This window comes from Capricornis sumatraensis, chromosome 5 (genome assembly GCF_032405125.1).
Source record: "Capricornis sumatraensis isolate serow.1 chromosome 5, serow.2, whole genome shotgun sequence".
Lineage (NCBI taxonomy): Eukaryota > Metazoa > Chordata > Mammalia > Artiodactyla > Bovidae > Capricornis > Capricornis sumatraensis.
Window position 1 is genome coordinate 30,925,028 of NC_091073.1, and position 72,089 is coordinate 30,997,116.

A 72,089-nucleotide genomic window follows, 5' to 3' on the forward strand; every position below is an offset into this window, starting at 1 on the left:
GCCCATTGTTAGACCTTTACCAGCACATCACCAGGGGAAGGAGAGGTTGATCTAGATAAACTGTGTAATCTATGTCAACACTCAAAGTCACAAGAGAAGTGACTTCCTAATGCATGAAAATATGCAAAAGGTATGAAGAAAACACACTGATGAAAAAGGCACTCTAGGGAGTTGAGTGTCAAATTCACTTAAGGCAAAAGCATTCCATTTGGGTACAGGAGATTCCAAAACCCTATTAAACCCAGAATTATCTTGACTTGATTAAACAGAGTGCAGAGCAATAGCACCAGCTGATTCATGAAGGATGAGGACTTTTAGACAGTTTTCTTCATCAGCTCTAGAAACCTCCCAAAACAAATGGTTGGCTTACTCCAAGACTTATGTCCTAAAGTCAAGGTCAATTTTCTACTTTCAACTTATTTTCAGAATATTCTTTCCTAAACATAAGAGATGTGAATATATATATATAAATATGAAATATGGTTGATCCCATAGCTTAGCCATAAACATGTCACTGTCTAAATCACCAATAAAAGCCACAAACCTCCCCTAATTATCCTCTCTAATCAGACATCAAAGCTTTCATCAAAACTGAAGGACTTTAACAGAGCGAAGCAACAGTACAAAGAACCACAAGAAAACAAATGCCTGTCATAAAGTCTTTGTGTTCCTAACTTAGCAAAGTGCAAGCTAATAGACCTCATGGAAGTCCTGAGGCTACATTAAACGTGGCATCACTCGCTACTCAACTGGAAATGTTCTAATGAATAACTCAGAGCAGGAGGAGACATTTGGTCTATTTGCCCTCGTTTATACAGAACTCCAAAGTCACTGCCTGTATTTTTCCAGGCTCCTTCAACAAAACTTTTCCTGTGAATCCCTGTAACAGGAGGAACAACAAATGGACATTAAGTAGAGAAAATGATTTCTTTAGTAAAATGGAGCCTTTTTAGTGATATCTGCATTCTCTCTATAATTATAATATTTTTGAGTTGTTAGTCAAAAAGTTACTATGATATAGCAAGATGGTTAAAAATCAGGTCTCTGGAGAGAGCTAGGGGATTTTTTAACTGTTACTTTCCAGCATTTTGATCTTGGACAAGCTACTTAGCAGAAATAGTTTTCCCTTGCATAAATGGGGGGTACTAATGTCTAACTTTCATAGTTACCTTAAAGGTTAGATGAGAGACTATATTCAGTAATTAACACAGGGTGTGGCCCAGAATAAACCTTGCATAAATGTTATTCACAGTTATGACAGCTTTCTTAGCCAATCTTCTCTTAATCAAGCCACGAGATTACCTAATGCCCGCGGACGTCCATGGAATACTGATCACTTACTGCTGTTGCATTGCCCTCTGCTATCCTCGCACACGTTCACGCCTAAGTGCTGTGTTGTCACTTGTTCTTAGTTCTCAAAACTGCAAATTCTGATGCCATTATTTTAACCACGTACAAGCAATGATATTTTATGTAAATCCATGAAATGTGAATTGAAAAAGCAGTATATATCATTTCTCTGAAAACTAAAATGGTAGCTTTAAAAAGATTCATAAACACAGGCCACTGGGAAAAAATACTGTTAATATATGATGCACGGATGTGTTGACTAGGAATACTGAGACATTTTTTTTGACACTTTCAAGATATGTCTAGAAGTTTGCTTGAAAAGTATTAGCAAGTTATCCTACTTAAAAATAATAACTAGCAATGGTAGAGGATGCATCGTGTGTGTGTCTATGTGTGTATGTTGAAGAAATGAATAAAACAGAAGGGGTGTAATCAACGCTTGGGAAGTAGACAATGATAAGCAAAGGGAAGAGACTTGGTGTGACTCTTCCACATTCTAGTTCAAAGTCTTTAGGTAAGGAATAGAGCCTAAGGTGGGGCTATAGAGCCAAATGGAAAGGCATGGATTTGACTGAGAATTTTGAGGCCCTTTTCTAACTGAATGGTTCCTGATATCATAAGTTTTCATATAAAGTGATGATACAAGCAAAATGATGCATAACTGGTGTCCTAGCAGATGAAACACTCCTTAGGGAATGAATATTCACAAGAGACCCCTTGATTTGTTGATGGGAATATGACAAATAGCCAAAGGACAACAGCTCCTCCAGCAAGAATGAACAGGACAAAGACAGAGCTGTGACCTAACCATGCTAGCAGACCGCAGGGTCAGGCCAGCTTCCTAGTCTTGTTTCTTCCATTTCACGATGGTGAACTTAAGCAGTTCATAGAGACTTAGAATTTAAATCTAATCTAATTTACTTAAATGGGTGTAGATAGAGCTGCTGCTGCTACTGCTAAGTCACTTCAGTTGTGTCCAACTCTGTGTGACCCCATAGACGGCAGCCCACCAGGCTCCCCCGTCCCTGGGATTCTCCAGGCAAGAACACTGGAGTGGGTTGCCATTTCCTTCTCCAATGCATGAAAGTGAAAGTGAAAGTGAAGTTGCTTAGTCGTGTCTGACTCCTAGCGACCCCATGGACTGCAGCCTACCAAGCTCCTCCGTCCATGGGATTTTCCAGGCAAGAGTACTGGAGTGGGGTGCCATTGCCTTCTCCAGTAGATAGAGCTGGTGTTCAGCAAAGGCATTTATAATCTCAAGTGAGATAAATCTCAGATGCAGTAGCAACACTTGGGAGATTGCTTCTTTGTGTGGTCAATAAATCAAAATGTAAATTTTGTGAAAATCAGCCTAGAGAAGGGCCCACCTTGCTCTGTCTTTGCTTCACTATAATCAATAGCAAAGAGAGATGGTTTTCCAATGTTAGATGACTGCCATTTGGTAGAGATTCTCATTTGAGCCCACTAACCAGCATCTCAAGGCACTGGGCAACCTTCCAACAAAATGAGACAAGATGCATTAAGACCAATTTGTTAATTTTTACCCAGGCTTCAAAATGCCCTAGTAAGTTACTGAGTGATTTTAAGGATGTGTTGCTGCCTCTTCACTATTCCTCCTTCCCGTATATGAAAAAGCTGACTTATTCTTAATTAGTTCCATTCCTCCTTTCATCCTATTGAAGCCTACATAATTCTCTGGTGTTACCATCACTAACCAAAGCAGCCCATAAAATTGGAGATCAAATATAATGAAAGAGCAGTAAATATTAAGGCAGGATTTCCAAAGCAACCAGATCCTTTAACAACATTTACCCCCAAAAATGGGTTCACAGTTTTAACACTGGAAATTAACCTATTGTGGGTCTTCTCCTTGGAAGGAACACTTTCAGTTATGCAGGCTGTCACACTGCTGCATTTCCAGTGAGATAGATATATATACAAAATTGCACCTTAATTGCTCACTTTCTTAATCAACTAAATTTTAGATCAAATCTTAGCAAAATGGAGAAAGGATTTAAAAGCAGACTATAGGCACCCCTTGAAGACATGACAGGTCTGGTTTCACACCACCATAATAAAGCAAATATCACAATAAACTTAGTTACATGAAGTTTTTGTGCCACCGTTCATGGGGTCTCAAAGAGTCGGACCCGACTCAGTGACTGAACTGCATATAAAAGTTATGTTTACACAATAACATAGTCTGTTAAGTGTGCAAAGCATTCTGTCTGAAAAACTGTACAAACCTTAATTTAAAATATTTTATTACTAAAAAATATTAAACATCATCAGAGCTTTCAGTGAGTTGTAATCTTTTTGCTGGTGGAGGGTCTTGCCTTGATGTTGATGGTAACTGACTGATCAGAGTGGTAGTTGCTGAAAGCTGGGGTGGGTGTGGCAGTTTCTTAAAACAATGAAATTTGCCACATTGATAGACTCACAAACGATTTTTCTGCAACATGCAATGCAGTGCGATCGCACTGTACCCATAGAACTTCTCTAACAACTGGAGTCAATCTTCTCAAAGCCTGCCACTGCTTCATCAACTAAGTTTAGGCAACATTCTAAGTCCCTTGCTGTCATTTCAACACTGTTCATAGCATCTTCACCAGGAGTCGATTTCATCTGAAGAAATACTATTCTTTGCTCATCCATAAGGAAGCAACTCTTCATTCGTGCAAGTTTTATCATGAGATGGCAGCGATTCAGTCACATCTCCAGGCTCCATTTCTGATTCTAGGTCTCTTGCTGTTTCTACTACATCTGCAATTACTTCCTCCACTGAAGTCTCAAAACCCTCAAAGTCATCCATGAGGGCTGAAATCAACTTCTTCCAGACTCTTGTTATTGTTGATATTCTGACCCCTTCCCACGAATCAAGAATGTTCTTAATGGCATCTAGAATGTAAATCCTTTCCAGGAGGTTCTGAATTTACTTCTCCCAGATCCACCAGAAGAATCACTACCTGAGGTACCTATATTCTTACAAAATCTATTTCTTAAAGAATAAGATTTGAAAATTGAAATCACTCCTTGATCTATGGGTGCTATTTCATTAGCAGGCACAACATTAACCATCAGAGCTCTTGGGTGACCAGGTGCACTGTTAATGAGAGTAATATTTTCAAAGGAAACTTTTTCTGAGCAGTAGATCTTAAGAGTGGGCTTAAAATAGTCAGTAAACCGTCTTGTAAACAGATGTGCTGTCATTCTGGCTTTGTTGTTCCATTTATAAAGCACAGACTGAGTAGATTTTAGCACAATTCTTAAGGCCCTTGGGTTTTTCCTAATGGTAAATGAGCATCTGGGCTGCCCGGGTGCTCAGTGGTAAAGAATCCACCTGCAACGCAGAAGATGAGGGTTCGATTCCTGGGTCAGGAAGATTCCCTGGAGAAGGAAATGGCAACCCATTTCAGTATTCTTGCCTAGAGAATCCTAGGGACAGAGGAGCCTGGCAGGCTACAGTCCATGGGGTCGCAAGAGTCAGACACGACCTAGCAACTAAGCTCGCACACAGCACATAGTTTTTGCTCAGTGTAGAGTTACCACAAACCTTCAATTCATTTAAATATATATATATATATTAATGTGAAACACAACAAAATGAGGCATGTCTGTACTGAGACAGTGATCTGAATCCATAAAGTCACTAGTTCTTGGGTGCTTAGCTCACTCGGTAGCCCCACCACTGCTGCCCCCGCTTTGTCCAGTGCTAGGCATATAAGAAGTGCTCAATAGGTGTACTTCTTTAATGCTTTAAATGAGATTTATTTTTTCCTAACAGGAATCAGTTCAAAGAGTTTAAAGGAGATAAAAGCAGCATAGGTTGAAGGCAGTATCAAATCTGCAACTACCAGCCAGGAAACCAGACTTCCCTGGAATAAGAAACAAGGCTCATACATCAGAGCAAACATAACCCACAGAACGGGAGTCAGTCTTGTTCCAGTTCACAGAACAGCACCATCTTTCTAAGCAGAGCAATAGTACTAGAGAGGTCTGTAATTTAAAAGACGTAGCACTTTTCAGTAGCTACTGAATATTAAATATGTGCAGAGCAGTATCTCTCATTCTCTATAACTCAAAAAAAATGACAAGAAAAAGTCAAAACCAGATCTTCCACTATTTTGTAAAGATTCTCAAAATATTTTCACCGAAAAAGCCACTCTAAGGAACCACATGGGGCACATGACAATAGTCTTCACAGTCCCCCCTGCTAGGATGTGACCTCAGAAGGACAGGGGTCTGTCTGTCCAGCACCTAAAGCAAGCACTGGAATTAAGTCCATTGTGTGTATGTGTGTGTGACTCAGTCTTGCAACCCCATGAACTGTAGCCTGCCAGGCTCCTCTGTCCATGGGATTCTCCAGGCAAGAATACTGGAGTGGGTTGCCATGCCCTTCTCCAGGAGATCTTCCCAGCTCAGGGATCAAACCCAGGTCTCCTGCATTACAGGCAGACTGTTTACTGTCTGATCCCTTAAATCCACAGAAGTGGGTTCAAACTGCAGCTCTACCTCTCAACAAGTGTAAAATGAAAGTCTCTCTGAATCTTAGTTTCTTCTGCATAAAAAGAAAATAACTTTTTTATTCACAGGATGCTGCAATAATTCAGGCCCAGAAATCTTTGTTTCATACAAGCAGGCAAAATGATTCTCACTCAGGTCATCTATATAGGTAATATTCTAAGAAACACTGCCTTTATCCTAAACTTTGTGCCCAGTGAGGAAACTGAATCCTAAGTGGTAGCAGATGATTTTCTACAAGAACGTCCATGGTTTTGAGGAAGTCTTGAGGGGCAAGATTGAGGTGGGGTTGGCGGGGGGTGGGGGTGGACGGCATGCTGGGCAGAGAGCAGACAGAGAGAGAGGGCTGCCCGTGATGCAGCAAGCAGAAGCATTCTTTAGTCTGCTATAGATATTCTAGCCATGTTGTTATAGAACTGACATCCCATTTCACTTACAAATCCGTATATATGATTATTTGAAAATACATTTCTAGCAGTGGAATTACTAGATCATAGCATATGCATTTTTGAATGCTTCTGATACATGTTCCCAAAATTGCCTCCTACAAGGCTTATACCATTTTCTCTTCCACCAGGAGAATAAGAGAGAAGAGGGACCCATTTCAACATCCTACCAAACAATGGCTCAGGAGATAGCAGAATGCTAGCAGGAGCTCCAGCTAGATCTACAGAGTTCTGCAGATTGGGAAGTAAATTTCTAGGCTGAATGTTTAGTTTTTGATCCAGACCTGTGGTTGCATATTGTGTTTACAACATGTTTTTGGTCAGTTGGTCGCATCCTTAATCCTTGCTACTAACTTGGGATGAAATTAGATTACTTCACAAGACCTGTGGTTTCATATGAGATGAAACCACAAAATCTTACTCCCAAGAGAAGCAAATTTAAAATGTTGATTTGGATAATGAGCTTTAGTCAGTGAGTCAGAACAGAGCCCAAACTTAACATAAAAGGCAATGGAAATGGAAAAATAACCAATTTCAAAGGATAAAGAGAATAAGCCAAATATCTGGAATTTAACCATTTCACGTATTTATACCCACTGCTTGCTAAATAAAGTTGTGTTTATTCAGTCTGCTTACAGTTTTTTTCTATTATCCATCACGCAAAATACAGCAATTCAACATTTTCTGCAATTTCTTTGTATTTGAGCTTATGTGAAGTGAAGTCGTTCAGTCGTGTCCAACTGTTTGAGCTTATATAGAACTATCTAAATCAGTGCCACTCAAACACTGATGTGCATGCAAGCACAAGTGGGTCTTGTTAAAACAAATACCAATTCAGCAGATCTGGGGTGGGGCCTGGCATTCTGCTTTGCTAACAAACTCCCAGGTCATGCTGATATTGCTGGTTCCTGGATCACGTCTTGAGTAGCAGGAAGCAACGCTACACATCCCGAGGAAATACGAAGGACATCATCTGTCTTAAGCCAATGGTCATCAGCCATAGTACACTGGAATTACTGTCTCTACGAGGAAGAAAGTGATAGCATTAGAACAAGTACCTGAACTTGAAACAGCCATATGCACCAAAGCCAATCTTATCAATGACCCAACAATTAGTTACCAGATGGAGTTGTGTGATGGGATTGTATTGCCCATAAGGACTTGTGAATGGGTGTATCCGTGTGGCAGACAGAATGGAAGGAAGGGAGGGAGGGAGGGAGGAAGAAGTTTTTTGAAAAGGTGAGAATCATGCTTCAAACATTCAAACTGGAATGTGAAAAGTATAACCACTTCTGCAGCCCTAAAGCCCATTCAAAAAGGGGAGCCCATGATGTTGGCACAGACACACATCAGCAACGTCAGTCACCATTTAAGTGAGATGGGGGATAAAATGAGACTGTGGAAATCTTAATCGTACCCTTCTACTAACCGACATCTATGTACAAAATAAACAGTTTCTGGCTTTTAAGCACCATATGGGTATGTGGTCAGAAAGAAGCAATTTTCCAGTCAATACAACTGATAACTTAAACATCCAAAGTGAGTTCAAACAGTTCTAGAACTAGAGCCAGTGATCCAAAGAGTTACATCATATTCCCAAAACAAAAATAATTTTTAGAATGGATAACATTTCAGTCTGGCTTTAGAAGCAAAGACAATACAGTGAAAACTGCCATAAGAAAAAAAATTTAACCATTCATTTAGGTACAATTATTCAGTAACTTCCCAGATCATTGAAAATTAACCAGATTTTAACAGAAAAAAGAAAATTAACCAGATTATAGAAACAAACAAGTCAAGTGACTGAGATATATACTATTTCTACACAGGTTCACTGAAGGATTAGATTTTCAAAGACAGTTTGCATGTACACGCTCAGTCGTGTTAAACTCTTTGTGACCCCACGACTGTAGCCCTCCAGGCTCCTCTGTCCATGGGACTTTCCAGGCAAGAATACTGGAGTGAGCAGCTGTTACCTACTCCAGAGGATCTTCCTGCCACATGGATCGAACCGTGTCTCTAAAGTGACACTAAATTGTACCTACACAAGTGACAAAGATCTAGATATTTCCAATAATCTTGATGCAAGTAACTTTACTAGATAACTTAAAACAATCACATTTAGTATATCTTCAAAGTAATATTTTTAAATGGCATATACACTGAAATATGCATCACTGTCCTTAAAATAATATAAGGTTGGTTACAGTCAGCACATGTAACCAACACATGGTCGTATTTGAGAAGAGTTCCTCATCTCATGGTTTAACCTTGGACAGGATCCCTTCTAAAACCCCCCTTAGGGTTTCTTTCAGAGCCTACTGCACAGTCTCTGGATTTCCTTAATGATGGACTCTTCTGAGAATGGTTTGCAATTTCAAAAATAGCCCAAAGTCATTCAATTAAAGATAATGAACAAAGCACGACAAGAAATACTCTTGGGAGAAAACAAAAGTAAATAACTGGGACTGATTTTGTGTCCAGGAAATAGGTTCTGAGTGTGTTCTCAAGCTGGAGCTACAGACATGTTTGACAAATAGCACCATATTGTGACAACCTGGAAAGCTAACATGTATTTCAAGGTTATTTTGTTGATAATTGGCTCATTGCTCTTAATGTGTCAACACACCCACAGGCGTTCATACATGGATTCTGGAGAGGGTGGTCACAAAATTCCTGCAGTTGTAAAATGTGATGGCTATAAGCCTTTGGGCTGGTTTTGTTTTTTTTTTTTTAATCAGGGGGAAGAAGGTTCTGCTTTCATCAGATTTTCTAAGATTTCAATAACCGGCAGAAAGGCAGGTCAAGAAGTCATACAGATATATGGGCTCAAGATGTCTGCCTACTTGCAGTGTAATCTAGGGTTGTTATACTTTCTAAGTCTCAGCTTCTTCCTCTGTTAAACGGTGATAACACCTACCTTGAGGATTATCATGAGAATTAAAGGAATGTAATGTGTGGCAGATAATCACAGTGGTGTGATCACTCACCTAGAGCCAGATACCCTGGAATGTGAAGTCAAGTGGGCCTTAGGAAGCATCATTATGAACAAAGCTAGTGGAGGTGATGGAATTCCAGTGGAGCTATTTCAAATACTAAAAGATGATGCTGTGAAAGTGCTGTACTCAATATGTCAGCAAATTTGGAAAACTCAGCAGTGGCCACAGGAGTGGAAAAGGTCAGTTTTCATTCCAGTGCCAAAGAATGCTCAAACTACTGCACAATTGCACTCATCTCATGCACTAGTAATGCTCAAAATTCTCCAAGCCAGGCTTCAGCAATATATGAACCATGAACTTCCAGATGTTCAAGCTGGTTTTAGAAAAGGCACAGGAACCAGAGATCAAATTGCCAACATCTGCTGGATCATGGAAAAAGCAAGAGAGTTCCAGAAAAACATCTATTTCTGCTTTATTGACTATGCCAAAGCGTTTGACTATGTGGATCACAATAAACTGTGGAAAATTCTGAAAAGAGATGGGAATACGAGACCACCTGACCTGCCTCTTGAGAAATGTGTATGCAGGTCAGGAAGCAAGAGTTAGAACTGGACATGGAACAACAGACTGGTTCCAAATAGGAAAAGGAGTACATCAAGGCTGTATATTGTCACCCTGCTTATTTAACTTCTATGCAGAGTACATCATGAGAAACGCTGGGCTGGTTGAAGCACAAGCTGGAATCAAGATCGCCAGGAGAAATATCAATAATCTCAGATATACAGATGACACCACCCTTATGGCAGAAGTGAAGAGGAATTAAAAAGCCTCTTGATGAAAGTGAGAGAGGAGAGTGAAAAGTTGGCTTAAAGCTCAACATTCAGAAAACGAAGATCATGGCATCCGGTCCCATCACTTCATGGAAAACAGATGTGGAAACATGGGCAGACTTTATTTTGGGGGACTCCAAAATCACTGCAGATGGTGACTGCAGCCATAAAATTAAAAGATGCTTACTCCTTGGAAGAAAAGTTATGACCAACCTAGACAGCATATTCAAAAGCAGAGACATTACTTTGCCAATAAAGGCTCATCTAGTCAAAGCTTTGGTTTTTCCAGTAGTCATGTATGGTTGTGAGAGTTGGACTATAAAGAAAGCTGAGCGCTGAAGAATTGACAGTTTTGAACTATTGGTGTTGGAGAAGACTCTTGAGAGTCGCTTGGACTGCAAGGAGATCCAACCAATCCATCCTAAAGGAGATCAGTCCTGAGTGTTCATTGGAAGGACTGATGTTGAAGCTGAAACTCCAGTACTTTGGCCACCTGATGTGAAGAACTGACTCATTTGAAAAGACCCTGATGCTGGGAAAGACTGAAGACAGGAGGAGAAGGGGACGACAGAGGATAAGATGGTTTGTTGACATCACCGACTCAACGGACATGAGTTTGGGTAAACTCCAGAAGTTGGTGATGGGAAGGAAGGCCTGGCATGCTGCAGTCCATGGGGTCGCAAAGAATCAGACACGACTGAGCTACTGAACTGTACTGAACTGAACGTGTGGCACAAAGAATAACTCGATAAATGGTAATCTTATTGATACACAATTACAGAACAATAATGTGGCAGTCTTACAAATATCCTGTTCATTGCAAAATGGCCTTGATTCTCACTGTGCCACTGCACCCTGCCCTCAAGCCTCAGAGGAGGTGTTATTTTCCACACTAACCACCCCCCAACCTCTTGTTTCTTGATTTCTCTTCTTGGATTTCCCGAGCATATTCCATCTCTCTCCCTCTCCTGTTTTCTTTTCTCCATACTAGTTTACCGTTTTCATAAGATCTTCTCCTGACCTCCTGTCTAGAATTTTACTCCTCTTTTCCTTTTTCTCTCTCTTCCTGACATCTGGTCTGCTCCAATGCTTCCAGGCCTTAACTTGCAAATAGCTGAATATGTTTTCTGCACATGAATGAAATCAAGTTCACAAAGGTCAGCAGTTCCATTCCCAAGAATTGATTTCTGTTGCAAACCACTAGTTGCAGAAGAAGGGTGGTCAAAGCTGTAATGAGGTTTCAGTGGGCATTGTCCTGTACGTGGAGACAGACATCTACAAGCATACCTTGGAGATACTGTGAGGTATATTCCAGACCACTATAATAAAGCAAATATCACAATAAAGTGAGTTACATGATTATTTTGGTTTCTCAGTGCACACAAAGTTAGGCTGACACTGTACTGTATATAGTCTACCAACTGTGTAAGAGCATGTCTGAAAAAATAAGTACATACCTTAACTTGAAAATATTTTATTGCTAAAAATTGCTAATGATCATCTCAACCTTTGATGAGTCGAAGTCTTTTTGCTGGAAGAGGGTCCTGCCTGATGTTGATGAGTGCTGACTGATCAGGGGGGTGACTGCTGAAGGTTGTTGGGGTGACTCTAGCAATTTCTTAAAATAAGACAACAATAAACTTTGCCCCATCGATGGGGCAAACTTTCATCTATAGCATGAAATGCTCTTTGATAGCATTTCTTTCAAAACTGGAGTCAATCCTCTTAAATCTTGCTGCTGCTTTGTCAGCTAAGTCTATATAATATTCCAAATGCTCTGTTATCATTTCAACCATTGTTTGCATCTTATATGGGCATGGCCTGTGCCACCACAAAACTGTTACAATAGTAGCAAAGATCACTGACTGGATCACCATAACAAAAATAATAACAATGAAAAATTTGAAATATTATGAGAATTACCAAAAGGTGACAGAGATACAAAGTGAGAATACACAGTTGGAAAAATGGCACCAATGAATTTACTCATCATGGGGTTGCCACAAGCGTTCAGTTTGTAAAAAATCAAGTACCTGCAAAGTGCAATAAATTATATCACAATAAAATGAGGCATGCATGTATTGTAGATCTCCTTGAGAATGTACTCTCAGTTCCCCAGTTTATTTGTGGAATCAAAACCAGCTTTATAGTAACTAGACTATGTGATTCTCTTTACCAGCTAAACAGCATGATAAGCACACTTGAGATGAACAGATATCCAAAAAGAAATCACTTAAAACAGCTTAAAATGACTTCAAATAGCTCATCTCAATCCTCAGGCTTTGGGATCTCTCAGAGCATCTGACGTTGTCAACCACACTTACCTCCATAACATTATTATCTCCTATGTCTTCTTGGAACACCCACTTAAATACAAGATCAACGGAAACTCAAAATTTCAGAAGCTAACTTTTCTCCTCCCAAAAGTTGGTTCCTGAGTTTCCATTTGTGTCAGTGTCATCACCCATCAAGTCACATATCATGAAAAATCTGACTCTGGGGAGGAGCTGGGCATCATGGAAGAGATTCCTAAACGGAAAGACCTGCAGCACCTTCCTGGCCCCAAGGGATAAAGCTGTCCCAAAGCCCTCCATCCTCTCTTCAGCTGAGTCCAAAAGTGGCCCAGAGAATGTAGATTTCTCGTGCAAGGAAATACCAACTCCTTTCTTGGCAACTGGGTCCAATTTCTGGAGACCAAGAATAATTAACTTGGAAAAGTTCCAATTATGGTGGGAGAAAATCTCCAATACAAATAAATCAGAATTTCCATAATGCTATGTATAATTATTCTAATAATGCTATCCATAGTATTAAGACTAAGTGTTAGTTGCTCAGCCATATCCAACTCTTTGCAACTCCATGGATTGTAGCCTGCTAGGCTCCTCTGTCTATGGAATTGTCCTGTAAGAATACTGGAGCGGGTTGCCCTTCCCTTCTCCAGGGGATCGTCCCTTAGAGCTTCAAAGGACCATTTCATCTCATTCTCTAGTATAGATATCTATATGTGTGATACATATTACATGTAAAAATACCTATATGCAATTATACATTAGTCAAAGATTTATTGAGCAACTTCTATACTCAAGTTATGTTGCTAGGCAAATGGGATTCCAAAGGAGACTAAGACATGATCTTTGTCCTGGAAAGGGTTCATTACTAGAGGGGACAAATATATGAACAAATACTTGTAACAATAACTGCTGTACTAGCTAACACACTGCTAGCACTGTGCTAAGTGCTTTACCTGAATGTTTTTATTTAGTAGCTCACAATGATACTATACGTAGGTACTATCACAAATTAACAAATAGACACTCTAAAGTTGCTGGGTTCCTTGTCCAAGTCCGTAAGTTGGCAAAGGGTTCAAACCCAAGTCTGTCTAACCTGAAACATTAGCTCTGAATTAGCACATTTTCTTGTATCCAAAATGCTACAGGAGTAAAGAGACAAGAAAAACGTCTTGGGTTGGGGAGGAAGCAGGGTTGTTCTTACTCCACAGCCAGGAATGGGTTTACAGAGAAAAGGAAAGTTGACGGAATCCCCAGGGCCTAAAGGATAAAGGGAAGCGAGGAGCCATGGTGTTGACACAGTCAGAGCCCTGGCTCTGGGAACTGCTGTCATGCAGCCTACCCCACGCAGCCCGGACATGCGCAGTGGGCGTATGAGGACTCCCTGCCCCACGCTCCTCTGCCCTCCACCCTCTGAAGCTCTCAGCTTCACTAAAGTGTAGACATTTTTATGTGAACCGTCATTTCCATTTCTGTCTACAGTATGAGTCACTGTTTCCCCTACTGCTCCTTTGAAGAGGCACTGCACCGTCACACCCATCTTACACTGGTCAGTTCTGGAATTAAGGAACAATCAAGGGCAGTTATGCAACTAAAATCTCCAGTCCCATGGGCCTGATAGCTGCCTTGTAAAGCTGTCATTAGAGGGAATGAAAAGGTGTTTTGAGAACCTTCAAAAGGGTATGAGGAATACCTAGGAACATTTACGCACTTCTTAGAAACACTTTTTGCTAACATGCTATTTATTGTGAAAGGTGTAACAGGTTCTTTATCTATGTAGTCTTTCATAAATTGTTTTCTACCACAGGCTTGGCTCTACTCCAAGCACTAGGGATATGCCTATGAAAACAAAACACACACACACACACACACAATTAAAATATCTGACCTCAGAAAGCTTACATGTTTGCAGATACAGCTGGATAGAAACACAAAAGTTAAGCCTGATAAGGAATTAGTCCTGGCAATTAGTTACACAAAGTAGTAAAGACAAAACTACCATTTCACTTATCAAAAGAGTTTCAAAATGAGTTGGTAAGTAGATGAAACTACTTTTAAGATAGCATGTTATTAATTTTTTTACAGAAATAACTATTTTGTTTAAAAAGTCAAGTGACATAGGAAATCACTGGGAAAGAAAGCAATAAATCAACTATATCCCTCTTCCCATGTTGGCCCATATTATCTTTGTTGACACAATCCCAGACACCTTTGGGCAGCCTTAGAGATAGATAGAAAAAAATGCTACATGATTAGCAACACACTGTATGTATGGTTTTTTAAATATATGCTTTTTAAAAACTAAACATGAAATAAAAGAAACAAATTGGAGTAAAACTGAATAGAATTATTGAACTCCAAATAAATGTTCTTAATACACCATAATACAAAGATTCATCAAAAAAGGAGGCCTGGAAAACACAAAGCATAAGGAGGGACAGGGCTGACTGGGAAAAGAGAGTGAGGACACATGTCCCTTTGCAAGAGGTCAGCGGTTCTCAGGTTCAAGATGGGCTTGAGTTGGACTCCAGTATTCTCAGATTTGGATTTCTGTGTAGCGCTTGACCCAGAAACATGGGGTTTTGTGTAAAACAATTTCTTTTAAAGATCCATTATATAAGTTTTGAAAAGATCTGTTATATGACTTTGAAAAGATCTATTATATGACCTTAAAAAGTAGTATTAAAAAATTGCTGTCTCTTGCCTAACATGAGTCTAAGCTCAGTCTCCCAACTAAGCACTGTTAGTGCCTTTTGTTTTTCAAGTATTTATCTTCCATTTATAAAAATTGTGCTTATGCTGGGATTTCTTGACTTACCCATTTTAAGTATAATCTATTCAGTTCTTAATATGAAAGATGAAAATTGGTACCCTTTCTTGATCCATACTATGTTTAAACTAGTATGGCTACGTTAACTGCCTGCAGCTAAACCAAGTGGTGAGCTATAATTCGTTCATGCACAACTTTTAATTTTCCAGAAAGTACCACTTGCAATTTTTATTATTTATTCAGTTTAGTTCTCTATGTCACTATAGCTAATTCTTCCTTCACTTTCAAACACCCTCTCAAAACAATCCTCCACATGGTCTAATGTATCAGATAGTCTTTTTGTATTTTTTTTAGATGTTTCTAATTTTATTTTTTTTGGCTGTGCCATGTGGCCTGCAGGATCTTAGTTCCCCGGCCAGGATTGAACCCATGCCCCGTGCACTGAAAGCTCAGGGTCCCAACCACAGGACCACCAGAGAACTTCCTTACCAGATAGTCTTTTGATTCCATTTTTCCCATCTGGAGACTTTCTCCCTGAAGCACTCTTTTTGCTACAATGTGTAATTGTTTATTCTGGACATGTTTCTTAAAGCCTAGATAATATGCTTGTGATGTAAGGAAAGGAAGAATATACTTAAGAATTATTATTTAACTAAATACTTTAAATACCGGTTGCCTTTGTTTCATTAGAATTAGGTAGTTTTGTTGTTGATGTTGTTCTGTTTTGTCTGTTGCTGAGATAGTTCTTACTGATCCTTCTTGGCTCTTGACCTCCATATCTATGGGCAGCCCAAACCTCATTTCATTCATTCACAGTAAGAAATAACCTTTTAGGTTCAATATTTTTTTGAAGTTGACTCATTTTAGGGACTCATTTTTTAAAGAGGAAGCAGCAGCATTTTACCTTGTTTCATTTTCCAGTATTTGTTTTCTTTGTGTGTTTCTAATGTCTGAGTTATTTTACAGCAGAGTTTCACTCTCTCAAATTCAATTCAAAACCTCCTGTCAAGGTTGGTGTGTTTTGCTTGTTGAGACAGTTCTTGCTGACCCTTCTTGGCTGTCTTGGTTCTGTAAATGTCGGTGTGTGTGTATCTTCTGAGGAGTGGGTCTATGGTTTGCATCAGCTTCTCAAAGCAGTTCTTGATGCCAAGGTTAAAAACCTCTGCTTTGTAGAATAGGTATTCTTGTAGGAACCATCTGGCAGCTAGGCAATTAAACCATCTAGGAGATAGAGTGAGTTATCCTTTTCTGGGAGTGGCTCATCCGTGCCTAAAGCACACAGCTTTTCACCTATCAGAACCACTAGGCTTCAAGTCTGCCTCTGGACTCGAGCGCAGTTAGGCGTTCTGACGAAGAGGCCTCTATTGTTCCTTATCACACTGCTTCTGCGACCTCCTTACAGCTTTAAGCTGTTGAAAATGATTACAGGGCAACTGAACAGAGCCTGGAAAATATGCCCAGTACAGCTTACCAAGGATGACCTTAACAAATAAAACCCACCAAATAGGTTCTTCTGCCAACCAACTTGGTGAGCATCCTCCATATAGTGGATCACACAAGCTACAACCTGCACAAGCGGGCATCTCTCACTGCATGTCAAGCTGGGTTTCTGGTAAGTGTGTGGGATAGTGACAAAAAGCATCAGAAGACGAGGTAGAATATTTGGATTTAGTCCTATTCTGCCTAAAATTACCATGTCCCTCACATGCAACCTAAGGGAATTGAGGAGGGAAGGAACCAGCATTTCCCTCTCTTTAGTACTCAGAAAGAGCCAATAGATAGAGATAGTAAGTAGTTATGTTCAGCAAAACTTCTCAACATTGGTATGGGGTTTGTTATTATTTTCATTTTATAGACTAAAAACCTAAGATTCAGACGACTTATTCAATATTACACAAATAGTAAGTCACAGAGCTGTAATTCTAACTTATCCCCTTGTTTTTTATTAGTAAACTTTATTTTTTAAGAGTAGTTTTGGTTCACAGCAAAATTGAGTGGAAACAGGAGAGAGTTCCTGTTTATCCCCAGTTCCCACATATACACCCCCCACACCATTAACATCCACCAACCCTTTTTTAAACACACACAAAAAACAATCATCTTTTTCTACCATAACTCGGAGATTCTAAATACATTCATGTAGTACCTAATGTGTTGGAGAAAAATCACATTTAAAAGGCCTTGTTATTAATCTTTGTAAGCAAAAAAAGTTTTTGTAAAGTAAATAATAACCACTTCATCTATTTTCTGAGTAAATACAGAGTTTTGCAATTAAGACTTTCCTTAGAGCAGGGTAAACACTACCAAAATCTAGTCCATATGACAAAATGACTCTCCTGATACTTAAATTCACGCACTGGGTCATAATAAATTATCTGTTTTGAAGAATTATGTGGGATATACTATTTCTAAGCTGTCTTCATCTGCATCAAGTTCCATGAAAACCAGGAAATTAAAGTACCTGGTCTTGCTTCCAAGCTGGAGCCAGTCAATGATGAATACTCAACAACAACAAAAGAGAACAGGGAAGAGTGGGCAAGAGAAATAGGATTTCGAACAGTGGCAAAAGATAGCTGAAAGATTCGTGGTTTTAGAAGATTTTAAGTAAATTAGTTAATGTCTCCAAGCTTCAGTTTCCTCACCTGTAAACTGTGGACAATAATCAGCCCTGCCTCGTGGGATCCTGTGAGAACAAAAGGAAACGTGTAGGGGCTGCATGAGCCAGTACCCGCAAGCGCACGTGTGTGTTGGAGGTTATTGTGGCTACTGTGTGTGCAAATGGAGGAGAACTCTATCTGTTTTAGCTTAATGGAAGACAAGTTGTGTTGGAGGAGATGGTAACTGAGTACCTATAACCAGGAAGGTAAAAAATAAATGTGGATTCATAGACCTTCATTACATTTTACCCTAAGAACCTACTGCTTGTTCTTTTCTTGAAACAATAGTATTTTAAGTTAAATCAAAAAATCTACATAAGGCTTTCTTGGGAGACAGAGCAGCCCGGGCAGCCACACCCTTGTGTCTGGAGCCCCTACTTCTTTATCAGAGGCCTATCTTTTCAACCACATTAAAATCACATGGCAAAAACCATATCCTATCTAAATAGGGAATCTCTTAGGAAGAGATTTAAAAAATAACAGAAACAACTTAAACAACTTAGGTCTCTTATCACCTCATGTGATAAAAATTGTGATCTAGAAATTTAGGCTGTCTTTGCCCCATTTTCTTCATCAACAAAGTGGATTGTGGGTATACGTATTAGAATTAGAGTATCTAAAATATAACGCATAAATTGGATTTCAGATGTCAGTGTGACCTTCCCAAAAAAAACAAGCTGGAAAGAATTCCTGAGAAAGAAAAATGCAATTAAGGTTTAATTTTTCTCTAAGGAATTGTAAAATTCTGACCACATTCTTAAGCCTTGAAGAAAGAAGCCTCATATTGAAATGCTGGAGCCAAAAATCACCCAATCGGAGCAGAACTAGGACAAGAACCAAAACCTCCTAACACCCAGCTCAGCACCCTTTCCAGGACCTCAAGCTGCCTGACTCACAAAATAATGTTGTTAGAAGCTAGCACACTTTTTCCCCACTCCAGGCTGTCTGGGATCATTAGGCTTTGAGGCTGGAATGAAGTCCGGAACACCAACAATTCAGCTTCAGCAATTCACCCAGAAGCAGAAAATGAGGGGCTCTCTGCCAAGGTTATGTAAGATCTTACCCCAAAACAATATCCCACTAACAGAAAAAGGCAGCAGTCAGAATCCTAGCATGAGGCCGTAAAGCTCAAAGATCAATCCCATTTTCAGATGCGCCTAAAGTTGCTCAGGGAATTCTCCCCAGGTGCTTAAACTCAGCAATGGAAAAAGTCTTTAAGTTACATGGGAGTAATTATTCTTATCCTTTCAAAAAATGCTGCCTTCTTTGAAATAGGAATTACATATACCCACTGTAATTAAATTTCTCTGATGGAGAATGAATGGCGACTGGAATTTGGTTTTCCACTTGCTCTGTTTACCACAGGATATGCTCACTCTGATAAATACTTCTTCAAACTATTATTCGCAAGCTGATTATGCCATTTTCCTTTATAAGATCAAATGCTTGAGGGAAAAAAAGTTTTAACTAAAATGCCTAGGAAGGGTTTGTATAGATCTAACTTTAAATAATAAGTATTTATTGTTCTATTTAATTTAACTAGTAGTGCAAGTAAGCAAATGTCTTCCCAGGGGAGATCAAAAGAAACCAAAATACAATAAACTGCATTCCAAGAAGTACTTTTTCACCTTCGAAGTAAGCTGCCTGCTTTCCTCCCCTTCTCTTCCTTTCATCGTTTCTCCAATTCAACTGCCATCTCCACTTTTATCACACCAAAAGGAGTTTATCCGTTTGAAATATAATTTGTTCCCACCCTAGGATTGCTCTGAATGTGAACAGCTCTGGAATTAAATGCAATGGAAGCAAACTAAAATAAAAAGATTCTTTTGTCATCAATGCTATCATCAATGTCATAATTTTGCTAAGATATAGGGTAGAATTAAGCACAGCACGTACCTATTTTTAATACTGGCAATGATTTGAGAAGCCAGATTAAATTAAGTACAATAAGATACAGTCTAAAAAATGGGCCCCTCTGCCCCCATCCAGGAAACTCTCCATCAATCAGTTTGTCAACTTCAAGTCAGAAGACTAGATATATTCTTCTCAAGCATTCATGGAACATTCTCCATGATAGATCATATGTTAGGTCATGAAACAAGTCTTAACAAAGTAAAGACTGAAATCATATCAAGTATCTTCTTTTTACCATACCATAATGGTAGGATACTAGAAATCAATAACAGCAATAAAACTGGAAAATTCAGATATTTGAAACTTAAACACATTTCTAAACAACCAATGAATCAATGAAGAAATCAAAAGACAAATCAAAAATATACTGAAACAATGAAAATGGAAATGCAACATATCAAAGCTTACAGAACACAAAAGCATTTCTAAGAGAGGTTATAGCAAGAAACACTTAAGAAAAACGAAAGATAGTAAATACTCAAATCAACCATCTAACTTTACACCTTAAGGAACTAGAAACAGAACAACCTATGGGTTTCCCTGATAGCTCAATTGGTAAAGAATCCACCTGCAATGCAGGAGACCCTGGTCAAGAAGATCCACTGGAGAAGGGATAGGCTACCCACTCCAGTATTCTTGGGCTACCACTGTGGCTCAGCTGGTAAAGAATCTGCCTGCAATGCAGGAAACCTGGGTTTGATCCCTAGGTTGGGAAGATCCCCTGGAGAAAGGGGACATAGAATCCCCAAGTCAATGAGCCTGCTTCATTTTAAATCCCAGCTCCCTCACTGTCTGTGTCTCCACAACTTTGTCCTCCCTGTTGCCCTGCTGCACCATGAGAGCACAGCAGCACCTTGTGTTAAGCTCGACAGCCCAGGAGACGTTTGAGTGCAAGGCTGCTGTTCTTTCTTCTCTAATTTACACTGAAGGAAAACAATTTTCCCAAATCACATAAAGGCAGCAAGAATCCCAGGAGTCTCTTTACAACTTTATAACAATCCCCACCCTGGTGAGACTACATGAATTAAATCCAGTACCCAGTACACAGAGCCCTACGACAGGTGACAGGCGACAATTCGATTTGCTATTCTAGAAAAGCCTTGCCAAACAAATCTGCCTTACAATGACATCTGCTGGGAGTTTCTGGCACTGAAAGAAAAAAAGGCCAAACATCTGATATTAACAGCACTGCCCTGGGAGAAGAGAACTTAACAGTGTCAAAAGTCAGTGTCTTAAATGATCTTTAAAAATGTGAGCCATAGTGTTAAAAAATAATAAAATGAAATAAACCGCAGGTGAGCCCATAATAAATACCAGATGTTGAGCTATGAAACTGAACCCAAAACATGAATTAACATTCTAACAGTGTTATCCAGCTTCTAAACATCTGCTTTAGAACTGTGGTGTTGGAGAAGACTCTTGAGAGTCCCTTGGACTGCAAGAAGATCCAATGAGTCCTGAACGTTCATTGGAAGGACTGATGTTGAAGCTGAAAGTCCAATCCTTTGGCCACCTGATGCGAATAACTGACTCATTGGAAGAGACCTTGATGCTGGGAAAGATTGAAGGCGGGAGGAGAAGGGAATGACAGAGGATAAGATAGTTAGACGGCATCACTGACTCAATGGACATGAGTTTGAGTAAACTCCGGGAGTTGGTGATGGACAGGGAGGCCTGGAATGCTGTAGTCCATGGGGCCGCAAAGAGTCGGACAAGACTGAGCGACTGAACTGAACTGAAACCTCCATGTAGAAAGCAAAAGAAGACATGAGATTCTTCCTGGAAATGCTGATACTTCAGAATTTCTTGATGCTGAAAAATTATCATTTTCTTTCATAAATATCAAAGTCTTCATATTTAAAGAACAACTATCATAAGTTTAGGTAAGACATCTTCAAGGGTTGCTTTAAGAGCATCCTATTTTTAATCTCAGGCTTGAATTTCAGTTGAGGATGTGACCAAGGCAGAGGGTGGAAAGACCCTGGAAATTAAACTTACAGCAAGCCACTGGCCTGTCCAGCCAGTGATGCTCAGTTAAGATGATGCTTAAACCAAGATGAATACTAATGTTTCCCTGTAGAAGTAACCTAAGCTACAACAGAGGACACTGTTGGGGTGGTGTCCTATCATTTTCTCCCATGGCAGAGCAGACACTGGAATGAAGGAGGAATTGTAGGAGCCCACAGATGAATCAGAAAGTGTACTCTAACATACACAAGGTATAATTTGACTTAATTGTACTCACTAAGGCAGATTAACTGGAGAAGGAAATGGCAACCCACTCCAGTGTTCTTGCCTGGGAAATCCCATGGACAGAGTCTGAGCCTAGTGGGCTACAGTCCATGGGGTCATAAAGAGTCGGACACGACTTTGCAACTGAGCACAAGGCAGATTAACATCAGATGAAATTAATCTAAGCATTAGCTCAAAGTCCAATCTTCAACTCTCAATCAAAAGATTCACATAACTAGATAGGAGTTTTCATCATTAAGAAAAGTTTAAATTGGCATCATGTATTTGAAACTATTAGACAAATTCTCTTTCCTGTTTTGTTCACTGTAATAATTGGGACCATTCTTTAACATGTGACTGGAGATGAATTAAAACTTAGAAATTCCTAAACTTAAAACCATTGCAATCTCGGGATTTCCAAAAAGAAGGGAAAAAAAAGTAAGACAAATTCGACAAGTCTTCTGAGAAAATGTTATAAGAAAACCTCATCCCATAGTTCTTTGTTTCCATTTTAAGAAACTAGCACCCAATATCCATGATGTTCAAATATGTCCATAATTCAGTTTCATTTTCATACTTAATAACATAAAGAAACACTCACTATTGGATCTAATAAAATCTGAAGGCTTTGCTTCTAGCAAGACTCAAGTTATTCACATGTCACTGCCATAGGGTGAAAGAATATAATATATTGGTATACATTCTAAAATCCTTTTTTCCCCCATAAATTGAGCTCATTTTGAGGGAAGGATCTATAAAAGCAAAGGCTATGGCCAGCTTTATTCAATGCTATGACCCCAATGCCCGTGCATGAATGTCTCTGGAACTGAGCTGGAAGCTCGTTCATGTGAAGTAAATACATTCAGACTTTAGTTCAGCAACTTTGTTAACCTGGGTCCTGATATGTTTGCATCTCAAAGCAGATTTTTTTTCCAAGTCCTTTCTGACTCTTATCGCTTCCCTGTCTTGCTCCAAGACCTACAGATTTCAGAGATCACCTCCCCAAACCCCCGATAGTCTGGGACTCTGCCATCTTACATTCCTCTGGTAATAGAAAGAGCCCTCTGATTCTTACATAGGCCATCTGCTGCCCTGAACCAGAGACCTCTGCTGAATAAGTCCTGTGGCATCAGGACTCTGCGAGTGAGAGAAGAGGAATGAAGAGCAACAGCAACCATCAGACTAAAAGTGAGCCATGCAAAGGAGTTCCCAAGGAAAGATCCACCCAAGAGGGAATTTCTGAAGTGGCTCTTCTAAGATACATAGGGGCAGGATGGTAGGAAGCCAGGAAAATTCTAGGATGTCTGTTGAACCCGTGTCAAAGAGTACTATGTGTGTATAAAGCATTGAAAAATTGCAAACATTATGCAAAATAGAAGAAAAAACTATTCAAACAGCTTTACAATTAAGTATACTCATTCTTCTTACCTGCTTATTCACAATACTCAAATATCTGGATGCCTGTCTGCTTGTGACATGAACAAACCACTAGAGTGACTGTAAACTGAGATTAAGTTGAAAAAATGTTGCCTGTGCACACACAAAAAAATTTGTTAATGTTGTCTGAAGGCTTTTGCTGATCATTTTTAAAAGCAGCCAATTTGACAAAAGAAGCTATTTCACAACTGTGGAGATAGCTATTGTTTGCCTTCTGATGAGACGGTCTCTTCTTAAGCAGAAAATTTTGAAATAATCTACAAAGGAAATACTGTTCTTTTAGGCTACTTTTATACAGATTGTGCTCATGCTCAATACACATATCATTTACCAAATCTGCCCTTCTGTTATTCCCTGCTGCTGCTAAGTCACTTCAGTCGTGTCTGACTCTGTGCGACCTCATAGATGGCAGCCTACCCTAGCCACTACTAAATTCTGTCTCCTTATTCTGCATTATTGCTACAGCCTTGCCTCCTGAACTTGTGCACACCATACCAAAATAAAATACTAGCACGTTATTCCTGGGCACGCACAAAAATGTTGTAATGATTCCTATTCTTTTTGCAAGTTCAAGCCACTCCCTAGGCCTCAGTCCACTCTGTGCAATTTTATGTTCCATTATTTCTCACTATAGAGTTTGCACTCTGTTAATACATTGTCCTGCTAGCCTGGCCTTCTAGTTCCCATGGTAATCACTTCACTGGTTCATTTCCCTCACCTAGAATTCCCTGCTCACCACTCCATAACCCATTCAGATACTATCCATACTTCAAGATTCACCTTAAGCTGTATCTGAGAGCTTTAAGTGTTAAAGATCTCTCCTGCTCTTCTCTAGAGGACTTAGGCCCATTATCAAATATCTAATGATCACATAAAGTAATCACAAAATGGTGAAATGAACAGTTTCAATCATCTTAGTCAAACTAATATGAGTTCTATATTGGTAATTCAAACCAGTCAACCCTAAAGTGAATCAACCCTGAATATTTATTGGAAGCCCTGATACTGAAGCTGAAGCTCCAATACCTTGGCCACCTGATAGGAAGAGCTGACTCACTGGGAAAGACCCTGATGCTGGGAAAGATTGAGGGCAGGAGGAGAAGGGGGCAACAGAGGATAAGATGGTTGGATGGCATCACTGACTCAATGGACATGAGTTTAAGCAAACTCCGGGAGACAGTGAAGGACAGGGGAGCCTGGAATGCTGCAGTGCACGGAGACGCAAAGAGTCAGACGCAAATGAGTGACTGAACAACAACAAATAGGCGATTTGGCTTCAGTTAGTACGCAATACCAGTAATCAACACTTTGCCGCATTGGTATAATTCAGATTCTCAAAATAAACTGCTTTTCAAAATGAACTCTAAAGCCTATGTAAGAATAGAGATCTAGACCCCTCCTAAGATTATGATTCAGAAGGTCTGGGCAAAATATATTTTCAAGTAGTTCTACAATGTTTCTGATATCCACCCAAGTCCATCCAGGACACTGGTTTTCTAAGGAACATTCCAGCTGATTGCTTGTCAATTGACACACAAACAACTCCCCTGAGGAGTCAAGAAGCCATACAAAGAACAGGAGGTTGGGACTGATCTATTGATTAAACAAAGAACAAAAAGGTTTACCTTTTCATAACAAATTCAGCGGACCCTACATAGGAGATCAAAAAATTCAGAATAATTACTTTGTTGCCACAGTTACTCAAACTGGCAAAGGTTCCCTATCATAACTGTGCTCTGAATAATCTCAAAACAACTGTATATACACACTGACCCACTGAATCAGAAACTCTGAGAATAGGATCTGGGGATCTATATTTTGATTAATCTCCAGGTGATTCTGTTGAAAAGTAAGATTGGGAAATCTCAGTCCATCAGAAGTTAATATCTATATTCCCTTTAGTCAGATTTTGCCTTAAAAGTGCTGCCTAGTAAGTCTTCAGAGAAGGCAACGGCAACCCACTCCAGTACTCCTGCCTGGAAAATCCCATGGATGGAGGAGCCCGGTGGGCTGCAGTCCATGGAGTCACTCAGTGACTGAGCGACTTCACTTTCACTTTTCACTTTCATGCATTGGAGAAGGAAATGACAACCCACACCAGTGTTCTTGCCTGGAGAATCCCAGGGACGGGGGACTCTGGTGGGCTGCCGTCTATGGGGTTGCACAGAGTCGGACACGACTGAGGTGACTTAGCAGGAGCAGCAGCAGTAAGTCTTGGGCTTCCCAGGTGGCATGAGTGGTAACCAACCTGCCAATACAGGAGACATAAGAGATGCAGGTTTGAACCCTGGGTCAGGAAGATCCCCTGGAGGAGGGCATGGCAACCCACTCCAGTATTCCTGTCTGGAGAATCCCATGGACAGAGGAGCGTGGCAGGCTACAGTCCATTGGGTCTCAAAGAGTTGGACACGACTGAAGTGACTTAGCACACACTAGTAAGTCTCAAGTCAATTCCATTGAACCTTCCTGATAAGAGTTCTTCCCAACAGCATTCTAGACATCCATTTTTGGAGTGCTAAGGACAGAAGGAAGTAATAAACTATTGCTGTGGACAAAGATAAAAATTTGGTTTTGGTTAACTGCTTTCATCTTTCCAATGGCCATCACAATGATTGCTTTACTAAGCCATTTTAATGGCATGAGAATTTGTATGTTCGTCTAAAATCTTTCCATTGGCCATGACTCCAGGGTATATACCATGCTTATTGCCTAGAAGCAACCTAATGTCCTGCTGTACAGAGGATTAAAAAAAAAAAAGCAGCTGCAAGGTTGACTCTAAGTGCTTCAGAGCAAATATCTTAACTGTGTACATAAATCATGAGCCATTCTCTTTAAATACACTTGGATGCAGTTTTCTTTCAATTGCTAAAATCACCATTATGAAACTTCCCTTTTAATTACAATTCAGGAGATATTGTGATGTATCCCCATCAACAAAGAAAAAGACTATGTTTGCCAGTTGGTATTTTGCCCTTATTATATAAAATTGGAAATGGAAACTGCAGCTTTGATGAAAACATTGAAATTCCAGTAAGTAGCATTAGTCATCCTTTCTGTGTACCAGAGTTAGATTTCAAACGGCAAGTAAAAGTTCCCTGAGCTACTAGTAGAAGAAAACATTCTCAAATGAAAAATTGAAAAGAAGGGACTATACACGCTTACAAGAGCCAAAGTGGGGATGAATAACATTTGACATTTGAAAAGCTGGAATCTGAGCAAATGGCTTTCTCCCAGAGGAGAAACATCTCACTAAATAGTTTGGCTCATGGTGGTATCTAGCTTTCTTTGAAACTGCAAGTCTAAAAAATCTTCAGGGAGAAAGCACATTAATGAAAACCTTTTTGGCTTAACTCCTCTCAGCGTAGGAACTGCTGTAATGAAATCAAGAAGGCCCGACCAACTTAGTATTAAATTCGACCCTGGCCAGGCCCGCGTAGTACGTATGACATCCACTGTAACAGATCTCTGACAGGCCTCTCCAGATGCCTCACTCCCCGCTAAAGTAAATGTCTGGGGGCTTTTTACTTCCTCTCTTAATAAAGTCTAACTGTTTGGGAGGTAACATTTGGACCTCCTTCTTTGTTTTGTATATTAAGACAGTTCCCATTTCAACTGCCTAAAAAAATTTTTTTCATTATAAACAAATGAGTAGGTAGGTAAAAGGATGAGTCAGGGATCAAAAAATCTACACTGTCACCCACATAATTCAGAGAGAGACAAGCAGAGAGAGAAACAGAGCAGACCTTTAGAAGTCCTAAGCATTTAATTAAAATAAGATTTATACACGTTCCATACATCTTCTAATCCTTCAGAGCAGTGGAGTAAAAAGTAACCCTGCTGCAGTAAGATATTAAGTTTCTTAAATGCCAATGGCAAAGTTTAGAGTATTTGTGTGTTTTTCTTTCAAACCATCTATGCACTCCAAGTAATCTCTTTTGAAGCCATCAAATCCCCTCACAACTCACACAGAAAATTCAAGTCTTATTCTACTTTCCCTTCTAAATCCTTCTCAACCAGATAAGCAAAAAAGAGTAAGCTCTTGGTAAACCCGAGGCAAGGCCTGCTGCCTTGCCCTGTTCTGCTCAGTCTGGGTGGCGTTTGTTTCCATCCATAAACTGGATAAGAGAGAGCACTGACTGCCCACCTATCTTACAGACAGCGTACACGAGCTTCCGTGGTGGCCCACTGCTCGTTACGTGCCTCTTCCTCTTACCAAGTCAGCCTATAATATGTAGTTCTGCATAAACGCTCGTACTAGTTTCCAAGGGCTGCCATGCCAAAGTACCACAAAATGAGTGGCTTAAAACAGAGATTTATTATCTCCCAGTTTTTGAGGCTAGCAGTCTGAGATCAAGCTGTTGGTAGGGTCAATTCCTTGTGAGGGCTTTGAGAGAAGGCTCTGTTTGAAGCCTCACTCTCTGGCTTAAAATGGACAACTTCTCTTTGTCTCTTCACATCATATTCCCTCTATTATGCATCTCTGTCCAAATTTCTCCATTTTATCAGAACAGCAGTCATACTGGACAATGGCCCATCTCATGACCTCACTTTCACTTGATTATCTCTATAAAGATGCTATCTCCAAATAAAGACACAGGTTGAGGTCCTGGGGGATAAGACTCCAGTATATAAATTTTGGTCAAAATTCAATCCATAATAATCCTCTGTCTGGCCTTATCTAGTAAACACTGATGCTGGGACTTTCCTGGCAGTCCAGTGGTTAAGACTCCACACTTCCCCTGCAGGGGATGCAGGTTCAATCCCTGGTGGGGAAACTCAGATACCATATGCCACACAGCATGGCCAAAAAACAAATTTTTTAAAATAATTATTAAAAGAAAAGACTCAAACAGAAAAACTTGGTCCTCAACCTGATCCCAAAATATTACTAGGCGGAAAAAGAAGCAAGGAAAACAAACTATAACCAAGAAAAAAAGTCAGTAGAAACAAACAAACAAAAAAAGCAAGTGTCAGAAATAAAACTTTTACTGAATGGGATCAACAGCAGATTAGACACTGCAGAAGAAAACATCAGCAAATGTGAAGATAGGAGTAGAAACTACCTATATGAAGCATAAAAAGAAAAACATCACTAAACTAAATAAGTTTTGGTGATCTATGGAACAATATTAACAGCTTTAACATAACTGTAATTGAAGTTCCACAAGGAGAAGGAGGAAAAATGAAAAGAATATTTGAAGAAATAATGTTTGAAAATATTCCAAAATTGATGAAAAGTACAAATTCACAAATTTAAGAGACTCAACAAAATCCAAGAAGGAATAAAACAAAGAAAATCACAATAAAGGAAAACAATCAACTTGCTTAAAACCATTAATAAAGAGGAAATATTTTAAAAGAGCCAGAGGAATAAAAACAAATTAAATTCAGAGAAACAAAGCTAAGAATATCACAGACTTGTCATCAGAAACTATATAAACTAGAATACAATAAAAGAGCACGTTAAAGTGCTGAAAGAATAAATGAATATTCATAGGAAACATAAAGAAAAAGTGGACAAATGGGTCTGCATCAAACTTAAAAACTTTTGTTCATCAAAATACACAGCACACAGAATAAAAAGGCAACCTATGAAATAGGAGAAAATATTTACAAATCATTTATCTGATAAGGGGTATCCAGAGTATATGAAACATTAAAGTTGCTCAGTTGTGTCTGACTCTTTGCGAACCCATGAACTATATAGTCCATGGAATTCTCTAGGCCAGAATACTAGAGTGGGTAGCCTTTCCCTTCTCCAGGGGATCTTCCCAATCCAGGGATTGAACTCAGGACTCCCACATTGCAGGCAGATTCTTTACCAACCGAGCTATAAAAACTACACTTTCAACAACAACTACAAAAAACTCAATTTAAAAATCAGCAAAGGACTTGAAAAGACATTTTTTCCAAATATGATATACAAATGGCAAACAAACGTATGAAAATACTCATAATCACTAACTGCCAGAGAGATACAAACCCAAAGCACAATGAGATATCACCTGAAAGCCATCAAGACAGATGCTATTAAACAAAACAGAAAAGAAACAAATATTGGTGGGTAGGTGGAAAAGCTGGAACCCTTGCTCCAACCCTGATGATGAGATTGTAAAATGGTACAACTGCTACGGAAAACAGTATGAGAGTACCTCAAAAAATAAAAAATAAACCTACCATATGACTCAGCAATCCCACTTTTGAGTAGATATCCAAAAGAATTGAAAGCAGGGCCTCAAAGAGATATTTGCATACCTACACTGAAAATAGTGTTAGTTATAATAGGCAAGAATTGGAATCAACCGAAATGTCCATCAAAAGATAAACGCATAAATAAAGTGTGATATATACATAGAATGGAATACTATGCAGCCTGAAAAAGCAAGGAAATCCTGGCTCACACTGCAGCATGGATAAACTTTGAGGGCACCATGCTAAGTGAAATAATCCAGTTACAAGAGGACAAACACATGTATGGGTGAGACCTCTTTCTGTTCACCTCAACCACAGCATTGTTAACTGGCTATATACCCCAATACAAAATAAAAAGTTTAAACTTTTGGGGGGGGGTGAAAAAGAGGACAAATACGATACGGTTCTACTTAGATGAGATATCTCAAGAAGTCAAAATCATAGAAATGCAAAGTAGAAGGGGTTTAGGCTCAGAGGAAGGGGAAAGGAAGAACTGTTTTTAATGGTTACAGAGTTTCAAATTTGTAAGATGAAAAAGTTATGGAGATCTATTTTACAATCATGTAAATATACTTAACACTACTGAACCATGCACTTAAAATGGTTCCGATAGCGAATTTTATGTGTGTTTTCAATCACACTAAAAAAAGAATAAACAAATGTTAACCTAGAAATGTGTCCTGTGAAAAGATCTTTTAAAATGAAGGAAAGATAAAAGCCTTTCTAGAAAAGTAAAAGCTGAATCACTGTATAACCTGCACCATAAGAAACATAAAAGGATATTCTTCAGGCAAAAAGAAAATGATACTAGACGGACTCTGGATCCTCACAGAGGAATAATGAACGCCAGAAATAGTACATATGCTGGTAAACACAAAGCTCTTATTTCTCATTTGTTAATTTCTTCAAAAGATAACTGATTAAGGCAAAAATAGTAACAATATATTATAAGAACATACACAGAAATAAAACTTAGGGCAACAAAAGCATCAAGAATGGGAGAGAGAAATGAAAGTATACTGCTATGAGATTCATAAATTATATGTTGATATAACATTATTTGAAAGTTGGCTATAAGTTAAAATGTACATTATTCAGTGTAACTCAGAGTAACTTCTAAACATATGACATATAGCTAATAAGTCAATAGTGAAGATAAAATTAAATTCAGAAAAATACTCAATCCAAAAGGCAGAAAAGAGGCAGAAAGAACAGATGGTACAAATAAAAACAAGAAGCAAAATTATATATTTAAAACTAATTCATATTGTTATTTGCATTAAACATAATCTAAACACTAAATAAAAGGCAGAGACTGTCACACTAGATAAAAACTGTATGGTACCAAGAAATTCCTTTCAAATATAAAGATACAGATCATATGAAATAAAAGAAGGGAAACAGAAGTATCACACAAAACTACTCACGAAAAATCTGGAGTTTCTATATAAATATTAGAATGGCTGTCAGTGGCTTCATTATCCAAACATTATCAAGGCTTTTGCCTCACAGTGTTTTACTAGTTCAACAGACTCACCTCCTTCTAGTCCCACTACAAATAATAGCCAGCCTGACCCAGCCTCAAAAGGCCTACCCTGAACTTCCTACTCTCTGGTCGATTTTACTTTGAACCAGACCTCATGCCACTGCAGGGTCCTGCTAAGCCATTATGCCTCATTAGGGTCACATGCCTTCTTTGTTGAAAACAGAACTAGCTCCACATTAAATTAAATTCTCCATCTGTTCCCAGCCATCCTTACTTCTCTAGCCTGTTATTGAGTTCTAGGTCAAAATCCATATGGCTTTATCCTAGGTAGCTTCTAAACACTGCCATACGCTGTAGAAACACTACAGAAGGAATCAGTTTCTGCTTCCACCTCCACAGAAACAAATGAGACTCACATGGAAAGACAGAAGGGCTCTATCCTTTGCCCAGCACTGCTCAAATTCTAAGTTACTACTCTTGCGCCTGTGCTTGACTTGTATCTGTATAGCACACTGCATTTTACAAAATAGTTTATCTACTTCATTATTCCTAGCATCCTTCTCAGACTAACAGTGTAAATACAGATTGCCAGGGTTTAAAACAGGGTCTATCATGTATTAGCTTTGTACATTTTGGCTAAACTCTATGTTTTAATTATTCATAGGTGAGTAGACTTTCAGTTAAAAGCCCAGAGGTATTACTATTATACAAGGTGCCCGAAGTTATCTACACAATAATAAAAATAGGTCATGAATTATAGTTCCAAGATTTTCTGTGTATTTTGACACCACTTCTCATCACCTCTATTGCTACTACTCTAGCATCATCTCTTGCAAAGCTCGTTAGGCAGCTTTTGAAATGGCTGGATGTGATCCCAGCTCGTGATATTCACACCCCTGTACAATCTCTTCCTCTTGAGTATGTGTGGGAGTTAGTGTCTTATTTCTGACAGAAAGAATATGACAGAACTAACGGGATATTAGTGATTTGGGGGGTTTTGTTTTTTTTGTTTGATGAATCTTTATTCACATATTTGGGGAAATGTGATATTAGAAACCAACGACCAATTTCCAGTTTTAAAATACTCTGACTTCCAAATCAATCTCTCTCACTCCCTCCCTGCCTCCCCTCCTTACTCATTTGCTCTCCTGAAGTAAGCTGCCATGTTGTAAGCTCTCCAATGAAGATGATATTATGACAAGAATCTGAGGATGGTCTGTGACCAATATTAAGGGATCAGTTCAATAACTCACAGGAACTAAGTTCCATGTGAGTGAATTTAGAAGTGAATCCTCCCCTAATCAAGCCTTGAGCTGATACCTTGATCACATCTTTACGAAATACCCTGAGTCAGAGGACCCAGATAAGCCATGCCTAAATTCTTGACTGACAAACTATGAAATAATACCTTTGTTGTTTTAAACTAGCAAGTTTGGGGGTAACTTGCTATTCAACAATAGACAAGACACCTAGATGACTGCAATAGCCTAATTGGTCTCCTTACTTCTACTCTTGATCATCCAGAGTACAGTCAGACTTATCCTTATAAGTCAGCCTGATCAAGTTATCCTTCAGCTCAAAATCCTGCAGTGGCTTCCCTTTCCAGTAAGAGTCAAAGTCCTTCCATGACCTAAAAGATGCTAAACTCCCCTCTGCTCTGACCTCAAGTACTATTACATTTACACACCAGCCCCATAGGCTTCCTGGCTATTCTCACACATGCTGAGTGTGCTCACACAGGGCATTCACACTGGCAAGTTGCCTTTGCCTGAACTGTTCATCCCCCAGATATCTAACTTCCTGTAAAGTGAAAGTGAAAGTCACTCAGTCATGTTTGACTCTTTGCGACCCCACGGACTATACAGTCCATGAAATTCTCCAGGCCAAAATACTGGAGTGGGTAGCCTTTCCCTTCTCCAGGGGATCTTCCCAACCCAGGATCAAACCTGTTTCCTGCATTGCAGGCGGATTCTTTACCAGCTGAGCCACAAGGGAAGCCCCCACCTCCTGTAAATATTTAATCAAATATCACCCTCTCAGGAAAGCCAAACTAACCATCCTACGGTAAATTGCCATGTATCTCTCATCCCACTCCTAATTTCTCTGTCTCCATAATATCTTTTTTTTTAATTCTTAACTCACCACCTAACTTAGTGCATATCTTACTTATAATGTACTATGTCTATTGCTTACTGGCTTTTTCCTCCACAAAAATGCTCCACAAAATTTCCTCCACAAAATTACTATTACTGGCTTATTCCTCCACAAAAATGAGAATCAGCACATCTTTTTTCTCTCTTTTTTTTTTTTTAAGCAAGGAACTAATGACCTACCCTGTGCTTAGTAATGATCTAGAAAGAGTTTAGTCTTGTAAAAAGATCACCATAGTTTTCTTTGAGCATGCAAAAATCATTACCATGGACTCACATCAGATACATTCCTCTTTATAATAACTTTTTAACATCATAGTTCAAGATTTTTGAAGCATTGATGTGATTTTCTAGTCTCAAAGTCTATAAAGTCTATGATGACTGGACAAGCAGAAGTAAACCATATCTGTTATAATTCCTTTCCAAGGGGCTTTTTGTCTCCACACCAAACTTTAGAATTATTAATAGAAGGATGAAGATAGCTTAAAAACTAAAACCACTGATATAAGCTAAAAGCTTGAGTGACATTTCCTGATTAGATGTATTTGACAATACATCAGATGTATTTGAACTTGTGACAATAAGCTCACAAGTTCACCTATGAGAATATATGATAAGAAAAAAGGGTATTTGCTACCAAATGAATTTTATACTATTAACATATGTGCCTTGTCGGTGGATGTATGGGATAGTCCCAAGGCATCCTTTATGATTATCAGAAACTTGATTGTGAAACAGTAGTTCCATTTCTTTGTTCATCTTTTATGGGCTTATCTCAAATGTCGGTTCTAAAACCAGCTTCCCTGGTAACAGAAGCAGGACTCAGCTTGTCAGGTGCCCACAAATGAAGGCCTCTTTTATTCTGCTTACTTCCTTCTTAGTTGAGAGGCCCGCCCTCAACTGTGGTTGAGCACCCTGATTCCCTAGGCAGCCTTTGTGTCCCAGTAGGGGTGCAGTATGTTACTTCCAAGCAGGCGAGGCATGACGACTGGCCCCCCATTGTGTGCGTTAATAGGCTGCAAAGCTTAACAGTCCCAACCGCAGGGACACCTTTGTATTTTGTTACTTGAAACCTAGCTTCCATGCAGCTGTACCTTGGCACCTTCTGCCTTTTCCCTCCCAACTAGGTACACAAGCCTGCAAATACACACCACCACAGCCCCCCAACACACACACAGAAGTAACACGCTTTTCTAAAGCTGCTGCTGGACTCACATCTTAACACTGTGTGGCAATAAGAGAGAATAAGGGAAATAGAATGTTTTATAGTTGTTTTTAAGGCTAATAAAAATGCTTTCTGGGCCCAGCCACAGTAATCTCTCTCTCACACACATACTTAGGTTATAGTCAAACACTCTGGGAAACAAACTCAGTCAGAAGGACAGCGTGGATAGTGGAGTGCAGTTTATTACACCAGCAGGTCCAAGGCAGAGTATCCTCTTTAGCCAGGGACCCCGACAGACTTTTGTGAAAACCTTGCATGCCTTAAGTGTACGTGCTCAACCTCACATCCCCAAATTCCTTAGACCTAGCCTGGAAAATGTTAAAGGGAGATACAATCAGGTTACAGCCATGATTCATAATCAGAAGAGTCAGCTGGTTATACACTGTAACCTACACCCATGGGTGGCATAAAGATTACAAAGGTGATTGACTACATAGGGGATTATTACATTTTTTCTGGAGAAGGGAAATCTTGGTACGGAATCTGGTGTCTATCTGTCCAGGAGATCTGTTGGGCCGTAGGTACATATTCTCCATGGCTACCAGGCACATAGTCCAAAGTTGACTGGGAATGTAAGATGGAGTTTCCTTCTTTTTCAAGATGGAGTTAGCTTGGCCTGTTCCTTTCCTCCTTCACTTATACTCAGTCTCTCTCTCTCTCTCTCTGTCTCACACACACACCCTTCAGAGGATTTTTAGTTTGACAAAAGAAAAGAGAAGAGGGACTTCCCTAGTGGTCCAGTGGTACCTTGGTACCTTCTGCCTTTTCCCTCTCAACTAGGTACACAAACCTGCAAATACACACCACCACAGCCCCTCAAACACACACCTGCTGATGCAGGCAACATGTGTTCAATCCCTGGTCTGGGAAGATTTCACATGCCATGGGGCAACTAAGCCCACGCGCCATAACTGCTGAAGTCTGCAAGTCTAGAGCCTACGCTTTGCAACAAGAAAAGCGCCCAGAATGCCCACGCACAAATACAGAAAGCTCTCATGCAGCAAGGAAGACCCAGCACAGCAAAAAACTAAAAATAAATTAAAATTTTTTTAATCCAGAAATTTTTTTAAAAGAGAGAGAGCGAAAGGAAGGCTTGTCCCCAGGAAGAGCCCTTTATGTGCGTGTATATGCGTGTGTTAGTTATTCAGTTGTGTTCAGCTATTTGCTACCCCATGGCTACAGCTTGCCAGGCTCTGTCCATGGAATTTTCCAGGCAAGAGTCCTGGAGTGGGTTGCCATTTCCTTCTCCAGATCTTCCCAACTCAGGTGAACCTGGGTCTGCCTGCATTGCAGGCTGATTCTTTACTGTCTGAGTGACCCGGGAAGTGACATCAAGTGAATACAACCTGAGGGAATGGAGACCACACACTTCTTGGGCTAAGCAACTTATAAGGCCCACGGATGAGATCCCGGACACTGACCTGGAGACATGAAGGTGCTCCCAATGTCATTGGCTCAGCTGCACATCAGGGGAACACAGTTACCTGGATGGATGGGCAGGTCTGCCTCTCCCAGCACAGCCCCTGGCCCCCAGAAACCCGTATATAGGTGAGGGAAGAGTGGGCAGAAGCAGCAGCAGCTCCCCTCACAAGTGTGAGGGATAGCATCCCGGAAAACAAGCCTCACCCAGCTGCTTGAGAAGCCAGTCCCTGTGGCTCACCTCAGCACCATCAGTCTCCCACGGCCACCGCCCCTCCTCTGGACAGGGATGTCACGCTTCAGGCCGAACGTTCATCTACTCAGAAAATACTCATTGAGAGCTCAGTATGTGCTGGGGGTGGAGCACAGCAGGCAGTCAAGCTTCCTGCCTCCCTGAAGCTCTAGATGCAAACAGCAGAGCCACTCAGCCTCGGTTCAAATCATCGTTCTCCCACTCACCAACAGTGTGGATTCTGGGAAATCTGCTCAAGTGTTCTAGGCTTTAGTTTTCCCCGTTATAAAACAGGGATTAAAATATTACTTATCTCCAAGGGTTATTGTGAGGATCAAGTGATACCAACGTCAGGTGGGTTACAACACTGTCAAGCCCTGCGGTCAGTGTTAGCTGCCGTCACCTGTTATTGTCACTGTAGTCACTGGGCTAGGAGCTGGGTGTACAAAAGAGAAGAAAGCACGCAGTCCGGGCCATTATGATGTTTATACGCTGCTAGGGGTGACAGTTGAGAAATAAATAATCAAGGAAATATACAGTAGGTCAGCAAGTAACATGAGCAAAGGAATAAAGAAAATAAGGGGATGAAGCTACAGTGGAAAAAGAGTAGGGAAACACAATTAGGACAAAGCACTTCCTCTTCTCCAGCACACCAGACATTCATCCTCAAACATCCGAAGAGAATCACCCTACTCTGCCTTCTTTTCCTCAAAGAGACCAACCCCCTTGGAAGCCATCTCTGCAAAATCCCAGAGATTTCTAAGAGTTGACAGTATTGTCCTATTTACTTTCTCTTAGAAGACGACCACTATTGTGCCATTCAGCATCTCTAACTGTAAATCTACTTGGTATCCACACAACTTCAAGACACTTCAGCTTAAAAAGTACTACATGGAACACAGGAGTCAGAAAAAAATTATTTTCCTCTATTCCCATGAAAAAGTCTGAAAGCATGAAGGCCAGCCAAATGTCATTTCCACCCAACAGCCACACACTCCTTGAAGAGACATTAGACCATAATGCTACTCTGATTTAGCAAGAAAAAGCATGCAAATTGTCTTCAAGTTGACAAGGAAAACCATGATACACAGTACATCTCATTGCTCTTATCAATATAATCCCCAGAGAGTATCTTTAAGTGGCCTCTAAAGTTGTATTAATTATTAAATGGAAGCCTCAGAGGCAAGGAGAACCTACTAGTCATAGTTTTATTTACCCTCATCACCTGCTGTTTTCCCTGGGTTTATTTAAAGTCATAATCATGTCTCTTGTGATGGAGGATTTGGGCTGCTCTGTGGTCACATGTGGAAAATATTATATATCCACATCAAATGCACATGTGGTCTCTCTCAGAGGAAACCGATGTCATCTCCCTAGAATTAGACCATGTTCCCTGTGGGCATCTAAGACTGAAGTCTACAGGGACTTCTCAAGGAAAAAAAGAAAAAAATTCCTTAAATGATGCCCAAAGAGGGAAGAGTTACTTAGACCTTTAATAGCGCTTTGTAATCATTGCTCATCACCAAAACACAAACAAAAGAACAAAAACTTATAGAGCAAAAGAACAAAAACATGTACTGATTTGTAATTTTATTTTGCAATACTATTTTGGTCCAGAAGTTTGTTTTGCTCTATCCATGCAAGAACAATGAGGAGACTCCTCAACACCTGTGAAAAACTGAGAACCCCAAAATCCCCTTTGTGTCTACAGGAGAGGAGCAAAAAGGCTTGGTCCCTACACTGGGGACTGGCTTCAGGGACCTGTGACCAGGTGGCTGCACAGGGTCCCTCACTCAAAAGGGCCCAGCAATGGTACTTAATGCTCTTTACCTACCATACTGAATTTCTTTACAAGTTGGGCTTTGTTTTGCACCGATGCTTTAGAGCTTCAGTTTACACATAGTCCTGCCTCTTGCACTCCCCCAAGGCTCCCTGACGGGTTCTCAGTCCTCTGCCTGAATCCTGACACCCTGGATCCCAGCCTTTTTCCCTCCTCACACCCTGCCTCCACGGTGGCCCTCAGATGGGGGCCACTGGGTCAAGTCCACAGAGCGGGGCTCACATGCCACCGCTGTTCTCTGGCTCCCTCCTCCTCCGGGACGCGCCTGGTTCCTGAGAGGTCAGGGTCAGACACACCCACCCACCCCGACGCCTCTGTACACTCCAGCCCCAGCACACACACACACAAGCTGGCAGTGCGACTGTGCACAGGGCAGGTGACCACGAGAGTCAGCCTCCAGCCCCCAGGACCTAGCTACTGTGTGTACCCCAGGGTAGAGGCTGCAATACAATATGCTTGTGTGTATGTGTGCGTTCAGTCACTTCAGTCAGGTCTGACTCTTTGCCACCCCATGGACTATAGCCTGCCAGGCTCCTCTGTCCATGAGGTTTTCCCTGCAAGAATACTGGAGTGGGTTGCCATTTCCTTCTCCAGGGGAGCTTCCTGACCCAACACTTGGCAGTACCCATTTCTGATGTGGAGGATGTCCCCACAGAAGGAATGAAGAGTCAGTTTCTTCCAGGACTTTGGTGTTCTTCGCCAATTCCTGAATCAAAAACCCCATTGCTATCACACCCATGTTCCCATCTCCTCTGGAGTTAGGTAACTCAGCTCAGCTGCAGAGTGCCTAGGACTCAGGAAGCACTAAAGAGCATAGTTACCTCCATCTACATCACTTGAGCAAGTTTTGCAGGCAGGTATAACACTGACCTATCTCAAGGACATATTTATTAATGCTTATGCTAGATAGGGGCAACATGGGTCACTCTAGGGTCAACTTCAAGCACTTCACAGATCCCGCCCCACGAACCACAGCCAGAAGAATCGCGTGCTTGCTTATGCTTTCCCCATGATCACAGTCTGGTGTAGGTGAAATCCAGACAGAGACACGTGTAAATATTCATCACTTTTCAGTTAAATGCAAGAATACAAAATCAACGTGGGAGTAGCAGTGATCAAATCAGGAAAAAGAAGAGAAGCTAGTTCCTGTTTCTCAAAGCTTAGCGTTCAGACACCTGCAGCACTGTATACTGGGGCCAGGGGGAAGGGGCACAGAAAGGATGTTTGGTAAAAAAAGCAGATTCCTGGCCTCCACCACAGACCCACTGGATCTTACAGTCTGAGGGGAGTTCACTGAATATATATTTGCACAAGCTTTCTAGTTGGTTTTCACACCACTTCGAGTGGGTCATTCTTATTACGAGCTTTCTATCATTGGAAAAGCAATTCTCAAAAATTCAGCATTTCCAGGAGTCAAACCCCACCATCTCAGAGATTCTGCCTGAGTAAGTCTGGAACCGGCATTTTAACAAGCAGTTCCCCCCCCCACACCCCTATGCAACTCCATCCCTCAAGTTTCTGATGCAGATCTCAGATCACACGTTGAAAAATACTAACATTTGAAAAATTCTTACCTTTATTATTTTAAAACAGCTACAATTAAACTTCAAATTTTTTTACATCCAAGTGATTTAAACACCTTTTATATGCTAAAGCCAAGGATGGAAAGATGAATTGGTCCTTTTCTAAAGAAGATCCATGTTCAGGGGAAAAAAAAAAAAAAAAAATCAGCCAAGTAAGCAACAGCTGTCACATGCTTTAAATGTGAAAACCCTTAAAATGTTGAATAACATTATTGTTTAAATATCATCAATTACAATAGAGGAGAAGCCAAGTTCTTACAGTAATAGTAGCTGCCACGTATTGAGCTTCTGCTACATGCAAGCTGCTCAGATAGAGATACTTTTCTAAGAGTTAATACCCACGAAACCTGCATAGTTAGTTTTTATACCTTCAGAGTGAGTAAGGAACAGAGGTCAGTGGATTAGGAACTTAGGATCTTCCTCATGCTTAAAACAGAGAAGGCAATGGCACCCCACTCCAGCACTCTTGCCTGGAAAATCCCGTGGACGGAGGAGCTTGGTGGGCTGCAGTCCATGGGGTCGCGAAGAGTTGGACATGACTGAGCGACTTCACTTTCACGCACTGAAGAAGGAAATGGCAACCCACTCCAGTGTTCTTGCTTGGAGAATCCCAGGGACGGCGGAGCCTGGTGGGCTGCCGTCTATGGGGTCGCAGAGTTGGACACGACTGGAGCGACTTAGCAGCAGCAGCAGCAGCAGCATGCTTAAAATAGTTTCCTTCTGAGAGAAGTTGCTCCTTGCTTTCATACATTTTGTTTACAATGTATTTTCAGTTAGAAAATAGTTTTAACTGATCCTTATTGTAATGGTAAAAAAAAAATTTTTTATTTTTATTCCCAATTTGTTGATGAGAAAACTGAGTTCTTACAGAAGGAACATGCCCATACAATGGGAAAGATCAAACTTGAAACCAAGGCTCTGTGAAACTGATGAAATTCCCATGACACCATGTATCATCAATCAGCTAACTTATGATTTGGAAAAGGAAATGGCAACCCACTCCAGTATTCTTGCCTGGAAAAATCCCATGGACAGAGGAGCCTCACAGGCTACAGTCCATGGGGTTGCAAAGAATCAGGACACAGCTGAGCACTTGTCAGCAGCAGCTTATGACTGGTTGAAGACACACAAACAAAATATGATCTCATAATCTTTGTGGTTTATAACCAAGCATTCTTGCTCACATCTGCTAACTGCAGATGCATTTCAGTTCAACTCCACACCTTTTGCATTCCAAGGTAGCCCTTCCATCTGGGGAGCGAGAGCTGTTCTCACAACAAAAGGAGAAAAGCAACAGTGGAACACGTGACAGCTCACAGAGCTCCCACCTAGAAGTGACATACGTCCCTTCTCATTATTTCAATGGACAAAATACATCACATGGTCAGGCTGCTGTTCAGGGGCTACTGGGAAGAGACACTTATGTCCCAAGTGAATGGGTCTGGCATCTCGAAGCACTTCTGCCACTGAAATTCTGAGCTCTGAAGGAGTGTCATTCTCTGATGTCGGCAAGAACACCAGCTCTAAGTTTCCACAGCATTCAGATATGGAACATCAAGCATATGGGGCGAGAGACACAGAGGAGTGTTTCTCCAGAAACTCAACAGTGTTAATGGCAAGAAACTATGTTCAGGTTTGCAGGTTGCCACAGCCTGAAACGGACATACTAACAGACTGATAACTTTGCATTTGTGTGTGTGTTTATGGGGCCAGATCTCAGCAATATTATAAACCCAAGCACCAGTTATCACAGAAATCAGCACCTTTCAACATCTGAACTGTATGGGTAGTCAGTTAGGAAATGAACTGCAAGCAATTCATTACTAATGACAAAGTAGCAAAGTTTTTAAAAACTGGCATTTTAAAGAAATGCAAGTTTAAGGATATTCTTTAAATACTAGCCTGCTTATTCACTTGCATTCTGTTTTCATGAACAGGAGAGAGAGGGGTGGGGTTACAGCTACTTTCTAAAGAATTTCATTTGACCAGGATTATACCCATGGGTGTGCATACATCCGTGAACTTCGAGTTACATGTGTGTAGTAGCAGAAAAAAACAAGTTGAGAACCACTTATCTAAACCACAACCACATTTATCACTTCTCTATCACTGCAAATAATTCCATGTGTGTTCTCACTAGCCAAATAGTAAGCATCCCAAGAACAAGAACCATATTTCCCCCTTTTCAGCTATTGGTTGCAACTTGGTCTCATGAAATCATCATTTGGCACAGGTAGGGGAACTTTTTTTCCTATTAAGGGGATTAACATGAGGGGAAATTCCAGTTATGGAGCACAGAATAACAAATTTTATTGAGATAGGAAGAAAATTAAAAATTATTATTTTAAAAATCTATTAATTTTCTAAGTTTTAATATAGAGCTAAATGAAAAGGGAGAATGTCCCATTCATCTCTTTGAGATCTGCAAAGTATTTGTGAATGGTTATGGTAGATCTGATAGACAGAATGCCTGATGAACTGTGGACAGAGGTTCATGACATTGTACGGGAGACAGGGAGCAAGACCATCCCCAAGAAAAAGAAATGCAAAAAAAGCAAAATGGCCGTCTGAGGAAGCCTTACAAATAGCTGTGAAGAGAAGAGAGGTGAAAGGCAAAGGAGAAAAGGAAAGATATACCCATTTGAATGCAGAGTTCCAGAGAACAGCAAGGAGAGATAAGAAAGCCTTCTTCAGCGATCAATGCAAAGAAATAAAGGAAAACAATAGAATAGGAAAGACTAGAGATCTCTTCAAGAAAATTAGAGATACCAAGGGAACATTTCATGCAAAGATAGGCACGATAAAGGACACAAATGGTATGGACTAACAGAAGCAGAAGATATTAAGAAGTGGCTAGAATACACAGAGGAACTGTACAAAAAAGATCTTCATGACCCGGATAATCACAATGGTGTGATCACTCACCTAGAGCCAGACATTCTAGAATGTGAAGTCAAGTGGGCCTTAGGAAGCATCACTATGAACAAAGCTAGTGGAGGTGATGGAATTTCAGTTGAGCTATTTCAAATCCTAAAAGATGATGCTGTGAAAGTGCTGCACTCAATATGTCAGCAAATTTGGAAAACTCAGCAGTGGCCACAGGACTGGAAAAGGTCCGTTTTCATTCCAATCCCAAAGAAAGGCAATGCCAAAGAATGCTCAAACTACTGCACAATTGCACTCATCTCACACACTAGCAAAGTAATGCTCAAAATGCTCCAAGCCAGGCTTCAGCAATACATGAACCGTGAACTTCCAGATATTCAAGCTGGATTTAGAAAAGGCAGAGGAACCAGAGATCAAATTGCCAACATCTGTTGAATCACTGAAAAAGCAAGAGAGTTCCAGAAAAACATCTACTTCTGCTCTATTGATTATGCCAAAGCCTTTGACTGTTTGGATTACAATAAACTATGGAAAATTCTGAAAGAGATGGGGATACCAGACAACCTGACTTGCCTCTTAAGAAATCTGTATACAGATCAAGAAGCAACAGTTAGAATTGGGCATGGAACAACAGACTGGTTCCAAATCAGGAAAGGAGTATGTCAAGGCTATATATTGTCACCCTGCTTATTTAACTTATATGCAGAGTACATCATGAGAAATGCTGGACTGGATGAAGCCCAAGCTGGAATCAAGATTGCTGGGAGAAATGTCAATAACCTCAGTTATGTAGATGATACCACCTTTATGGCAGAAAGTGAAGAACTAAAGAGCCTCTTGATGAAAGTGAAAGAGGAGAGTGAAAAAGTTGGCTTAAAGCTCAACATTCAGAAAATGAAGATCATGGCATCTGGTCCCACTTCATGGCAAATAGATGGGGAAAGAGTGGAAACAGTGTCAGACTTTATTTTCGGGGGCTCCAAAATCACTGCAGATGGTGATTGCAGCCATGAAATTAAAAGATGCTTACTCCTTGGAAGAAAAGTTATGACCAACCTAGACAGCATATTAAAAAGCAGAGACATTACTTTGCCAACAAAGTCTATCTAGTCAAACTTTGGTTTTTCCAGTGGTCATGTGTGGATGTGAGAATTGGACTATAAAGAAAGCTGAGCACTAAAGAATTGATACTTTTGAACTGTGTTGTTGGAAAAGACTCTTGAGAGTCCCTTAGACTGGAAGGAGATCCATCCAGTCCATCCTAAAAGAAATCAGTCCTGAATATTCATTGGAAGGACTGATGCTGAAGCTGAAACTCCAATCCTTTGGCCACGTGATGCGAAAAACTGATTCATTTAAAGAGACTCTGGTGCTGGGAAAGATTGAAGGTGGGAGGAAAAGGGGACAACAGAGGATGAGATGGTTGGATGGCATCGCCAAGTCAATGGACATGAGTTTGAGTGAGTTCTGGGAATTGGTGATGGACAGGCAAGCCTGACGCGCTGCAGCCCTCTGGGTCACAAAGGGCTGGACATGACTGAGCACACACGCACTCACAGGCTGCCCAGAAAGAAGTTAGTTTAGTGAGGCTACATGGGCCAGGAAAACGTTTTCACAGTATCAAATGATTCACATCTTCCCACACCTTGATCTGGAGATGGGAGCAGTAAGTGACTACCTCCACGTTCATACTTACAGTCAGAATTTCTAGGGAGCAGAGTCATAGAAGGCTCCCACCTTTCCGAGTATATAGGTCCAGAGCAAAGACTTCGAAAATGGAAAAGAAGAATTAACGTGTTCAATGACCAGAATAGACTTTCCTTACCATGATTTCAACTTAATCGTTTTGAGGCTACATACTTATGAAATGTTAAAGGATACAGAAAAGGCACAAGGCTATTTTAGACAGTCTGTTCTGAACTTCAAACATAAAACTGGGAGAAATCTGAATTCACATTTATGAGAGTAGCTGCTCCTAAGCGAGTGAGCAAACAGAGGGCTTTTATTTTCTCTAAAAAAGCAGAGACGCTTCTGAAACCCTCCTCAAAACAGAAACTTGATGTATATGCTATCATTTTTCCCTTTGAAGTCAAAAGGAATTAAATCTTCAAGACACACAGTACAAAGCAGGGAACTATCAGTATTCCAAGCACATACAAAAACAACCAAGCTCCAGACAGCTTTGCCTGGGAAGATAAAGCAGATAAACAATTCAAGTACAGTGTTCTATTTCATTTTTACATTTACTTATACGCTGCCTGATTGACTGCAGGAAAGATTTGAGTCAGATAAAGCCCTCCATTTTTTTTTTATAAGTAATAGCAGTTCCTATGCTAATCCTTCCTAAAGGCCCTGCCAACAGCGGCACATCTAACACATGAAAATAGATATGTAATTGAAAAATAATTTTAATTTGCAGGAGGAAAATGCATTTTGATTCTCTCAAGAGAACCACTTTCACACAGACCATTTAAAGCAGGATCAATGCCTGAAATTTATTTGGAAAGGCAGAGTATTTCATTTTCCTGGGAGAAAACTGGTTTTTCCACTTAAGAAGGAAGAAGGAAAGAATATTTATGTGTCACTGAGTGCTTAACACTGAGTGTAATCGTACTGAGGCCACAGTTTTCTATTAAGTTGAATCAGGAAATGCCTCTTCTTCAGATTGTATCTTCCTTTCTCCTCTCTATGGTTTTGGCCAAAGTTCAACCCAAACTGATACCCGTCCTTTAAAAAAAAGTCTGGATGACCCTTTCCGTAAATCTTCTCAGTAGTCTGATTGGCATAAAACTGCTGGTTAATCAACGATCCTCCCCCTCTAGCCAAATCCTTCACTCTGAACTTGAACTCAAAGTTAAGGACACATGGGTTGATCACAGACAGTGGGACAGGGAAAATCACTACCATAGTGAGGAGGTCAGAGGCTGTGGGAAGCTGTGGGGGGCTTGTGGGCTCTGCAGATAGACACCACAGTGGTCACACAAGCTGTTTTCAGTGACAAGTACTATGCATATGTGGAAGTTTAATCCTCTCACTGAGGCCTGCCCAGTAAGTGAGAATATTGCCTTCAGTTTAGATTTGAGGAAACTGGGGTCTACAGAGTTTGAATAACTTACTTGCCCGAATGTGTGCACATTTTTTTCAGGCTAGATCTGTTAGAATTCAAACCCCCTATTTTTAACCAGTTGTCTTGTCCAATGTGCTATGATGAGGATCCTCTGAAAGGATCAATAAGAGATTGATGATAGCAGTTCCCTGAGGACTAGGGAGCTGGGAGAAGAGGGAGCTCTGAGGGTAGAGAAGAAGAGAGACTTTTCATCATCTGCCCTTTTGCATTTTGAAATTTTTGTCTTACCTTGTACAGTCAATCCTCATCATTCGTAGATTTCATACCTATGAATTTGCCTACTGGCTAAAATCTATCTGTAACACTAAAATCAATACTTGCATACTTTAATGGTCTTTTGTAGACATGCATATGCGTAGGGTCAAGATATTGTTCACTCAGGCAAGTCAACTTCACACTCTGACCCTCATTTTCTCTTTTGTAAAACAAAGATTACTAACTGTGTTCCGCATTTAAGACTACAACCTATGTATGCTATGTGCATCAATATACAAACATCCCCGCTATGTGGTGGTTCTGTATTCTCTAGGTCAGTGTTCAGAGCAACTTTGTGGAACATAACTATCCTAAACAACAAAAATCAACCACATATGTATTTTGAATACTACGTGTGAGAGGATGTGTATGTATGTATTGTATATTTGATTTTTCCAATTATGTGAGCACAGGGATTGGCAGGAACATAAAAAAAGGGTACATACCCTTAAGTGTTAAGGATAGAATCAAAATCACAGTTCAGAGTATTAACCTCATATTTCAGAAAAAAGGACCATACAAGAGAGGAAAGAAAGAAGAGGTCCTAACTAACAAAGCGGACAAGGCGATGGTCAAGACCTAAACACAGAAGCCATCTCATCCTGTGAATGTTCCAGAAATTACCACTCAGCAAGGATTCAGAGAGTTCAGAGATCAGGAAGTATACCCAAGAGAGCCTGAAAAGCAAGCCGGAAGTATTCTAAGGTGATTTACTTTGCAAGAGAAAAATATATATGTAGCTGTTGAACCCATGAGTTCATACCAAAAGTCGCACCAGCAATTGATAAAAGTTCAGATCTCAGCAAGTGGAAAGCTACAGAGAGGCTGCAGACACAATTTTGGGAAACTGAGCCATGGAGAAGCTGAGAATCTAGGAACTTGAGATGGAAGAGTCATGCTAGACCACAGGCCCTTTGGTTCATGTAAATTTTGGGGGGGATAGAGTCAGTATTTGAAATCAAATTCTGAAAGAATTCCATGACCCCAAAAATGACCCAACTTTTCCTATCAAAGGTACAAATATTTTAGCTATTTTCTTTTTACTTCCATCAGTCTTAGTAGGGTTCCCCTCCCTCCCCCACAAAAAAAAAAAAAAAAATTTGGTAAAGAAAGACTACCCTCCTCAACCTCCAACTGCAGGGAGTTTAATAGACAACGATCCCAGCTGCTCTGAAATCTGTTTTCACGTGTGCCATGAAGTCATGCTTCCCACTGGCTGCTTTGTGTGGGGAAGGAACACTGAGGCAGGCCTGTTCCTGGAAGATAGGAAACTTTTCAGAGGGTCTCTGGGGACCTTCTTAGGCTGAACAGTGTCTCGGGCACTTCCACCCAACCTTCCCTCGGGTTCTTGTCTCTCTGCATGAACACCCATCCTCAGCCTGATGGCCTCACCCAGCTCCCTCTCCCAAGGCAGTTCCCTAATTGAACTCCTTGCATGCTTAATCCTATCCTGACACCTGCTTCTCAAATGAGCAAGGCTAACCAAGGAAACCAACATCTAATGTTTAGTAAAAGTTACTGAGTTATTGGCCAAAAACTGGGAAGCTTCACTCTCTGCTCCCTAGTCGGCTTGAGACTCACTCACTGCTCACAGGACACAGTCTGCTTCCGAGACTGAAAACCACCAAGGTTTAGATTCAAGTTGTGAACCAATCACAGGTTATTGTACATTACAAATTATATGCATAATTAAAGGCCTTTAAAGATCACTTTATTTTGGGGGGCTCCAAAAATCACTGCGAATGGTGACTGAAGCCATGAAATTAAAAGACGCTTGCTCCTTGAAAGAAAAGTTATGACCAACCTAGACAGCATATTTAAAAGCAGAGACATTACTTTGCCAACAAAGGTCCACCTAGTCAAAGCTTTGGTTTTTCCAGTAGTCATGTATGGATGTAAGAGTTGGACTATAAAGAAAGCTGAGAGCCAAAGAATTGATGCGTTCAACTATGGTGTTGGAAAAGACTCCTGAGAGTCCCTTGGACTGGAAGGAGATCCATCCAGTCCATCCTAAAGGAAATAAGTCCTGAATATTCATTGGAAGGACTGATGCTGAAGCTGAAATTCCAATCTTTTGGCCACCTGATGCGAAGAACTGACTCATTTGAAAAGACCCTGATTCTGGGAGGGATTGAGGGCAGGAGAAGAAGGGGATGACAGAAGATGATATGGTGGATGACATCACCAACTCAATGGTCATGAGTTTGAGTAAACTCCTGGAGTTGGTGATGGACAGGGAGGCCTGGTGTGCTGCAGTCCATGGTAGCAAAGAGTCAGACACGACTGAGCAACCAAACTGAACTGAAAGATCACTTGTAAATGAATGCTAAACCCACAAATGCCATGAATCTATTCTACTGAAAAGCTAGAATACTCTGGATACCTCAAAACCGTGAATTAGTCTATTGGGTACAGGTGCTATCTGGCTCAATCCATTCCACATGCCCTTCCTCCAGATGGATGAGCCTCCCTGAGTTGTTACCTCGTGGATTTCCACCTGTTCTTCAAAATCAACTCAAAGTTTACCAGGAGGAAAAAGCCTCCTTGATTTCCCCTGGCCCGATAACCTCCCTATACTGTTTCTTTAAGGATTTGTACCTGACTTTATTGAGAGACCTATCTAACAAGGCTTTTTTTCAGGTGCTGGTAATTAATGACCAACCAAAGGCACCTGAAACAGGCATGCTTACCTCACAGAACGAGGAGCTCAGAGAAGTCAGCAGTGCAATTGGTTCTGTTGCTCCAAGGTGTCGTTCAGAACCTGCCCCTGTTCCATCCGTGCGCTCTATTTCATCCTCACTGAGTTAGAAATATTGTCCCTCGAGCTCTAACCACTATCACCTCAAAAAACACACTCAAAGGTGAGAAGAAAAGGCAAAACCATCAACCCCCTTTCCTCCAATTTATAACAAAAGAGGGAGAAGGCACTGGCGACCCACTCCAGTACTCTTGCCTGGAAAATCCAGTGGACAGAGGTTTTGGAAAATCCCAATGGTAGGCTTCAGTCCATGGGGTCGCTAAGAGTTGGACGTGACTGAGCGACTTCACTTTCCCTTTTCACTTTCATGCATTGGAGAAGGAAATGGCAACCCACTCCAGTGTTCTTGCCTGGAAAATCCCAGGGACGGGGGAGTCTGGTGGGCTGCTGTCTATGCGGTCGCACAGAGTTGGACAGGACTGAAGCGACTTAGCAGCAGCAGCAGCATGACAAAAGAGAAAACCTGTTCCGGAGCAGCCCTTTTATCTCATTGGCCAGAATAGGGTCAGTTGATTGGTCCAACCAATCAATCAGAGCAGAGAGGACTAGGATTACGTGATTGGCTTAAACCAAGGATGATTTATCCCTTGAATGGAACCCACCTGCTCTGCTTGTGTTGCTGCCTCATGCCTAATATCTTTTTTTTTTTTTAATCAAGGCCCTTTTATCCAGGAAGATGGAGAGAGTGGCTGTGGAGCAGAGAACCGACAATGTCTGGTCAGAGTTCCTGGGTGAGCTGCCTCTCTGCCTCCATACTGTATTGAATCCTATCTCCCTTTCTTAACTGGCACATGCTGCTGTTTAGTAGCTAAATCGTCTCAGACTCTTTGTGACCCCGTGGACTGTAGCCTGCCAGGCTCCTCCGTCCATGAGATTTCCCATGTAAGAACACTGGAGTGGATTGCCATTTCCTTCTCCAGAGGATCTTCTGGACCCAGGAATGGAACCAGAATGGAACCCGGCCTCCTGTTTGCCAGGCAGATTTCTTAACCACTGAGAGTAGCACTCAATACCAGTTTGCTGAGCACTTGAAATATTCATTTGTTCATTGAAAAATTAAAACAGCACACATAACTATAGAATTCTAAAAATATGCTTACAAAATGAAATCCTAAAAAAGTTTTCCAACACCTCAGCTAAAGGATTAATAGGAATGCTACAGCGATTATAGAGAGCAACAGAATGAGGCTAAAGAAGATAAATAATGACCATGTGAACCTTCTGGCTCAGTTTCCATAATCACAATCACAGACCCCCCAGTTCTCTGATTCATACTCCAAATACGTTTTTCGTGTCCCACTCAGGGATTCAACAGCTACTTCGATGGGCATGGAATACATGACGCACTGGGTGGTGCTCCACTAGATAAAACGAGCCCTAGTAAAAATTTTCCTGGCCATCACAAGCACAACATGGGTTTTGGTGTTACATAGGATGCACTACTCACCCAAAACCTCTTGCAGTTTCTAGACTTCACAGGTTATCAACTGACAAATTGAATCTCTCTGTGTTGGGTCCCGGGGCTTCCCTCGTAGCTCAGTCAGTAAGGAATCTGCCTGCAATGCAGGAGACCTAGGTTCGATTCCTGGGTCGGGAAGATCCCCTGGAGGGGGAAATGGCAACCCGCTCCAATATTCTTGCCTGGAGAATTCCATGGACGGAGGAGCCCGGCAGACTACAGTCCGTGAATTTGCAAGAGTCGGACACAACTTAGTGACCAAACCACCACCACCAATGTTGAGTCCCAGGGCTTCCCAGGTGGCCCCAGTGGTAAAGAATCTTTCTGCAGTGCAAGAGACCGGGGTTCTATCCCTGGGTCAGGAAGATCCCCTGGAGAAGGAAATGGCAGCCCACTCCAGGAGTCTTCTGAGAAATCCTATTGACAAAGGAGCCTGGTGGGCTACAGCTCATGGGAGTCTCAAAGTATCAGACCCAACTGCAGCGACTGAGCAGGCAGCACATGTTGGGTCCCTGCAAAGTTCTGATCATACTCACCTGGCAGTTTTGTTTGCAATTGCATGCTTAGGTCCAAGAAATGATAGGTCTAATGAATTTGAGAGGGTGAGGGGTCAGCAAAAGGATACATAAGCACACCCAAATTCCTAACTTGAGCAACCAAGTGGGTGGTGGATGGAGGAGCAAATCTGGAGAAAAGCCTCTGCCTGGAACATAGTTGCTGCAGAGAAGCCATGACTCGCCCATGTACCTTACACAAGTCTGGGCTCCAAGACACCTCCTCAGAGAAGCCTTCCCTGACTTTACCTAAACTATGAGCCCCACCATCCTCCATCCAATTACCCTGCCTCACCCCTTCCTGACATGACACACCGTTGGTTTCTGTCCATCTCCTCCACTAGAATGTGTTTCCTGAAGGGAAGAACAGTTTGTGTCTTGTTCACTCCTGAGTCTCCCGTGACCTGTGTGTCTGGCACATGGGAGTTGCCCAGTAAACATGAGCTGTGAGGTGGGATGAGCAGCATAGTTTGGGATGTGTTGAATGTCAGGTTTCTGCCGGACTTACAGAGGGAGTCAGTGAGAAAAGAAAACAGTGTCTGATGCTCTGGACTTTACACAGTTGTGTAAAGTGGCATAGTGTACTGGCAGAGTGGTGAGTACAACCGCGAGGAAGGGAAGTGAGCTGTACCCCTGCCCTCAGGGGGAGAGACCAAGTGCGGGGAGAAAAGTCGAGGATGGGTTACCCTGACCTTCTGCATTTGAGGGAGAAGAATAGGAGACAGAAGAGCAACCAGCATGGCTGAAAGGGAACCAGGAGGCAGTGATGTCATGAAAGCAACAGAGGAAACAGTTTCAAGAAGATTTGATTAACAGGGCCTAAATACAGAAGGCGCTTTCTAGGTGGTGCTAGTAGTCAAGAACCCGCCTGCCAGTGCAGGAGACATAGAGACACAGGTTCGATCCTTGGGTCAGGAAGACCCCTTGGACAAGGAAATGGCAACCCACTCTAGTATTCTTGCCTGGGAAATCCCATGGACAGAGGAGCCTGGCAGGCTACAGTTCATGAGGCCACAGAGTTAGACACAATTGAAATGACTTAGCAGGCACAAAAGATACAGAAGAGCCCAGAGGAGAAGGATAGAATAATGCCCTGTGTTTACACATAATATAACACAATCACTCTCTCTCTCTCTCTCTCTCTCTGTAAATAGCTAATTTTAAAAAGTGACAAGATTGAAGAAACAGGTCATTACTTTATCTTGAAATTCTTATTCTTCTCATTCAAGTTTCCAGCCTATGTATTACTCTATTTTACACATATCCATCCATCCATACATGTATATATAATACACACGTGGCAGAAGCAGCCGAAAACAATTATTCCTAATTCATTTTCAAAGTCAAGAGGCATTTTAGCTCTAGGTCAGAACTCCCAGGATCCCGTATGAAAAGTTCTGACGAAAAAAAATCTGGAAAACATTTCTGACTCCACAAGCCTCACAAGGACAGCTTTCAGACCGTGTGATTCAGAACTCCCAGAAGAAAAAAGCGATCCAGCGCTTGTCCTTATAAAAGCCAAAACCCTTTCTTCAGGATGTAGCAGCCTTATCACATGACCTCAGCTGGCCTGGAGGAGAGCAGGTGGGCGTGACATTAAAATGTAATATGAAATCCACCAAGCCCTAGGGACCTTGGGGAGGAACCAGATTTGCTTTCAGGCACGCTCATCCCTTTGGGCTGCAGATCGGGTTGAGCCTGAGAGAATGAATAATTGCCAAGGCAGCTCAGAGCTAAATTCCTCTCCAGCAGAGGGCTTCCTGAGTCTTTGCTTCAGGCTGAGCTGCTGAAGAGTACAAAGGAAAGGAGAAACCGGTGTCCTTTCGGCCTGTTACTTGCCTTTTCATTCACAGTGCCGCTCAGTCTCACTGTACACGAGAATCCCCTGGGAGCTCTGAAAATGCTGCTGTCCAGTTAGGGGGCCCAAATAATACTAGGCGTTTAAACTTCCCAGGTGATTGCAATGTGCAAACCCATTTAGAACTTCCATACAACTGTCTGGCCTAGGATGGCCGCAGGGAGGATACTTGCCAGGCTCCAGTTATCTCTGATTCCCCAGAAAGAGCCACGGTCATGGCCAAGTGCAGCAACAGTCCCTGACATTGTCCTTAAGTCCTGCAAGCAGCTGTGGTTTCACTTTCTGCAGGAACCGCCACCCCCCCCCATCCCCCAATGTCAGCCCGAAAAGAAATTAGCCACCTCAGCTGAGATGCTGCTTAAGGCAAAGTAGTTTATGTTCCTCCTTCACCCAAACAGAACATACAGTTTTCTGAATCATCCTAAAGAAAGATTTGGGGTTGTTGAACATGTAGGCATTTTTCTGTGAAGACTTATGGTTTAAAGTGTAGTCCCCTGGTATCAGTCTTGGTGCTTGGGGAAAGCTTGGTAGAAATTCAGAATCTTGGGCCCCACCCTGGCCCTGCCTCAAACTATAAATCTTGCTAGATGGCGCAGAATACATTAAACATCTTCATTGAAACATACACAAGAGAAGAAGGAATTTTCATAAACTTTGAAAGACTCTGAGAGGAACGAAGAGGCAAAACAAGCATTTCAAAGAGGAGAAAAGGAACATAAACCTTGGTTCACTTGAAACTCATTTTTCTTGTTATTTGTTTTTTGTTTTTCTTTATGATTACCACCAGGAAGTGGCTAACTTTGGTTAAGAATTCTTTAAACGTAAGGGAACAAAAACTGAGGGAGCAACAAAAATCTTAACAAATTAAGAATTTCTGTAAATCATGCAATTACTTGAGCGAGTCTAAAGGATTTTCCCTAAGTCACCACCTTCTCAGGCTCAGAATAATACCTTTAAGTTGAATCACAATTATTGTCTCCTCTTGTTCATAATTTTACCCCTTGAAGATCCTTGAAATCAAAATATCTCATCACAATGAAAGTCACACACCGTTTTAAAAATTATTCTACCACTAGGTGGCAATGTTGACCAAAAAATGGTGGAAACCGAAGTAAACATCCTCTTTTTAACGGTATTTTAACCACATTTTGTGGTTTATTTAAATTTGCTTTGCAAGACATCTGAAAAGGTTAGAAATTGCACCACTATGCAGTAAGAAGAACTGAAACATGTGAATGTAGAAAATCACCAGTAAAAGAAAACTGGAGAAGAAAGGGAGCTACAGGAAGTAACACAAGACTGTCTGAAACAGCCGACCTACCCAGGAATTTACGGGGTAGACCTGCAGAGCAATTCAGAGAGTCCCGACAACCAAAGGATTCCTGATCTGGTGATATCCCCAAGGAGATCACTGGCCTGTCGGAGTCAATGTTAATATATCTCCTCTGCTTGGGTACCTTAAGAGGGCCCAAGGGGAACATATATTATGAAGTCTGATTTCAGGCAAGCAAATCATTCATTAGAAATTCTCTTGCCTTGTTCTACACCTTATTCCTAGCTGTTATCGTCAATGTCTGGCTTTGCCTATGGACTCCCGACCTTGCTGTTTTCTAGGACCTAAGACTTCAGCCCTGCCCTCAGAATCCATGCTACTCCCCCCAGAGCCCCGCCTTGACGCTGCCTCAAGGACCTTAGAAGAATGTGACCCTAACTCAGACCCTACTTGCTCCCTCTCCAGACTCCACTCCTGCCAAATCTTGTCACACCTTGAAACTCCACACATGATGCTTTGAGCAAAGAATCGTCAGTTGTTAGAGCTGGAAGTAATTTAAAGATGTCATCACATCGATTCCTTTTATGTTTCAAGAGAAATCAAGGGGAGAGGAACTGCAATCATAAATACTTAATAAACTCCAGGCAGAAGTGGATTTATTATCTCCTAGAACAGAAGTCCTGAGGCAGGCAGCTCCCAGGGGAGTTGATTCTATTGGCTCAGCAGTGTTATCAGAAGCCAAGTTCCCTCCACGTACTCTGTTCTGCTGACCCCAGCATGTTGCCTAGGATGTCTTTGTGGCCCAAGAAAGCTGTCTGGATTCCAAGAACTACATCTTCACACACCAAAGTCCTAGGCCCTTTTCTCCTTGTGTATCCCTTACTTAAAATGTAGTCAACTCATAGAATGCCACTAGCAGACTTGCCTTCAATCTATTAACCAGAACTGGGTCAGCTGCACAGTCCTCCCTGAGTCTCAGCTGTGGAGATGGGGCTACCAGAGTTAGGAACTACCCTAATCCATCCAGTAGCGTGGATTCTGAAGGGAGGGCTGAAGTCCTAGGTCCTAGAACACAGCAAGGTCAGAATACCCAAATCAGAATCTGACTCACATGGAGGAAAGGCAGATGCTGGGGAACACTCTTGGGTGCTGCCAGGATACAAGAAACAGAAAATGCATCTTAGGTCAATCAACCAGCGCTGACTGCTGCACTGTGGCAGAGAAACCAAGCAAGAGGATGGTGATATGCTTGAGAAATGGAAGTCATGGGGAAACAGGAACATCCAGGCCACTCAGAGTCAAAGAGCGTGCTGAACCTGGGACATGAGTCCCAGCGTGACCTTCACTAGTCAGTTGATAGGAAGCCAACCATTCCTGCTGCATTTCACATCAATTTCTCAGTTACGTGCAACAGTATTCATTTGTTAGGCTGCTGTGAGTGGAAGTTTCTCCCAATGAACCTGATGAGAGTGGAATATCAAAGGCAGGCTCCTAAAGCACCATCTGTTGGTTCATCCACTGATATTGTTGTTGTTTAGCCACTAAGTCGTGTCCAACTCTGCGACCCCATGGACCAGACTCCTCCATCCATGGGATTTCCCAGGCAAGTAAGCTGGAGTGGGTTGCCATTTCCTTCTCCAGGGGATCTTCCTGACCCAGGGATCGAACCCACATCTCCTGCTTAGCAGGCGGATTCTGTACCACTAAGACACCAGGGAAGCCTGCATTGAGACTGAGCTGGCACTATTACAGGCTCATTGACAAGATTTATACTCCATCAGTCAGTAACTCTAAAAGCCCTATTTTATGGCAGAACCAACAAGTGTCAAGACTAAGGAGAAGCCCTCCTAGAACTTCCTCTAAGCCAGTGGTTCTTACAGGTGGACATGCATCTGAAGTGTCCAGAGGGCTGGCTAAAATACAGACTGCTTGGCTGCACCTCTAGAGTTTCTTATGCACTGGGACTGGGAAGGACCCAGGAATTTGCATTTTTCACAAACTCCAGGAGATGCCGATGCTGCTGGTCCAGGGATCACACTTGGAGGGCTCCAGAAAACAAGAGCAAAGTCTGACCGACTCCAACACTGTCCTCAGTGCCTAGAATTGCTCCAGCCTTGGCTGTAACCATGAATGTACTTGAAAGTTTCTAGATCCCAAAGCTGCCATAGACCTAGCTCACTCACACAAAGTTGATTTAACTTTTATGTATTTCAGTGGTATGACATTATACCTGGGGGATCCTAAAACTAGGTACATTTCTAACTCTCTCACACACACAAGCAGACTTTTGATGCTCAAATATTCACTTACTTATTAATTAAAGAAAATATGTCCTAAATGCTACTATATGCCTGTGTTAGGCTTTTCTAGAGGAATTTAATATATATAGGCCCTTCCTAAAGGGTCTATATGGCATCAGAGAAGACGAAGCATATTGACACATACAGTTACACAGGTAATCACAAGGCAAGCTTGCAATGAAAGTCATAAAGGAGATACAAACTGAGATGAAATTTTGGAAGGTGAAGCAGTGTTTTTAAACTCAGAGAATAAGAGAAGGTTTCAAGAAAAGTTGTGACAATTAAGATAGACCTTTAAAAAAGAGTAGAATTGGGACGCAGAAGATGGGACAAAGGCCACTCCAAAGTGTAAACATGAGTCAACGTAAGAAAGTGTTAAGTATGTAAGAAAAATAAACAGTTCAACATTACTGGGATGAAGATGCTTGAAGATAAACTAAATAGGGCACGTGGTGGCAAAGCTTTTTAATACCAGGGCAAAAGAGTGAGTGAAAGTTTTAAAGCAAGAAATTGAAACACTAAGGAATATTAACCCAGTAACAGTAAGGGAAAGATACACTGTATGTGGGAAGGAATTGGAATCAGTTGGGAGCTAGCTCCTTTTAAAAAATAATTAAGATATAAGAATAAATTAAATTTTTAACTGAGAATTCCCTTGAGATACTTAGCAAGTCATTCAATGCACAGCATCTATTTTTAGATGAAATAGTTAATGCAAAAATATCTACAGCTGGCCCATACATGCAAACAAACCCTAAACTAAAATTTCACTTATGACAAAAGGCATTTATTCAGGGCTGTGTGCATGCTAAGTTGCTTCAGTCACGTCTGACTCTTTGCAACCCCATACGCTATAGCTTGCCCAGGTCTCTCTGTCCATGGGATTCTCCACGCAAGAACAGTGGAGTGGATAGCCATTTCCTTCTCCAGGGGATCTTCCCGACCCAGGGATCCAATCTGGGTCTGCTGCATTGGCAGGCGGGTTCTTTACCAGTAGTGACACCTGGGAAGCCGTTATTCAGGGCTACTATAAGGTAAAAAGACAACATATCAGAAGTTGAAACCACCTTGAATTTTAGAGAAAATCATGTATGTAATGAATTTTTTTAGCATTAAGTCAAACGAACTGGTTGTGACTTTCTCATGGTGACATCACAGTCATCCTGTAAACAGAAGCTCTACATCTCTGAGTTCAACTAAAACTCCTCAGAGCTTTCACAGTGTTTCCCTGAGCATCTCTAGTAGCAAAATGAAATCAGTTTGGGTTTCCCTGGCGGTAAAGAATCCACCTGCCAATGCAGGAGACCCAGGTTGGATCCCTGGGTTGGGAAGATCCCCTGAAGAAGGGAATGGTAAGCCATCCAGTATTCTTGCCTGGAGAATCCCATGGACAGAGGAGCCTGGCATTGTGCAGTCCATGGGGTCACAAAAGAGACACGACTTAGCGACTAAACAGGGACAAAAACAAAATCAGGATAGGTGACAAGGATTAACTATATTTTTATTTTCATATTTATTTATTTATTTTAGCATATGATGAAAAATATAAGTAACTCATCATGCCTACTAGCTCATATTATTTTTTAATACTTATAATTTTAAAAGGTGAGTCAACCTAAAGAAAATATTGTGTATAATTGTATGTTCATATCAAATGCCTACTGTTCCAGACCTGTTTTATCAGGTCTTTGATACCTCTGGGGATTTCAAATGGCCCTATAGTCAAGTTAGAAATGATCATTTTATTTCATGCCAATATACAGACCACTGAAAACAGAATTTCCACTTTAGGACTGTGAAGGGGAAATGGCCTTAAAGTTCTTTTAGTATTGTCTTCGAGCTGATTTGATGGAGGGAAAACAATTGCAAACACACCTGAGTGTGCAAATACATCCTAAAGCCCCTTAAGGTTAAAATTGCTTTTTCTTTTGACCAGGTTACTCCCAGGATAACAAATAAATGAATCGGTCAATAAAAAAAAATAACTAACATGGTCTTTTTTAATAAGGAAATGCTGCTATATAATATCAACAGTCTATGGTGCCCCCCTGTGAAGTTTTCAAAATTAAAATTCTTCATTGGTCCTCTTATGACAAAACCCTATGTGTTAGTTGACCTGGGCTGCCATAATAAAATATCATAGACTAGGTGAATTAACAGAAATTTTTTTCTTACAGTTTGGAAGCTCTATGTCCAAAATTGGGTTCTAGTGAGGGCTCTGCTTCTCCCTTGCAGAAGGCCACTTTCTCACTTTGTCCTCAAATGACCTTTCCTTGGTGTGCACGTGAAGAAAGATTTCTCTCTCTCCCTCTTCTTATAAGGTCACCAATCCAATAGAATTAGGATCCCACCTTTATGACCTCATTTGACCTTAACTGGGCCTCCTCGGTGGCTCTAGTGGTAAAGAACCTGCCTGCCAAAGCAGAAGAGACGGGAGATGTGGGTTCAATCCCTGGGTTGAGAAGATTCCCTGGAGAAGGAAATGGCAATGCACTCCAGCTTTCTTGCCTGGAGAATCCCATGGACAGAGCATTCTGATGGGCTACAGTCCATGGGGTCACAAAGAGTTGGACACGACTGAAGCGACTGAGCAGCGCGATGTCAATCGCAGCAAGACACCTAATCTTTCTGGGCCTCTCTGCCCTTCTCTGAAGGGAGAATAGTAGTACCTTTGTGGGACTACCATGAGGATTAAATGAAACGCAAAGCACTGGGATGTTCCAGCTGCTGGCGTGTGAACAGGGACGCCACATGTTCCTCTGGTTTATGTCCCTCAATCAAGTTTAGTTTCTGCTTTGGGTGAACATGGAGCCATGTGACATTTACGATTACGGCAGGTGAACTGACAGGCTAATTTATTTTGTTCTCACTACAGAAGGCATCTTCTCTTTCTTATTCTGTGAGGGTAGTCAAGGCTTATCTTTCCTTACTTCAGACATTTTGTGTTACAGGAACGAGCAAGGCATTGTCCGTTGCCCCAAAATCCACAACCCACCACCATCCCACCTTACTCCTCCTGGCCTTGGATCTTAATTTATGGAAAAACTTAACTCACTTGGGAGAATTAAATCAGATAGTCTGAGGGGTAAAGGGGATGGAAGAATGGGCTTGGACTTGAAGATGTGAGCATGTGAGAAGGTGGCATAAGGTTTTGACGGTTTTATCTCCAGATCAGGAAGGTGTTGAGGGCTTCACTGGTTTCTCCAGTGACCCACTGGTTGTTCTTATTTCTTCATTGATTGTTGTTTAATCTCTATATATGTTCCAGCAAGTTTTCCAGTTTTTTTCTTGTCATTAATTTCTAGTTTCATACAATTGTTGTCAGAAAAGATGTTTGATTTGAAAAAAGTCTTTATTGAGTTGCTAGGACTATCCTTGTTAGTTTAATCTCAATGAAATAATGACCACAGACTTACCTCCAGGCTAATTTGGAGGCTACACATAAAAGAATTCTCTCCTTTGATGAAATAAGTTAGAAGTAAGTTAGTAAGTTAGAATAAATCCTTTATGCAGTAAGACATATTGGCATGTTTTAAGGTGATCTCTGTCAGTACCTGGTTCCAAGACTTTAACCTTAATACCCACATTTTGGCAAACTTTCATGTGGCTCCATTGAAAGACATTTTCCCCAGCTCCCAACCCTATCTTCCTTGTTATTTTGTTACTTATTTGCCAGAACGTGTCTGACTCTTGCCACCCCATGGACTGTAGCCCACCAGGCTCTTCTGTCCATGGCATTTCCCACGTAAGTATACTAGAGTGGGTTGCCATTTCCTTCTCCAGGGATTTTCCTGACCCAAGGATTAAACTTGCATCTCCTGCATCGCCTTCACTGACATGCAGGTTCTTTACCACTGAGCCACCGGGGAAGCGTCCATCTCCTCGAGGCTACTGTAAGTTTCTACAGTTGATGAAAGCACACATGGGCTAGAAGAATAGCATGGGAGTGTGGTCACTCCTGGGATTATTCTTGGCATGAAGCACCGCTGGTGTGACGGGCATTCAGGGCTGAATGTATCTGGTCTTCCTCATGCTGTGCACCCAGACGAGTCTGAGAAGGTCATCTAAGGCCACTGACACTGCACCGCTCAAGCAGTCCTCCAAAGAGGAAAGCATTTTTAGGTAGGAAACAAGTTCCTTGCTGCGATCTAAAACCACCTCTCTCCTCTGGGTTCAGTGGGGGAAAGGCACAGTGCAGAGGGGAAGGGCATGTCTCCCCCGTGCGACTCGCTCTGACTCTGGTCCATCTCCCTTCGTTACCTGGCCTCTAGTCACTTCGCCAAGCATTTTCATTCCAGACCAGTCTAATGTCTCAAGAGAAGAAGAAATATTTTGTCAGTCACCTTCTGTCCAAAGCAACAATAATAAAACATACATGCACAGGGCTCGATTGTACAAAGTGCCTCACATACATACAACCACACTGTGACCCTGACAACAACCCAAAACACTGCCATCTGTGAAATTGTCTGTCATAAAATCTTTGTATGTATATATCCTTGTAGGCATATATTTGCCATGTGACAGCCCCCCCCTTTGAGAAGGAAAAGGATGAACCTGATGTCATCAGAATGCGTAATGCCCCAAGGCTTGGGCCATTCCATTTACGAGAGATAATTTGTATAAAATAGAAAAGGGAGGAATGGAAAGTATGTAATCACTGCAGTCTTTGTTTTGCCGTGTGTCATAAAAATTTTTCCAAGCTCAAGTCTCAGAGACTCAAATGAGAAAGGAACGTGTTTGTAACAGGATAACATCACTGTATATCGACTTTAGTACAAAGAAAGGACGTAGTCACCTTAACGTGGGAAGATGAACAGACTAAATACCTGAAGCTGGACGTGGATGATTCTGTCCATATATGCCTCGCAAGACTTGCAGGTGGGGAAGATTTTCACTATCCCACCACGTGAACCGAGGTGGAGAAAATCCACCACAGAAGGATGAGAAAACACGATGGTCAATGTCTGATATTAATTAATGTTTTTGAGTACAAAATAAAAAACCTTAACGAAAGTTCTACCTGATGTCTGTCTCTTGAAACCAATGAAACAGAATGGCCATCATCAAAAAATCTACAAACAATAAATGCTGGAGAGGATGTGGAGAAAAGGGAAACCTCCTACACTATTGGTGGGATTAAAAATCGATACAGCCGCTGTGGAGAACGGTACGGAGGTTCCTCAAAAAACTAGAAATAGAACTACACAGCAATCCTATTCTCGGGCGTATACCCGGGGGAAATTGTAATTCAAAAAGACACATGCACTTCAGTGTTCATTGCAGCACTATCTACAATAGCCAGGACATGGAAGCGACCTAAATGTCCATCAACACAGGAACGGATAAAGAAGATGGGGTGCACAAATACAATGGAATATTATTCAGCCACATAAAAGAACAAAATGACGCCATTTGCAGCAAAATGGATGGACCTAGAGATTGTCATACTGAGCGAAGTAAGTCAGAAAGAGAAAAACAAATATTGTATAATATCACTTAGATGTGGATTCCAGAAGAATGGTACAGATGAACTTATCCACAAAGTAGAAATAGAGACACAGATGTAGAGAACAAACTTATGGATGCCAAGGGAGGGTGAGATGAGCTGGGAGACTGGGATTAACATATATATATATATATATTACTATGCATAAAATAGATAGCTAATGCAGAACCTGCCGTATAGCACAGGGAACTCAAAGCTCTGTGGTGACCTGAATGGGAAGAAAATCTAAAAAAGAGGGAATAAATGTATACATATCAGCTTCATTTATGGCTCAGACAGTAAAGAATCTGCCTGCAGTGCAGGAGACCCAGATTTGATCCCTGGGCTGGGAAGATCCCCTGGAGAAGGGAATGGCAACCCACTCCAGTATTCTTGCCTGGAGAATGCTGGACATTGCCACAGAGGATGGACAGAGGAGCCTGGCCGGCTACAGTCCATGGGGTTGTAAAGAGTCGGACACGACTGAGTGCCTAACACTTTCACTTTCGTTTTATGTGAACATCTAACTGATCCACTTTGCTGTACAGCAGAAATTGACACAAAATAGTAAAGCAACTATACTTCAATAAGACAGGTTTTTAAAATTAAAAATAAATAAATAAAATACAGGCATTAACATAAAGAATGAATGAAATATAACTTTGAAGACAGGGAGGAAAGGGAATAGAAGAAGACGACAGAAAGAGAAGGCAGCTCATCTTGATGTCAGGAGATGTTCACATGTTATAGATACATTCAGTCTCTGCTTGGTCTGTCCTCGCCATGACCTGTAAGCTACTCGGTGGTGCCGAACGCACCACTTCAAGTTCTGCTGCCTCAGTTTCTTGGTATATAAATTCAGGCTAACATCCCTCTCCCTTAACGAGCTCCAATAGCCTGTGAGTACAAAGTTGGAAAGACTCAATCTGTCCCTGTAAAGAATATTTACAGCTCCCTGGAGCAAGGCAGGTTGGAGCTAAAAGTATCATTATTTTTGTAGTTAGAAAGTCAGAATCCATCCTCCATCATGCTTTAAGCCTTTGAAAGAGCTCTTTGTTTTTCTTCCTAAGCTCTGGCCCACGGGGAAAAATATTCTGTCTTTCAAAAGGTTTCTTTCATAAACAGGTCATTCTTTTTAAGTGGATTTCACTGACTATGTTTATTAACATGCAGTAACACTTAAAGAAGGTTTCATTTGGTCCTGGGAAGAAAGCAGTGTGGGCAGCCTGCCACCCCCTTAGCCTAAAAAGAAATATTGTCTAGAACAAGGCCTGAAGCATTTGGGGAGGCCAGTGCAGTTGCAGGTTGCCGCCTGGGTCTTGCGTCACTCAAAGCAAAGCCCTGCAAACAATGATGCGTGTCCCGAGGGCCCTCATCCTGGCTGAGGCCAGTGGAGGAAGCCTTTCTTACTCACTGAAGTGATTTCACCAGAGAGAAATCTCTGTCAATAAAAGGAGAGATAAAGATACTCAAGATCATAAACAGCAGAAGTTCAGTTTAACAAGATGTCTGTCCATGTTTTCTTTCTGTCCGGGTGGTTCAATTCTTCCTCTGTTCTCGAAGTTAAACATTCCCATCTTTGATTTGTCATGACTGAGTCTCTTAACTCTCCCTGATTTTTTTCTGATCTCACATCTCACTCCTCGTCTTAATTCTGGCCTTTTTTTCTCCCTCCTCAAGATACAGAAATCTTTTCAATGAGGGATTTCTGGGCCTTAATAAATCTTACAGTAGGGTTTCCCATTAACTTCTCTACAAAGGTAAAGTCAGGTTAGAATGGGTCTCCAGAGCCATCTGAAATGAAGACTGTAAGTCAATAAGGGCAGTCTGCTGCCCTCGGGGTGTATGTGTGTGTGTGTTGGGGGTGGGGGGGGGGTAGCTGGGAGTGCTGCAGAGGAGCTGAATGAAGGTGACCAGTGGGGGAGCCCCTTGGCCACCTTTCCACTGGGTCTTTGTGCCTGAGTGCTCACCAATCTCCAGCAAAGACTAGTGTTTGAAGCAAATCTTGTGCCTTAATATAAAAATATGGATTGCCTGTCCTTTCAAGCTCCAACCCCCTCAAGTTTCATTCTAGAATCATGAAATTGTGTCCTGCCACATGAACTCAAAAGCTGAGAGAAGATTTACTGGAAGCCAGAAAGTTAAACTCTGACCAAGATTTTTATTCAGCCCCCTTCCAAGACTGGATGGAGATCTTCAGAAGTGCTGAGCCTGAGAGATAAGGCTCCCCACCCACTCCACCACCACCTACCATAGTTAATATCATATTTTCAAAGGTCTAAACCCTGAAGTAAGTAAAAGGAATTTCAACAAAGGTCAGACTCTTATGCAATCCCTTCTCTAAACTACCCATTTTTCTTTCAATCTTTTTCCATGTTTTTTTGTGTCCCTATCTACTGGTGATCTAAGTGTGCATGGTGTGCATGCTAAGTCGGTTCAGTCGTGTCCAACTCTATGTGACCCCATGGACTGTAACCCACCAGGCTTCTCTGTACACGGGATTCTCCAGGCAAGAATACTGGAGTGGGTTGCCATGCCCTCCTCCAGGGGATCTTCCCAACCCAGGGACTGAACCCATGTCTTTTATGTCTCCTGCACTGGCAGGTGGGTTATTTGCCACTAGCACCACATGTGAAGCCCTTTAAGCATATACTTTAAGCATCTACTGGGAATTCTATTCCTTCGTCTATCCCCTACACACACTTACCAAATGTGTCTTTTTTTTTAACTCTTCTTTTTGATGTGGATCCTTTTTAAAGTCTTTATTGAATCTGTTACAATACTGCTTCCATTTTATGTTTTGCTTTTTGGCTGCAAGGCATGTGGGATCTTAGCTACCTAACTAGGAATCGAACGCATGTCCACTGCATTAGAAGGCAAAGACCTAACCACTGGACTGCCAGGGAAGTCCCCAGAGATCTTTCATTTGTTTGGTTTGGTTGTTGGTACCACAAGTTTCTCCACTGGAACACTCACCCTTCACATGACCATCTCTTTCTAGAAGGAACTCCAAAGAGGTAGGAGTAGATTTTTCTGACATTTTAAATATAGATTTGATATATTTATTTAATACATACCTCTTGAGCACCAGTGATGTTCCAAGGAGGACACAGGAAGTCAACTACACTGCACAGATAATTAATGCCAGAGGCAAAGCCACATGTGAACAAAGATCTTGAAAGATGAGAAGCGAGTAAGTGAAAAAAGAATATGACTCTCCCCAGTGTAGGGGAAAGCACCTGAAAGGAATTGTATAAGTCTGCATGAGCTGCTATAACAAAATACTACCGTCTGGGTGACTTAAACAATAAACTTTTTTTCTTGCATTTCTCGAGGACCGTAAGTCAAAGATGAAGACACAGGCCAGTACAGTTGCTGCTGAAAGTCCTTTCCCAGCTTATGGGTGGCTGTCTCCTTGTTGTATCCTCGCATGGTGAGAAACAGGAGAGACAGTGAGATCTTATATCTCTTATTCTAAGGGCAGTAATCTCATCATGGGCTCCCAAGACCACCTGGTGGAAAAGAAGCAGCCTGCCAATGTAGGAGACATAAGAGATGCAGGTTCAATCCCTGGGTTGGGAAGATCCCCTAGAGGAGGGCATGGCAACCCACTCTAGTATTCTTGCCTAGAAAATCCCATGGACAGAGAAGCCTGGCAGGCTATAGTCCATAGCATCGCAAAGAGGTGGACACAACTGAAGCAACTTAACACACACAGACACAATCATGTCATACCTGTTCAACCCTCATGATCTCAGCTAAACCTAATTACCTTCCAAAGGCAATTGGGGTAATTGGGGTCGCGAAGAGTCAGACACGACAAGAGCGACTTCACTTTCACTTCTCACTTTAATGCATTGGAGAAGGAAATGGCAACCCACTCCAGTGTTCTTGCCTGGAGAATCCCAGCCCTGGTGGGCTGCTGTCTATGGGGTAACACAGAGTCAGACATGACTGAAGTGACTTAGTAGAAGCAGCAGCAGCAGGACTTCAAAATATGAATTTGAGGGAGAGGGGAAACAAACATAAGTCCATACCGGGACAGAGGCAAAGACAACATGGAGCATTGAGGGACTGAGATGAGCTCCATAGAACTCAACAGCAGGGTATAAAAATGGAGCTCTGATGACGATGGAGCTGACACCATATTAGGAATTATCTTGTAGGCTTTCAAAGCAGGTTTTTCTAAGAACAATGGGATACAAAAGAATTTTAGGCATGGCATACAATGGTGGGTTTTGAGTTTTATAAAAATCATCCTAACCAGAAGCATGTGAAGGTGGATTGGTAGAATGTGATTGAACTAACCTTGTAGAGAGTTGGCTGCTACTCTCGAAGAAACCTTTGTACTGATTAGAAAAAGTCACCAAGTCACCCTCTGTGGGCAGATGGATTAGAGGGAAGGATCTTCTTGGAGCCCCATTGGCATATAGCTAGAAAAAGAGCCCCTTTGCCCTCCGTCCCCCCTGAGGCTGCTGCCGGGTACAAGGGTGGGTCACGGCCTTCAGCCCCATTCACTCATCACCCAGGTGCCCTTGCACAGCACACACAGTCTACACACAGTTGTGGGGCTCACAGAGAGACACAATAGGACGGAGTAGCTGAAGGATGGAGGGAAAGCAGAGATGCCTGGAATGACTGTCAACCCAACCCACAGCTTGGGTTTCTAGGTGAGTAAGGCTGATGAGCCTAGACTTGAGTGACACTGAAGGTGACCGAGACATCCAAACTGACCATCAGATATGGTCTCGTCCCACTAGACTGCAAGCTCTACAAGAACAAGAGGCTCTCATAGAGCTTGGGAGCTCTACATTGGGCTGCCAAAAAGCACTGTACAGTGTGAAACCCACATGACCCTGAGCAGCAGTCATAGAAATGATTCTTAATACATAACACTGAGTGAATAAATAAGTAAAAGGAAATTCAGGAGAGAACTCAGTGTCAAAGCCCTAACTACTCATAGGAGATCAATGAAGCAACCTCCAATTTCTGATCAAGACATACACATTTTCAACCAGGGCTTGTGAAATGTGTCTTTTGACCAGACCTGAGCATTGGGTGATAGAGTAGGAAAATGGGGTATGTGTGTGTGTGTGGTGTGTGTGTGTGTATAAAAAGAGAGAGAGAATCAGTTTGGGAGGAAAGCAATGCAATTATGTCAATTTGTAATTTTTAAAGCATACTTCAGTCAGCTACTTAAAACAGACAGGCGGGCTGTGAGGTGTGAGGGACGGGAAAGGACAGAGCAGGAAAGCAAGAAGGAGAAGCACTTCTCTCTATTCCATGGTTTTAATCCCCCTTTTCCGCTTCCCTGGTGGCTCAGATGGTAAAGCATCTGCCTGCAATGCAGGTGACCCGAGTTCAATCCCTGGGTCAGGAAGATCCCTGGAGAAGGAAATGGCAACCCACTCCAGTATCCTTGCCTGGAGAATCCCATGGACGGAGGATCCTGGTGGGCTACAGTCCACCTGGTCGCAAAGAGTCGGACACGACTGAGCGACTCCACTTTCACTTTCACTTTCAAGGCACAAACCAGGTGGCGCTGGTGGTAAAGAACCAGCCTGCCAATGCTGGGGATGTAAGAGACGCAGGTTCTATCCCTGGGTCAGGAAGATCCCCTAGAGGAGGGCATGGCAACAAGCTCCGGTATTCGTGCCTGCAGAATCCAATGGACAGAGGAGCCTGGTGGGCTACCGTCCATAAGATCAGAGTCAGACACGACTGAAGCGACTTAGCAAGGCACACACCGCCACCGAATGCCCCTCTCACTGATTCCTTGCTGAACTCTTCCTGCCTTTCCACATCTTCATTCTTTCAAAAATCAACATTTTTCAAGGAAAAGAAGGATAAGGATCGGGGAATAGAGATTGAAAACGAGAATGAACTTTGATGGGTGAGACTCTCTGTTCGTGTTCATTACGGTGCCTGTCTATCCGTTTGACAGAAACGCTGCACACGTGGCTGCTGCCTGGAAGGAATTACATCCTATCTCGTCCTGTAGCGGTAACAGGGCTAAACCAAAACACAAGAGACGCAGCCTCTGAATCCTGTGCTTTGGAAATTCCCGCGTTTCCCTGGTCTGGTTTCTCCTCAGCAAAAAAAAAAGGAGCGGCAGCAGCTCTGAAAATAAACTGACAACCTACCATGATTTTCCGGCTTTCCTCCATCTAGCCCATTTCCCGCTGTTCTGAATGAAACACTCACTACTGAGGGACAACCACACGTGACGTCGTTTCACGACACTCAATTGTTGAACTGCTTTGAGGTTTTAGAAATCTGAGGAACTTGCAATTAACTTGGGGGGTGGGGAGGCAGGAGCAAGGCAGGTCATGATTATTAAAACACTGGAAATGTTCTTTTGAGAGAAAAATTTAATATTTGACGTTTTGTGAACCTGTGACAGAAATCTGTGGTAAAAACAGGTGGTTTACAAAATTTAGGTTCCTGTTAGACTATACAGTTTTATTATAAACAGACGGGCAGCAGTTGCACTGAGGCTACTTTTTCAAGTCGATCAGTTTTTTGAGTTTCCCCACAAGAGGGCAGTGCTACGTAACAGTTGGGGTGGCTCCCCCAGGGTCCCTCAGCTGTTTAGGCCAACATAATCTATGGGGTCGCAAAGGTCCGACCCAGCTGAGCCAATAACTCAGTAAAACTGAAGACTTTTGTCCATGGTCATATTGAAAAGAAAAATCTTAAGAAAAGTTACCTTTTGTCTTCTCAGAAATTGACAGAGTAATCCTGGCTTCATAAATAGCTACACATTCTCTTGCTTCAACCCTGGAAATGAAGGGAATTCAAAGAGTATCATTTGGTTAGCAACAGGATAAGCTGGGTTACCAAAACCCTTTTTGATTATCTAATGCACTTTATAGGCACTTTTGGAGACTGTAAAAATTCAGGAGAGACACAATAGTGCTTCGTACAGTATCTCTGAGACTTGAATCTATCCTCAGGGGATAGCTACGTTTTACAGAAGTCTATTTTATAGAACACTATAAACTTTATAACATTCTGACTATGTGAACAAAAGGAAAGTTACTAATCAAACTTCAGAATTACAGTGCCTGAAGTCAAAAGAATAAAAGAATTTCCCAGATGCGCCTTTTAAAAGTGAATGCTTTTTGTGCGCCTCTCTTAATGTGCACTAGCCGTGAATAACTCACTGACAACTTATTTGTTACAAGGATGAATATATAATCTCGATCTTCTCTTAGGAGACTAGACTCAAATTCAGAAGTATAAACTGAAAGCAGTTACTAAAAATTACCTATGTAGCCTTAATGTTCCCTCTAAATTCTTCATATCACAATAGTCATGTTTTCTGTTAAGCCATTTCTAAGGGCTATTTGTAAAGGTCATTCTTGGACAAAATATAATGTGTTCATTAGCAATGAACAATCCCAAAATTAAGAAAACTAGTTCATTTATAATAGAATCAAAAACAATAAAGTTTAGAAATTTAGAAATAAATTTAACAAAAGAATTGCTAGACTTACTAGAAAATATCATTGGAACATTGAAGACCTAACTAAATAGAAAAATACCCCCAAGTTCATGGACTATAAGATATTGTTAAGATCTTCCAAACTTCTTCAGATGGTAATACTTTACAAAACAGATTCAACACAATTCCTAGAAAAAAATTTAGCTGCATTTTTCGCAAGACAAACTGTTCCTAAAATGCATACAGACACTCAAGGGATCTAGAATAACCAAAGCAATCTTGAAGAAGAACACAGCTGGAGGTCCCCCTTCTTGATTTTAAAACTTACTACAAAACTGTCATAGTCAAAACTGTGTTATTGATATAAGTGTAAACACAGTTGTGTGAGTGCGGGCTAAGTCACTTCAGTTGTGTCTAACTCTTTGCTACCCTATGAACTATAGCCTGCCAGGCTCCTCTGTCCATGGGATTTTCCAAGCAAGAATACTGGAGTGGGTTACCACGCCCTCCTCTAGGGAAGCTTCCCAACCCAGGGATCGAACCCATGTCTCTTATGTCTCCTGCAATGGCAGGCAGATTTTTTACCACTAGTGCCACCTGGGAAGCCCAAACATAGGTTAATGGTATAGAAATGAGAATCAAGAAGTAAACTCATACATCTATAGTCAATTGATTTTGACAAGGGTGCCAAGATAGTTCAGTGAGGGAAAAAAAGTATTTCCCACAAATGGTGCTGAGACAACTGTTATCCACATGCAAAGAATAAATTTGGACCCTATTTCACACCATGTACAAAAACTAACTTAGAATTGATCAAAACGTAAGAGCTAGAACTGTAAAATTCTTAGAAGAAAAGATAGGTATAAATTTTTGTGACCTTGAATTTGGCAATGATTTCTAAGATAGGACATCAAAGTATAAGATACAGAAAGAAAAAAGTACATAAATTGACTTCATCAAAATTAAAAAGATTAGTGCTTCAAAAGCACACTATCCAGAGAGAAAACAACCCAGAGTGTGAGAGAAAATAGTCACAAATCATATATCTGATGAGGATCTAATGTCCAGAATATATAAAGCACTTCTAGACCTCAACAGTTAAAGGACACACAACCCAATTTAAAAATAGGAAAAATTTTGAATAGAGATTACTCCAAAGAAGGTATGCAAATGACCCATAAGTACACAATAAGATACCCAACATCACTACTTGTTATGAGGGAAATTAAAAATAATAGCACAATGAGAAACTACTTCGCACCCACTAGAATGGCTATAATAATAATTTTTAAGAAGATAATAACAAATGTAGACAATGACAGGGAGAATTGGAACCCTCATATTGCTGATGGGAATGTAAAATGGTACAGACACTTTAAAAAATATGAATAGTTTGACAAGTCCTCAAAATGTGAACCCAGCAATCCCATTTCCTAAGTGTATGCCCAAGATAATTGAAAACCTACTTACCACATGTATGCAAATGTTCATGGCAGCATTATTTATAGTGGCCAAAAGGTGAAAATAACCCAAAAGTCCATCAACTGGACAAATAGCTAAATATAGTATGTATACTCATACAATGGAATAGCATTCATCCATTAAAAAGTAATGAAGTGTTCACCAGTCAGAATGATCATCATCAAAAAGCCTGCAAATAATAAATGCCAGAGAGAGTGTGGAGAAAAGGGGATTCCCCCTTACATTGTTGGTGGGAATGCAAACTGATAAAACCACAATGGAGAGTTTTTTTCCTTACAAAAAAACCAGGAATAAAACTATTGTACCACCCAGCAAACCCACTGCTGGGCATATGTCCTGAGGAAACCAGAATTTAAAATGACACGTGTACCCCAGTGTTCATTGCGGCAGTATTTACCATAGCTAGGACATGGCAGCGATCTAGACGTCCATCAACAAATGAATGGATAAGGAAGTTGTGGTGCCTATACACAATGGAATATTACTCAGCTGTGAAAAGGAATGTATTTGAGTCCGTTCTAATGAGGTAGATGAACCTAGAGCCTATTATACAGAGTGAAGTACATCAGAAAGAGAAGGACGAGTATCACATATTGATGCATATGTATGGAATCTAGAAAGAGTGTCAATGATTCTACATGCAGGGCACCGAAGGAGACACAGACATAAAGAACAGATTTTTGGACGCAGAGGGGGAAGGAGAGGGTGGGATGGCTTGAGAAAATAGCATTGAAACATATACATTACCATACATAAAACAGACAGGCAGTGGGAGTTTGATGTATGATGCAGGGCACCCAAAGCCAGTGACAACCTGGAGGGATGGTGTGGGGAGGGAGATGGAAGGGGGATTCAGGAGGTAGGGGATACATGTGTGCCTATGGCCGATTCATGTATATTAAGGATTGTACATAATACATAAGAAATGTTAAACATTAGAAATATATAAAAAGCATTAAAGAGTTTGTGCAGGAAAGCATCTGATTGAAGAAATGAATGCTCTTGGAGGGTAGAGGAGGATTATGAGAAAAAGAAGTAGTACACACAGGACCATTTCAAGCTCATCAATAATATTGCTTTCCTTAATCTGTTGAAGGCACGTGAGTGTATATTCTTTAATTCCTTATGTTTGGGGCCTGTCAGAAACTTTGTAGAATAAACATTAAAAATTTTTTAATTTAAATAATTATCATAAGGGCTTTATTGCTTGCCTTAAAATCACAGCCATTGCACTACAGATGAAACACTAAGAGCACCTTAGAAATCCTTAGCAATTGTCCAGGGGCAAGTAGTAAAGCTTTAAAATATTTTTTTAAATGAAAGCAAGAGACCAAGAGGTAGGCTGTCAAGGGTTCTGTTTCCACTGTCATCTGCTGAAAATACTTCTTAATGTATGACAACCAGGAAAAAGCTGGTACCCCAAGATCATCAAGGCCGTAGTCAGATCTCCTGCCTGTGACTGGATTCGCTCCAGTCCCCTGGAGCCATGTCTGACTTCCACAGCTCACTCAGCCCCAAGCCCGTCTGCAGCTACTTAGAGGATTGAGCCAGAACGCATTCAAACCTTCGATCAAGTGATGAAAAGATTGTTGTTAATCTAAGTGTTTGCAAGTATATGAAAGCCATGTGTGCACAACCTGACTACATGAAACCAGTTCAGAAAACTGAAAAAAAAGAAAAAGCCAGGGATC